Below are 72,089 nucleotides of genomic sequence, written 5' to 3' on the forward strand. Positions count from 1 at the left end.
CCAAACTCACAGTTACACTTCCCCTGGGAGGAGGAAGAGACCTGCGGGGCAAGGGAAGATCTGGCAGAGATTCATCAATGCAGAAGCAAATGTGAATAAGCATGATGTTATCAGATGCTTGAAAGATGGGTACCTAGAGGAGGGAAGAGCTCTGGGGGAGGAGGGCAGGTCAGGTGGAGAAGCAGACAGAGGCAGAGGCCAGCAAGTACATACAGGAGGCACAGATAGTGCTGTGAAAAGCCTCTGACCTGAACTGGTACTGGAGATTTTGCAACTTAATGACCCCGAGGAAGGGGTTACCAGGAATTGCACTCCTGGCCATGGATCTCTTAGCAAACCTGACCTACATGAAACAAAAGAGCAAGGAAACGCCGGCGGCTCGTGGTGCTGATGCAGCCATTCCACCGCTGCCAGCCAGTCTGGCTCGCAAGTGTTTACTTACCTGGTCAGAGGGAAGCTAGATGCAGTCCCACTTCCATCAACAAGACTTGCTTCCCTGCATGCTCGGGAACATAGTGGGGCAGGTCCTGACCAGAACCTGGTCAGGACGAGACATGCCCCTGGGGGAAAACATACCTTTCTCATCCTAATACACGATGTGATGGGAAGAGAGAAGAGGACCACCCTACCCAACCTGGGGGTCAGGGAAGGCTTCCTGAAGGAAATGGTACTTGAGTTATTTGGGAAGGACATACGGGAGTCTGAGAGGAGAAGAGGGTTCCAGGCAGAGGGAGCAGCACAGGAGAGAGATTGTGGCATCTGTCCATGCAAGCAGCTCAGCCTGGCTGGAGACTGGAGTGTGTGCATGAATGTGGTGAGAGGCGATGCTGGAGTGGAAGCCACCTTCTCTGGAGGGCAACGGGAAGCTTTGAGGGTTTTCAACAGTGGAGTTAGATGATCATTGACATGGAAGTTTGCTAAAGTCACCAATGACTTTTGTGTTGCCAAATCCATTGGGTACTTTCAATCTGCATCTAATGTAAATTCTTGTGGTAGCATTTGGTCCTGCTGCTCTCTCCCTCCATCCTGGAGCATTCTCATGCCTTGACTTCTCAGGCACCACATTCTCCTGGTTTTCTTTTTTTTTTTTCCTCCCGGTTTTCTATTTACCTCTCTGGTCACTTTTTCTCAGCTTCCACTTTGACTGCTCCTTGCCTCTCTGGGCTCTGAATGTTGGTGTTCCGTAGGGCCTTGTCTTGGTCCCTTCTCACTATTCACTCTTGCTCTCAACCACCTCGTTTATTCCCATGGCTTCACATGCATCTATTATACATAATAGTATCAGGGGAGAGAGGAGGGGCCAGAATCAAGTCAAATCAAGTATACAGTCCAATTTCCTGGGTGTCATGGCTGAGTCTGCATGTTCATACTGAACCATGAGCAACTGTGGGATGAGTCAGGGTGGAAAGGGTCAGAATGTAATGGGGGCTGGGGGGGTGGGGAGAGGAGAGATGCTGATTAGTATAGTCAATGTCCTGGATCAGGAAGAAAGCAGAGAACACAGCTCATCGTTCCCAAGTGTGGAGGGAGTGGTGGACAATGAGGTGCATTAAAAGACCAAGTCCAAGGTCTGAGAAGAATGTGATTGCAGGGAGGTGCAGGAAAGATGGGTAGGCCCAACTGACTCCAAAGTCCAGGAAATCACCAAAGGCAGGAATCCAGACCACAAGAGCAAGGCCAGCAGACTGGTGGCCCCTGGCCTGGCTTGGACCTCTGCTGTGGTGTGGGCAGGCAGGCATCCACAGGTGTGCTCCCAGCCTGGGGACAAAGGCTTGCAGGTGTTGGTGGGCTCTGTGTGCAGTCCAGACCACACTGACACATTCACGGTGAGGCAGGGAAATCATGAGCCATTCCTGGTCCCTTCTGTTTTCCAACCTCACATGCTGACAGGACAAAGAATTTCTCAAGGCTCCAACATTACAGCCACTGATAAAGCAAATTCGTTTTGTGCCTCATCAGAAGTAAGGTTGCAATCAAGATCCAAAATGGTCTAAAGAAGTTTCTGTGGCATTTACAATTAGTAGGAATAGGTAGATCATTCAGCAAATGATGTTAGAACAATTGACTATCTATTTAGAAAAAAATTAAGTTAGAGCCCCATCTTAAAATCACGCACAAAAAAAAAAAAAAAAAAAAAATCACGCACAAAAATAAATCTAATAATTAGTAATTAATTTTAAAACTTCCCACAAAGAAAAGCCTAGGCCCCGATGACTTTACTGATGAATTCTACCAAACATTCAAAGAAGAACTAATACTAATCTTTCACAAACTCTCCCCAAAAATAGAAGAAGGAATATTTTCTCATTCTATGAAAAGACAACCCACAGAATGGGAGAAAATATTTGCAAATCATATATCTGATAAGGGATTTGTACCTAGAATACATAAAGAACTCTCACAACTCAATAACAAAAAGACAATCCAATTTAAAGATGGGCAAAAGATCTGGGTAGACATTTCTTCAGTGAAGATATACAATATACACATGAAAATATCTCAACATCATTAGTCATTAGGGAAATGGAAATCAAAATCACAATGAGACACCAGTTCATACTTAGGATGCCTATAATGGGAAAAAAAAAAACACGCAATAACAAGTATTGGCAAAGATGTGGAAAAATTGGAACCCTCATACATTGTTGGTGGTAATATAAAATGGTACAGCCACTGTGGAAAAGAATTTGGCAGTTTCTCAAAAAATTAAACATAGAGTTACTGTATCACCCAGCAATTCCACTCCTAGGTATATACCCAAGAGAACCAAAAACATACTTCCACACAAAGATCACATGTTAATGTATGTTGCAGCATCATTCATAATAGCAAAAGTGAAAACAAACTAAATGTCTACCAAATGATGAATTAGATAAACAAATTGTGGTGTATCTATACAATGGAACATTATTTGGCAAAAAAAAGAAATGAAGTACTGATACATGCTACAATATGGATGAACCTTGAAAACATTATGCATTGAAACATTATCAGTGGTTGCAGGGGAATGGAGAGGGGGTGGAGATTGGGGAGTGACTGCTAATGGGACACCGTTTCTTTCGGAGAGATAAAATGTTCTGAAATTAGAGTGTGGTGATGGCTGCACAACCCTGTGAATATAGTAAAAAGCATTTCATTGTGCACTTTAAAAAAAGGTGAATTGTATGTTATGCAAATTATATCAAAATTAAGCTGATAAATAATCTGAGGTGGATTAAATATATAAATGTAAAATAACCCTTAAAAATAAAAGAAAATATAGAAGACTGGATCAATAATTTTGGTGTGGGGAAGGCCATTCTAAGTATGATACAGAACTAGGAATACATAAAGGACTACATTGACAGATTGAGTACATTGGAATAAACAATCTTCAATGTAGAAAGACACTATAAAATTTAAATATATATATATATGAATGACTTTTGCAACATGAGTAACAAATATATTTAGAGAATAGCCTTTAAAATCATTAGGAAAAAGATGAACTCCCCAGTAACATGCAGTGCCAGCCAGAGTGTGGGGAAAGGGGCACTCGTGTGGAGAAACAGTGAGTGTAAATTAGTGCAGCCAATTGGAGGGCAATTTGGTGTCCCGGAGTGACCTGCAAAACCTTTTCAATGGGTACGGCACAGTCTAAGTGAGAAGCACCAGCTGAGAATAACCAGCCTCCCACACTGAGGCAGACAGGCTGAAAGTCAGCCCTGGGGAATTTTTGAAATGTTCAGAGTAAGCAGAACTTTGTCCCAGCATTTCTACTTCTAGGATTGTATCCTCAGAAATGTTTCAAAGGCACACAAAGAATGTTTACTACAGCTACATCTGTAGTAGTAAACAATTAATGTCCATTCATAGGAAATTGGTTATATAAATGATGTATCCTCACCATCAGGTACTATGCAGCCATTAAAAAAATAACATAACTCAATCACTGCTGACATAGAAAGACGCTTGAAATGCATTGCTAGAGAAGAAAAGTAAGTTACAGAACAGTATGTATAACGTGATCCCAATTTTGAAAAAATAATGGTATAGATGTTTGTATATGCATAGAAAAAATTCTGGATAAATGCACAATGAACTGTTAACGGTAGTTACCTGTGAGGATTGAATATTTGGAGGGGGGGGAAGGAAATTATTTTATATACCTTTGAATTATTTTTATACTTTGGTAAATATGGAAAAATAAAGCAATTACCTTAGGAGAAAATAAGGAAGGAAGCAGAGAAGGTGAGAGGGAAGGTACAATATATGAATAGTAATTAACAGTGGTTATGCCTAGGTGATGGAGTTTTGGGGAATTCTCCCCATTTGCTTATCTGCATTTTCTAATTTTTCAATGAGTTTTTATTAGTTGTTTAAAAAAACAGAAATAAAAGAACGTCCTCATGCCTTTCTGCTCACCAGTTGAACAGACTGGTGATGTGGGTGCAAAAGGAGATAGTTTCTAAACAATGAAGCCATTTAGAAGATAATGTTAAGAGAGTTGGTGATGGAAACATATATAAGAATGAACTCCTAAAAGTCACATACTTAGTAATCACGAATGTGTCTCTTTGAGACATCAGGACTTCAAAATATTAACGTATTCTTTGTGAAACATGCACTTGAACCTTGAAAGTTCTATTATGCTAATTGATCGTTATGGACAACAGAACTCAAATGACATCTGTGAGTCCAGATGGTATATAAGGTAACATTTTAATTTGTTAGAAGTCTTAGACTTCCTTTGTCTTTTCTCCCATTGTGCATGAAGGTAGCTAAATAATTGAGTCAGGTAGGTTCCCTGTCTTAAAGCAATATGGACAAGGAAGTTTATTCCAACAATATGACATTTTTGAAAAACAATCATTTTTTAAACTCTAAAAGTATATTTGCATTTGTGTGTATATCTATATCTATCTGTCTGTCTGTATATACTATAGGTATACTCTGTAAGGATACATATGATTACCAGGCATGTATGGTGGGGCTTTCTGAGAGGGAGAGGGAGTAGACAACTGGGGAAAACCAAGCAAAGAAAATAAAATGTACTCAAAATGTGTGAAATTACATTTATGTATTTGCGTTAAAACAAAAATAGATTCAACAAATATTTGAGGATTTACTATATGCAGGCCCTGTTTTGGGTGTTGAGGTACATCAGTGAACAACTCTGACAAAGATCCCTACCCTCATGAAGCTTATATTCCAGAAGATAATAAGCCATAGACATAATGTGTTGGTAAATCATAACTTACACAACTGTGGTGATATATAAGGAAATAAGATAAATTAAAATATTAAATGAATGAGTAGAAAACCTACACTTCTCGTGTATGTCTTTCCTTACCCTCACACTACTACCACACTCACGACAGTCTGACACCACATGTTGGGGGGATTTCCAATTCTGCAACGCCAGCTGGGTATCGCATAATTTAACTCAATTCTAACACTGTCTTCCCAGAGATAGCATCAGATCCCATAGGTTAAGGGGATCTGAGACTGCCCTCCACTTCAGATGCCAATCACAAGCGGTCAGCCCCAGGTTACCTGCAACTTCTGTCTGACGTGGCTACAAATTGGGGGTTCCCATGACCTTCTCCCCTTTGGATTTAATTATTTGCTGGAACAGCTCATGGAACTCATGGAAACACCTACTTATGCTTACAAGTTTATTATATAATAAAGGATGTGATGAAGGATGCAGATAAACAGCCAAATGAAGAGATACATAAGGTGAAGTCTGAGAGGATCTTGAGCACAGGAGTTTCTTCCCCATGTAGTTGGGTGAGTCACCTTGCCAGTATGTACAGATGTTCATCAACCTGGGAGCTCTCTGAATCCCATACTTTTAGGATTTTTATGGAGGCTTCATCACATAAATACGATCCATCATTAACTCCATTTCCAGCCCTTTCCCCATCTCTGGAGAATGGAGAGTGGGGCTGAAAACTTTAAGCTTCTAATCATGGCTTGGTCTTTCTGGTGACCAGCCCCCATCTAGGAGCCCACCAAGGGTCACTTCATTAGAACAAAAGACACTGCTATCACCCAGGAAATTCCAAGGGATTTAGGAACTCTGTGGCAGAACTGGGGTCAAAGACCAAATATTAGAACAAAAGATGCTCCTAGTGGTCTATCACTTAGGAAATTATCAGGATTTTAAAAACTCTGTGCCAGGAACCAGGAGCAGAGACCAACATATATATTTCTATTATCTCACAATGAATAAATATAATTTTAAGAATTATAATTAATGATAATTAAGTGATAGATATATAAAAATTAAAAGAACATATACACATATTTTAAAACTAAAAATAAGAAATTGCTTTATCAGTAATTTAGTAATTAATACCACCAACAAAAAAGAAATATATTGAATGGTGTGACAGTTAGCAGAGGATTTAAGGAAATTTTTATTCTAATAAAAAAAAACTGAAAAAACACCTAAGAATTAGGTGGCCTGAATCTAGTCCTGATTCCACCACTGTCCAAAGCTCAGCTAGTTACTTAATTTCTCTTTCTGTATCTTTAACTTGCAACTGGGGATTATAATACCTGGTCTGCTTGACTTCATTGGGTTATTGTGAAACTCACATGAAGTATAGAAGTACACTCTAAAAATCATCAAACACTATACACAAGTCAAAGAATTGAGACTGATAAAGCTATAGATTGTTCTGATGAACCCAACAAGAGACAAGCCAGTGGAATCAATGCCTGGAGGACCCCAGTGGGTCCAGTTGGAAAAGTATTGTCCTTCAGAATGATAGAAAGGTGACTAAAATATAAGAGGAAAGAGGTAGTTTATTACCATGTGTTGCAGGCACACTGGGGACAGCCAGCTAAAAGCAATCCCCCACCTGCCTGCCACTCTCCATTAACTAGGATTGACTTCCGGCAGCACTGTTTCCTCAATACAACCCTGCCAGCTGGTCATAGTTAAGTAGAGGTGGGGCAATATGATTTTTTTCCAGAGAAACTCTGACTTAGGAGAGGGAAATAGATAGAGGGATGGACAGCCAGACAGAAGAATTCTGTACAGCCGGAACAGTTACATATGAAGTTGGAGCTATGAGCAGCCATCTTTGGGCCAGGAAGCCCGGTTGGTCTAGAATGAGGCACAGTTGAGAAACAGCCTAACCCTCCTCGGGCTGCTGGTGCCCCGGCCTGGTCCCGGTTCTTCCTGAGGCCCAGTTCTTGGGCTCCATGAGTCACCCTTGAATCCTGAAAAATTTTCAAAGGTTAGCATGTTTTCTGTTGCCAAAGATCCTTAACTAAACATATAATCTACATCTGGCTCATTTGGCAGGGTTACAATTAACAGGAATAGCACAGAGGCAGTTAAAAAATAAACCACCTTGCACTGGCTTAACTGGGTCATGAACATATTGTGCAACCCTGACAGGTATAGTCATTCCAACAAAGAGAACAGGATAATAGGAAAGCAGCTGACTCAGGAGTAATACAGTCATTAACCTAAACTGCACCCACATTTGAAAATGCAGTTCAGGAAAATGAACATGCTGGACCTGACAACATTTTTTGAGAATTTCTAACTGCTCTTGGGACTGTGGCTTAGAGCTTGCTGGTTCTGGAGAGTCACACCGAAGGAACCCCAAAGTTACACACTCCCCGCTGCAAATCACAGAAAAGTTGGAGAACCATGAACACTATAACTTAACGTCAAAACTATTAAGCGAACCCCAGAAATATCAATAGAGCCTCACTGCCCCTGAGTCCCATCAATACAGAAGAATTTAGAAAACAGCAGTCATCATTCATTTCCTTCATGCCTTCATTCATTCAACAAATATTGAGAGCTTATAACGTGCCAAGTACTGTGTTAGGGGCTGGGGATACAGCTGTGAAAAAAAACGATAAAGTCCTTGCCTCAAGGAGCTTATGGTCTAAGTGGAGGGAGAGAGACAATACAAAATCGGGATTAACATGTTGTTGTATGCGCTGGAAAGAAAAATTAAGCATGGCAGGCGTATAGGAGTAATGGATGTGTGTTATTTTGCGTACATTGGTCAGGCACAGCCTCTGTGATAAGGTGACATTCGAACAGAAATTTCTGAGAAGGGAAGGAGAAAGGGATGCAGCTCTCTGGGCCAAGAGCTTTCCAGGCAGAAGGAAGAGCTAGTAAACAGCCTAAGGTGGGAGCCAGTGGGAGCCCATGTGGCTGGAGCCACGTGAACTTGAGAAGGAGTGGTGGAGGGGTGCCTCGTAGGCCTTGGTAAAAACTCACATTTACTCTGAGGAGGGGAGTCATTGAGATTTTGAGTAACTAGAGGAGTGACATGGTCTGAATTATGGTTTAAAAGGATCACTCTGGCTGCTGTATGGAGAATAAACTGTAGGGGATCCAGGGAGACCAGTAAAGAGACTATGGCTGTAGTCCAGCAGACAGATGGTGGATTAGATCATGTAGCAACAATGACGATGGTGAAAAGTGGTCAGATTTTGGATATCGCCATAAGGCTCACTGAGGGATTGGATGTGGGTTTTCAGAGAAAGGAGTACAAAATGACTCCTAGGCTTTTGGCTTCCAAATGAAGATGCTTGTCCTCCGGGGGGGATGCAGAGCGGGGAGGCAATGCAGACTATTTACATCAAACAGAAAGTGGACATGAACTCAGTCTAGTCATTTTGGATCTGAGAGCTGCCTGTGCTGAAGTACTTCAGGCCAAGGTCTGGGCTGATGAGGAAGGATCAAAAAATGGAGCCAAGAGTTGGGCAGAGCTGACGAGCAGTATGACTAGAACAGAATGCCATCTGTAGGTCAAGGCCGGATGTTAAGATACTTAGATAAGGGGATGCAATACTGAAAGCAAAGTCAAAGTCAGAGTTCAGAGTTTCAGTCCAGTTTGGGAGGCAAAGGCAATAATTCACACGGGACAAGAGCAAGGATAATTTATGAAATATGAGAAGGCTTTGAGTACAACACCTCATTTAATCTTTACAACAACCCCAAGAATTAGGTTTCATTAGCCCTATTTTACAAATCAGGAAAATCAAAAGGGTGAATAAACTACACGTGGCTGGTAAGCAGTAGAACACGGTTTTAAGCTTAGTTTGGATCTGACTCTGCAGCATGAGTTTAAGCTTAAAGACTGAGCAATACTGCAAGTTTCAGTGTCTCAGTAGGCAGCTGAAGTCATCTCAGAGGTTCAAGTTAGGTGGGTGTGGGAGTAGTAAGCACAAGTGGAAGCAGAGTCCAAGTATACAGACAAATTTGGATCCAAGTTGGAGTTTGAAATCAGGAACCCAGGATCTGGCACAGCAACACACCCTACTGCAGCAGCACCAAGAGCTAAGCAAGGCATTGCAGATGCAGACGGTTGTAATGCAAGGTAAGTATTCTGCTTAGCTAGATTTGTTAGATTTGTAACACTGCCACCTTATTATACCAAGGCATCAAGGGTAACATGCAAATCCAATGGAATATGATTGTTAGACCTCTGCACTGGAACTGAGAGTGTTCCAACATGGGTAATCAAACGTGTTTTGTGTAAGATACTTGTTACATACTAAGCATTGGAAGAGCTCATAAATATCCTTTTCTTTACCTGGTTTATTTAAGAAGCCTGGCCGAGGCACTACAAGGAAAGAGCTTGGTGAGTTCACAATGCTCTTTCAAAGGTAAACAACTTTGGGCTTCCAATACTTTTGTTTCTTTTCCTCCACCAAATGCAGGAACTGAACACACTGAACACAAATTCCATTCTTAATCTGCTTAAAGGGCACATTAATGCACTCAGTCCAATGCAGCTATTATAGAAATAAGAGCTATAAGCAGTATATACTGGTAAAGGCTAATCATCGTGGCTATTATAGTGGGTTAGAATTCAACAAGGTGCTGTCCTGTTCAGAGTTGTCCCGGGTAGGCTGTATTGTTAGGCTCAAGTAATTTGCATCTTCTAAGTTAACAAGGACCTTAGGCCCATAGAGATAAGTGCCACCCAGTGACAGAGAGTGAGTTAGTGGTGAAAGTGGATCCAGAACTCTGATCTCCCAATTCCCAATTTGTCCTCTTTCTTCTCTATCTAGATTTTAATGAGATATTAGATTTGAATAGTAAGCAATCCTAATATGAACTGGCATATGGTAAAACTACAATTACTAATACTAGATACATGATAAACCCATTTAGGGTAGAGCGTCTACTTGTTTTGAATTCAACAGTAAATGGGAACTGAAAAGGCCAAGATTAGGTGAGCAATTCAGTCAGAGAACATGACAACCAGCCCACTAACTAAATGTGCTACACACCATAGCATATGATGGAAAACAGTACTTTAAAATAATTTTGTAAGGAATACTATGCAGAACCTACACTATTTTAACCTAGAAGCAAAGGTGATACCATATTGAATTTTATTTTAAAAATAGTTTGATTCATAATGCTCTTTTTACTCCTTAGATGTAGGCCCCAGTATAAATTTATATAACTGGCTCAGTCTTTATGATACAAACCACCTGTTCCCAAGCTGCAGCAACTGCAGCAGGAAATAAGAAACAAGACTATCTCATCATCATCATCATTGAAGTGGCTGCATAAGGATCCCTAAGGTGTAGTCATGACTTTGTCATGAAGTTGTTTGGCATTAGAAATTCCAGTTCCTACTGTAGTTAAAGTAAACTAAACACAGCAAGCCTGGTAAGGTTAATTGAATAGAAAATACCTGGTTTCTTATTTGGGAAGATGTGGATGAATAGGAACTCTCATATGCTCGCAGGAATGTAAATCAATATGCTCACTTTTGGATAGCAATATAGCATCTCATAGACGTGAAGATATGCATTCTGTGACCCAGCAATTTTACTTCTAGATATATACCCTAAAGACACCCTTATACATGTTTACAAGAATTCTCACTGCAAATGTGTTTGTAGCAGCAAAATTTTAAAAACAAGTGTCATTTAAAAAGTGGATAGGACTTCCCTGATGGTCCAGTGGTTAAGAATCCACCTTCCAATGCGGGGGACATGGGTTTGATTCCTGGTTGGGGAACTAAGATTCCCACATGCTGCGGGGCAACTAAACCCACTTGCTCTAGAGCCCGCATGCTACAACTACTGAGCCCCCAACCCCAAAAGAAGAAAAAAAATGGATACACTGCAACACAGCAATTAAAATGGAATTAGAGCTACATATGTCAACATAAATTTCAGAGACATGTTGAGTGAAAAACGTAAGTTGAAAAATAGGAATATGCCATGAGATTTTAAAACATGCAATATTACATGCTTACAAAATCATTAGTAAAAGTGAAACCGTGCACCTCAGATTGGAACTTGAACCCACGTGCTGGGACTGGAGCCCAGACAAAACTCTGACTGGGACTTGAACCCACGCAGCTGGGACTTGAACCCGGCCAAAACCCACAGTCTTCCAACTGACATCACACACCTGGTTTTAGGACTTAAGGAAACTCAGGTTCTTGATGTCTCATTGCAGAAAGAATTCAGTGAGAGACAAAGTGATAGGTAAGAAGTAGATTTATTTAGAGAGAAACACTCCACAGACAGAGTGTGAGCCATCTCAGAAGGTGAGAAAGGCACCAGGGTATGGGGTTGTCAGTTTTTATAGGAGTGGGTAATTTCATAGGCTAATGAATGGGAGGAGTATTCCAGCTATTTCAGGAAGGGGTGGGGATTTCCAGGAATTGGGCAACTGCCCACTTTTTGATCCTTATGGTCAGTCTTGGAACTGTCATGGCACCTGTGGGTGTATCATTTAGCTTGCTGATGTGTTACAGTTAGTGTATACCCTACACTAACCCGGCTCAAGGTCTAGTGGAAGTTGACTTGCCATCTTGGACCCATTTGGTTCTAATCAGTTTATGTCATGTCCTTGGGCTGTGTCATTCTTTCAAAGGTTGTGCCTTGCCTCCTTCCCTCCTGTTTCAATACCACTTGCTTTATCAGTTCATCTAATGTCCATTTGCATCAGATAAACACCTACAGATACAATTGAATCCCTCTCTTTAACCCTCCCACATCTCATTTCCCTACCTCCCTCCTCAGAGGTAGACAACTTTTCTGAATTTTGTTTATCATTCTCATGCACAGTTTTATACTTTTGACACAGGAGGGAAGGGGGCAAGGCACAACCTTTGAAAGAATGACACAGCCCAAGGACATGACATAAACTGATTAGAACCAAATGGGTCCAAGATGGCAAGTCAACTTCCACTAGACCTTGAGCCGGGTTAGTGTAGGGTATACACTAACTGTAACACATCAGCAAGCTAAATGATACACCCACAGGTGCCATGACAGTTCCAAGACTGACCATAAGGATCAAAAAGTGGGCAGTTGCCCAATTCCTGGAAATCCCCACCCCTTCCTGAAATAGCTGGAATACTCCTCCCATTCATTAGCCTATGAAATTACCCACTCCTATAAAAACTGACAACCCCATACCCTGGTGCCTTTCTCACCTTCTGAGATGGCTCACACTCTGTCTGTGGAGTGTTTCTCTCTAAATAAATCTACTTCTTACCTATCACTTTGTCTCTCACTGAATTCTTTCTGCAATGAGACATCAAGAACCTGAGTTTCCTTAAGTCCTAAAACCAGGTGTGTGATGTCAGTTGGAAGACTGTGGGTTTTGGCCGGGTTCAAGTCCCAATCAGGGTTTTGGCTGGGTTCGAGTCCCGGCAGCATGGGTTCAAGTCCCAATCTGAGGTGCACAGCTTCAGTATCTATACGATTTTTTTTTTTTAATTTTTATTTATTTATTTATTTAATTTTTGGCTGTGTTGGGTCTTCGTTTCTGTGCGAGGGCTTTCTCTAGCTGTGGCGAGTGGGGGCCACTCTTCATCGCGGTGCACGAGCCTTTCCCTATCACGGCCTCTCTTGTTGCGGAGCACAGGCTCCGTAATTGTGGCTCACGGGCCTAGTTGCTCCGCGGCATGTGGGATCTTCCAAGACCAGGGCTTGAACCCGTGTCCCCTGCATTGGCAGGCAGATTCTCAACCACTGTGCCACTAGGGAAGCCCTCTATACGTTTTTTAAAAAAATTCTACACAGTTTTCCCACATGCTTGAAATCTTATTTAAATAATAACCAAAAAAGTGTGTGTGTGGGGGGGGGGTGTTGCTGTTTCCAAATTAAACCTAATATCTAAGATTCAGAAATAGCTCTAAAAATTGTGATGCCAAACCAACAGCTGGAACATTCCTCTAAGTTAGAATTAGTCATTTAAAAAGTAAATTATTTTTGGACATAAGCAAAATGGCAGAATAGAAACCTCTAGACCTCACTGCCCCACAGAAAAACCGACTTTAACAATACATGGTCCAAAAAGCCTTTATGAGTACTCCATATCCCAGTTAAGAAGTCACAGAACCCCCAGACAATCTCAAAGCCAAGAACAGACGCACTGAAGTAATTTGAAAAGCAGTTTTGTTTCAACCATGTCAGCCCCTTCCTCAAGCCAGCATGGCTCATGCTTGGGAGGGAAAGCCCACCTTGAAGCTTCTCCTTTGGGAGGGACAGGGAGGAATAGAACAATCAACCAATGTTCCAGGTTTTTGGGGGCTGCCCCAGAGATTGATTGCAGTCTGGCCTGACTCAAAGCACCACTTTGGCTGCCTGGGGGCCGCTGAGAACAAAAGAGAGCTTAGGGAATTGTTGCAGCACCAGAGAACCTGCAGTACCTGGGACAGACATCGGACAAAGCAAGAGACGACAACCTCCTGGAAAAGAAACTTGGTTGGGGGATGGGGGGGGGAGGTGGTGGCAACACACACAAGTACCGAGATTACACAATCCCACAAAAGGTTTGAGAATCTCTAGCTGGGACGATTGGTGAGATTACTCCTCAGTACAAGCCAGTCTGTAAAGATAGGTAGAAGCACCTGTTTTTTCAGATGCAAAAATCAGAACAAAAAATAACAAGACACATGAAGAAACACGGAAACATGGCCCAGTCAGAGAAATAAATCTCCATATACTGAAAGAAAATGAAACGGAGATCTATGAATTACCTGACAAATAGTTCAAAATAATCATCTTAAAGAAGCTCAATGTGCTACAAGAGAACATAAACAACACACAAAATCAGGAAAACAATGCATGAACAAAGTAAGGATACAACAAAGATTTAGAAACTATAAATTCAGAAGAGGGGCTCAACAACAGACTTGATCAAGCAGAAGAATCAGTGAACTTGAAGACAGTTCATTTGACATTATCAAGTCAGAGAAACAAACAAAAAGAACAAAAGAAGAAAGCCTAAAGGACTTATGAGACAAAATCAAGTGGACTTATTACTTAGTAAAAGAAGCCAGTCTGAAAAGGCTACATACTATATGATTTCAATATATAACATCCTGGAAAAGGCAAGACTATGTATGGAGAGTAAAAAGATCAGTGGTTGCATCGGTTTTGGGGTGCGGTGGGAGCAGAGGGAAGAATGAGTAGGCAAAACACAGGATTTTTAGGACAGTGAAACTACTCTGTATGATACAATGGTGGACACGTCATTATACATTTGTCCAAACCTACAGTATGTACAGTATCAAGAGTAAACCCTAATTAATGTGAACTATGGACTTAGGCTGATACTGCTGTGTCAATGTTATGTTCATCAATTATAACAAATGTACCGCTCTGGTGGGGGATATTGACAATGCGGGAGCTGTGCATGTGTGGGGACGGTAGGTATACCAGAAATCTCTGTACCTTATGCGTAATTTTGCTGTGAACCTAAAATTTCCCTAAAAAATAAAGTCCATTAAAAACAAACAAAAAAAGGCTTCAAATCAACAGTCTAACTTTACACCTCAAGGAGCTAGGGAAAAAAAACAAGACTAAACCCAAAGTTATCAGGAGGAAAATTAGAACAGAAATAAATGAAATAGAGAATAGAAAAGATAAACAAATTTAACAAATGCTTAGCTAGAGTAAGAGAAAGAGAAAGGAGTCAACATAAATCAGAAATGAAACAGACAGAAATTAAAAAGGGATCATATGAGACAATAATGAACTGTATGCCAACAAATTGGATAACCTAGAAGAAATGGATAAATCTCTAGAAACATGCAACCTGTAAGAGTGAACTGTGAAGAAATGGAGATTGAATCAATCATCAAAAACCTCCCAACACAGAAAAGCCCAGGACCACATGGCTTGACTAGAGAAGTCTACCTAACATTTAAAGAATATCAATCCTTCTCAAACTCTTCCAAAAAACTGAAGAGGGAATACTTCCAAACTAATTCTATGAGGCCAGCATTATCCTGATGCCAAAATCAGACAAAGATCTAAGAAAATAAAACTACAGACCAATATACCTGATGAATACTGATATAAAAATGCTCAAAAAAAAAAATACTAGCAAACTGAATTCAACAGCACAAAGAATTAACATTATAAACAGGTGGGATTCCTGGAATATAATAATCAACCAGCATATGGAAATCAATGTAATATAGCACATTTTCAGGATGAATGACAAAACCCACATGACTATCTCAATTAATACAGAAAAAGCATTCGACAAAAATTCAACACCTTTTCATGATTAAAAAAAACACTCAACAAAATAGGAACAGAGGGAAATTACTTCAACATAAAGGCTACATATGAAAATCCACAGCTAACATCATATCTAAGGGTGAAAAACTGAAAGCTTTTCCTCTAAGAGCTTGCCTTTTTAAGGTAACTTGAATATACATTTAAATTCACAATGATATTCATTGAAATCACTGAATTCATTGAAAATATATGCATTTTTAAAACCTTTGTGAATCCAGATGAAATTAATAAATAGGTCAGTGGAAAGGTAGAAGTCCAGATATTAAGAGAACTGGCTTTGTACAAAACAGGAATGGAAGACAAAACAGCAAAGTGAGGTTAAAGGAAGAATGGTTATATTTGGATAGGTAAATGGGTAAGTTCTTGAGCAAAGGAAAGATGGTGTATTGTAGAGCAAATACATTTAAAGGTTCCTCCAACTGCATAGTTCAAAGCTTCCACACACATCTTACATAATAAGTTTTGAAATCTATGAAGGCCTTATTCCATTTTAATGTGTGAGGTTAAGTCAACAAGAGATTTTTGTGTGGAGACGAAGAATTGTTTTAAGTCTTTTAGCCTAACATAGTTTAAACTGTAGCCACGATTCAAAGATGCTGAAAAGTGGAACTAGATAAGATTCTGCTAGTGGTTTTCATTCTAGCAGGTAATTATTTTCATTACCTAAAGAGTTAAACAAGAGCCATATTTGCCGGCCATGATTTATTTGTCCTTTTTCTTCAAACAGGATAACCAAAGATACAGACAGTATTCAATAAAATAAAATAGATGAAACAAATTCTAAGAGACTGCGATGCCACATGCTACATTTAACCTAATTTTATTCATGCTTGCCTTGGGATGGGGAATAGATCATTCAGTAAAAACATACAGTAAAAACAAAATATGTCTTATCATGTACAACTTTTAAACTACAATAATGATGTACCTTAATTACTTCCATGCACACAAGTCTAACATTACAGTTCTTTTTTTTTTAAAATAAACACAATTAAGACTTCTAGGAGCATTTTATAATAAAGTAATTCCTAATTTTTCTTTGTAGATAGATCAAGCACCTCCAAAATACAAATTCCTATACACAGTGAGCGCTTTACTTAAAATGAATACTTAAGTAAATTAAGTACATGGACAGCCTTAGGATAAGCTGACATTATATATTCAGCTAAGTAGGCAACAAACCATAGTGCCAAATGGAAAAAGTGTATTTGCAAATAAATTTCAAAAACTAAGTTAACTTTTTATAATTAAATACAGAAAATATACTGATTTGCTAAAATAAATAAGATGTGATGTAGCAACACTTCACTATAAAGAATGCATACCAGAACATTTATAAACAGTGAGTGAATCTTATTAAGAATAGTTTACTACAATAAACGCTGGCTAAATAGAAGTGCATATTGTGAAGCACTATGGGTGGTATATGTTTTGCCACATACTTTTGTTACCTTGAGGTAGATAACACATGTGTACCAAATTCGGCATTCATTTTCAGTTGCTGCTGGTATCATGTGTTTTTAAGAAATGTGTACAGTATGAAAAACTTGAAAATACTCATGAATGAAAAATGTTTTAGGAAAAAAATAGATATTTTCATGCAATTATGTACAGTCTCACTGTGTAAATTTCAAGGCAAGATTTTTGTTTCCTGTAAAACAGATCATTGTTCTATGAGAGAATGTTTTTTACTTGTCTTAGTGCATTTCTTTTGTCTCCTCCTGCATTGCATTATTTTGCTCTATTCTTTATTTTTGTGTGCAAACGACATGCCAGTTAAAACGAAAACCATCTCACATGTAGAAAAAAAGTCTGGATTTTAAAAACCAAGAAAATATCCTTTCTAAATGACACCATCTGATTCAAGTAAAAAAATGACTTAAACACTAGTAATAAAGAAGACAAAACACATTTCATGAAGAATACAAAAAGAAATGTCTGCTGAGTGTTTTAGTTCAGATGTTTCAGAATGCTGCTGTATGTTTTATGAGGAATCTGAGGGGAAGATTTCATAGCAGAAGGTGTTAATGTGGCCTGTATTGACTTAAGTGGTGACCCAACTGGACTGTGAAACTGTGGGATGCCTATGGATTCAAGCTGCTTGTTAAAGAGGAACTCTCCACTGTTGTTCAGAAATCCTTCCTCATTTCCTCTCTCCCCAAGCTTCCCATCCTCTACCGGCTCAGTTTCTAGCATTTCAGTATCCTCTTTCCTGCTAAAGAACTTGTCCAGGTAACTGGTGTAAGTGTTTTCCTTTTCAATTTGCTCATCCTTCCTTACCTCACAACAAAACTGATTTATGAGAAAACAGTCCTCCCCACCTCCCACAAACTGGCTATCCCAAGAAGACTGGTATAAGGCTTCTAATTGAGCCAAATTGGCCATTCCTTTCTCCTGTTTTTCTCGGCTTACTGACTTGGATATCAAACTTTTCAATTCTAGTTGGGACACTGAGCTATTCAAGTCATTTAATTTGTCAACAACATCAGTAGGCTCATGTTGTGAACTAAGCTGAATAGTTCCTGCAATAAAGGAATCAAAGTCAAATCCCTGATTCTTTTCCCTTTCTTTTTCAGCCAGTTGCTGTGATGCTTCCTCTAGAGCTATCTGGGCTTTAACCAATCCATTCCTTTCACATTTTGACTTGCCTTTCTTATCAGATTTTTCTTTGCTTTGTTCTTTCCAATTGGAAAGATCTATAATAAGCTTGGGTTCATAGTAATGATTAACTTCACTCTCTCTCCAAACTAAGTTATCTAAGTATGATGATGACCTCGTTTTGTAGTTACAAGTATGGCTACACTCCAGATCACAATATTTGTTTTCATGATGATCTGAGTATTGCCAACAAGGCTCAGTAGAGTAACTGGTGTCAAAAGCAGGATCCTCCAAATACTTTTCACGATCTCCATCCAAATATTTTCGAGGATCGACTTGTACTTCTTCTTCATCAGTGACGTCGGACAGAGCTCTTGGGTCAAGCTGAACTTCATCAATATCAAAGTTGTTATGTATAGGCCAATCATGCTCTGAAAACTGACAATCATGGTACCTGAAAAAAATTAATACATTAGTCTTAGTCCAGGTGTATGATTTCATTTTCAAATTCACTGCATGCCTTTTAGATCAAAACACTGTGCTTGCTAGGTCTATGAGGGGATAATAGGAGTGTTAAGTCATGAGCCTTCCTCCAGGAATTTATAATTTATAATCTTAATGGATAGGTAAGCTCTGTTACTATATAAAGCAATATGAGGCAATATTTGGTAATTACCAATAAAGTATATAATTATATAAAATGCATATAAACATCTGAGTGGCTGATCTACAGTTCAATTCTAACACTGTTTCACACACAGAAAAAAATACTTTATGGCCACAAAATGTAGATCTCTAATCTCAATCAGGTGTCATACAGATTTTCACTCTACTGGTAATAAGGCAGATAAGAAGAGGACTTGATGGAAATCATCACCATGAACAGAAAAAACAAAAAACAAAAAAACCCAACAAGTATCCATGTATATGTTTTACTGAATGTGGTATCCTCTTACTGACACATTACAGTAAGGTGACCACACCATGCTCAAGTAGAGGCAGACTGAGACACACATGAAAACATGGGGGGTTGAGGAGGAGGGAATAGAAAAGAGATTAGATAACTAATAAGTATGATAGAAAATGTGGAGACTGGAAAACATCTGGGTATGTGAGGAAAGAACTATACACAGATGGTAGAAATGTTCATGTGGAGAAAGAAAATGGTTGGCAGATGTGTGTAAACATACTCTCAAACACCTCAACATTTTAGGAGTAAAAAAAATGCAACAAGTGAACTAATTTCAACATTAACTACTTCTTGTTCCAAAGTAGCATTTAATTTTTCTCATTATGTATATCCTAAGCAGTAATTATTAAATATTTAAATCACATAAAGGCTATTCAAAGACAGCAGTAAGTTCAGCAGAAACCCAAGACCATTTCTAAATTTTTAAGACTTTTACATTGTCTTATCATATATAATTTAAAATTAAAACTCACTATATTATGGTTCACTGAAAATAAAATCTTTTTAAAAAAAAAAAAATCTTTTTCTAATTTAGAGTCAATTTACCTTTCCCAGTTATAAATGTGACTATGAGTTTCATCCATAAGCAAAATATCATCAACTTCATCTTCAATATGAAAAGGATGACTTGAAATTGGCTCATCCATTGGAAAAGAATAAATGCTCATGTAAGGATGGGAAAGCGCTTCTTCTGCTGTCAACCGATCCATGGGGCTAAATGTCAAAATTTGTTCCAGGAAATCCAGTGCTGCAAAAGAGAGGAATAAAACACCTTAACTATACTGGAGGTCCACCAACCCATAAAGGACAAAAAGGGATTATAAAATTAAAAGGTAAGTTAATTTAAGTTTTGTCAGAGAAATAAAACTAACTTTCCTGATTCACTGATTGAAAAGACACGTGTCCAAGAAACAAAGTAAATATTTGAAATATACCCCAATCTCATATTATGGCCAGTTATAAAGAAAAAGGAATATATTAAGTTGAACCATGTGAAACTTTCATTTTTGTCAGTCAAAAACGGTCAAATAACAGCAATTTCATATGGCTCAACCTAATACATAGGTCCTAATTTCAGCTCTGCAACTCACTAGCTTAGCTGAATTACTAGCTAAGCTGAATTACTAGCTATGTGGGACTGGACAGGTTATTTAAACTTGCTGCACTTCAGTTTCTTCATGTGTAGAATGGATATATAGACAGATGTCTTACAAGGTGTAAAAATTAAATGTATAGTGTCTAGTGCTTAATATAAAGCCCTTTCCTCCCCTTATCTCACTGACTAGCTGTTGTACTAATTTGTTGATTTCTGTTTCACATCAATCACACTACAGCATATCACACAATGCACTTGATCATTTTAGGGCTATGGTGGAGCTACCACAAACCCAATTCTTCCCACTCAGTCTTTTAGGCCTTCCTAACTAAGCTCCTTACCCAGCCTGAACCACTCTGTCACCAGCCCTCCACCACCACACACTTGTACGCCTTAGGACTGACACCAATCTTCGATTCTGAATCATTCCTACCTTCCACTTTCTCCATTTCCTAGCCATACAGTGCTGATAAAAACTAGATGCAAAATCACATGTATATCTAGCTTTCTACAAATTCATACATACTGTGGAATTTCAATTTGGCCTTTGCTATTGCTTAGCAATGTTCCTCACCATCTCTTTATGCTATCTATCTTCCCATTATTCTCAACAGATAAACCTACTTCACATTTATCTCAATCCCTACTTCTTCACTATGGTCTATCACACATCTACTTAACCTTACCTTCTGTCTCAAAGGAAAAGCTAGCTAGCCCTTCTCTCTAAAACTAAGCTGCACTCTAGAAAGGATGCTATTCTCAATTCCCAATCTCTCATTAACATGAAAAATAGCTGACATTTATATAGCCATTTATATTTTCACCTTTTCTCCACTCCTCTCTATTATATTACCTTAATCTAGGAAGTCATTTCATGATACAACAAGCTGTTGTTCTTGGTTCTCCTGCAAGAGTCAGTCTTAGGCCAGGGCCCATGTGTCTCAAGGCAAGAGACAATCTGAGGCATCGAGTTATGGATGGTTGACTCAGCATAATTACTATCCTCAGAAGGAAACATATCCAGCTACACAAGAGGAATATACTCTAAAATCCCTAGCATTTGGGAACAGTAGACAGCAGGTAGAAAGAGGCAGAGGTAACAAAGAAAGTAGTCAGGCTGATGGACTTCCCTGGTGGTGCAGTGGTTAATAATCCGCCTACCAATACAGGGGATGGGTTTGATCCCTGGTCCGGGAAGATCCCACATGCCACGGAGCAACTAAGCCCGTGCGCCACAACTACTGAGCCTGTGCTCTAGAGCCCACAAGCCACAACTACTGAGACCGCATGCCATGACTACTGAAGCCCGCGTGCCTAGAGCCCACGTGCAACAAGAGAAGCCACCGCAATGAGAAGCCCACACACCGCAAGGAAGAGTAGCCCCTGCTCACCGCAACTAGAGAAAGCCTGTGTGCAGCAACAAAGACTCAACTCAGGAAAAAAAAAAAAGAAAGTAGTCAGGCTGAGCTCCCAAATGTATGCAAATAAAAAACATTTCCATCATTGTTGGAAATGCTATTGGATAGCACTGCTCTAGAGGAAATCGGTCTATTTACTACAATGGTGTTGAAGTATGCTAAGATATAGAAATAAGTGGTAAATCTTTCCCACTCTTATTCAACATAGTTTTGGAAGTCCTAGCCATAGCAATCAGAGAAGAAAAAGAAATAAAAGGAATACAAATTGGAAAAGAAGTAAAACTCTCACTGTTTGCCAATGACATGATACTATATGTAGAAAATCCTAAAGATGCCACCAGAAAACTACTAGAACTAATCAATGAATTTGGTAAGGTTGCAGGATACAAAATTAATGCACAGAAATCTCTGGCATTCCTATACACCAACAATGAAAAATCAGAAAGAGAAACTAAGGAAACACTCCCATTTACCACTGTAACAAAAAGAATAAAATACCTAGGAATAAACCTGTCTAAGGAGGAGAAAGACTTGTACTCAGAAAACTATAAAACACTGATGAAAGAAATCAAAGATGACATAAACAGATGGAGAAATATACCATGTTCTTGGATTGGAAGAATCAATAATGTGAAAATGACTATACTACTCAAAGCAATCTACAGATTCAATGCAGTGGCATTCTTCACAGAATTAGAACAAAAAATTTTACAATTCGTATGGAAACACAAAAGACCCCAAACAGCCAAAGCAATCTTGAGAAAGAAAAATGGAGTTGGAGGAATCAGGCTCCCCAACTTCAAACTATACCACAAAGCTACAGTAATCAAGACAGTATGGTACTGGCACAAAAACAGAAATACAGATCAATGGTACAGGATAGAACACCCAGAGATAAACCCACGCACACATGGGCACCTAATTTACGACAAAGGAGGCAAGAACATACAATGGAGAAGAGACAGCCTCTTCAATAAGTGGTGCTGGGAAAACTGGACAGCTACATGTAAAAGAATGAAATTTGACCACTACCTAACACCATACACAAAAGTAAACTCCAAATGGATTAAAGACTTAAATGTAAGACCAGACACTATAAAACTCTTAGAGGAAAACATAGGAAAAACACTCTTTGACATAAACCACAGCAAGATCTTTTTAGACCCACCTCCTAGAGTAACGGAAATAAAAACATAAAAAAACAAATGGGACCTAATTAAACTTAAATGCTTTTGCACAGCAAAGGAAACCATAAAGAAGACAAAAAGACAACCCTCAGAATGGGAGAAAATATTTGCAAATGAAACAACAGACAAAGGATTAATCTCCAAAATATAAAAACAGCTCATGGAGCTCAATATCAAAAAAACAGACAATCCAGTTAAAAAATGGATGGAAGGCCTAAATAGACATGTCACCAAGGAAGACATACAAATGGCCAAGAGACACATGAAAAGATGCTCAACATCACTAATTATTAGAAAAATGCAAATCAAAACTACAATGAGGTATCACCTCACGCTGGTCAGAATGGCCATTATCAAAAAAGCAAGAAACAATATATGCTGGAAAGCATGTGGTGAAAAGGGAACCCTCCTGCACTGTTGGTGGGAATATAAATTGATACAACCACTATGGAAAACAGTATGGAGGTTCCTTAAAAAACTAAAAATAGAACTACCATATGACCCAACAATCCGACTACTGGGCATATACCAAGAAAGCCATAATTCAAAAAGAGACATGTACCACAATGTTCATTGCAGCACTATTTACAATAGCCAGGACATGGAACCAACCTAAATGTCCATAGACAGATGAATGGATAAAGAAGATGTGGCACATATATCCAGTGGAATATTACTCAGCCATCAAAAGAAATGAAATGAGTTATTTGTAGTGAGGTGGATGGACCCAGAGTCTGTCATACAGAGTGAAGTAAGTCAGAAAGAGAAAAACAAATACCGTATGCTAACGCATATATGTGGAATCTAAAAAAGAAAAAAAAATGGTACTGATAAACCTAGTTGCAGGGCAGGAATAAAGAGGTAGATATAGAGAATGGACTTGAGGACATGGGGTGGGAGGGCAAAGCTGGGGCAAAATGAGAGTAGCACTGACATATATACACTACCAAATATAAAATGGTTGGCTGGTGGGAAGCAGCAGCATAGCACGGGAGATCAGCTCGGTGCTTTGCGATGAACTAGAGGGGTGGGATAGGGAGGATGGGAGGGAGGTTCAAGAGGGAGGGGATATGGGGACATGTGTTATGCATATGGTTGATTCGCTTTGTTGTGCAACAGAAACTAACACAGTATTATGAAGCAATTATACTCCAATAAAGATCTATTAAAAAAAAAAGAAATAAGTGGTAAACTATAGAGAAAGGGAGGATGAAAGGTAAGAATGGAGGGAAATTTAAAAGATTGGGTATTCATCTAAAGACACTAATGGGAACAGGGTTCCTAGTAGTCTTAATGTGTTAATTCACATGTACTTAATCTTATTTGCTTTTTCCCTCTGATGATCACGAACAGAACGCGAGAAAAGCTTAAGATGTTTAGGAAACTATATATCCCTATCTTTATGATTCATGAAAGAACTATTACAATCCTGGCATTGATGTAGCTAAATACAGTATGATAATTCTTAAAGATATAAGACACAATCAACTTTTAAGAAAGATGTTTTTCATGTCTAATGCTCTTCTTTTAAAGAATGTTACCTTATTACAGATAACTATTACAGGAGTTAGACTTTTATATCTTATTTATATCAACAAACCCTAAAGCTATGTCTTATTTTGAGATATGAAATTAATTACTTTAGTGGCCAACAGCTTTGATTCTCCCCCACTTCCTACTACTTTCAAGTTTGCACAAACTCTCACATTTAGCACCTAATATTACTAACAGTGATCCGCCAACTTTTATGTAGGAAGTTTGCTCATATGGAGTTTTGATCTTTCCTCCCTCTCTTCCTTGCTCTGAAACCTTTGCTTTCCCTGACTCAATTCCCTCTTTCATATCTAAATCACATTTATATTCATACCCACACTTATGTATCATATAATCCTCACAGAACCCCATTCCAGCTTAGTGAGAGTCAGTAATTAATATGTTCACCTAGCGTAGACAATCAGAGGTGTAAGCTGGAAAAGTAGATGGAGTTAGAACCGGAGAGAGGGGTTACTTTCTGGAATCTAGAAAATTATTCAGAGCAAAGAAACAGATCCCAGCCTAAGTGCCAGGCCAAAAAAGGGAAAACCAGAGCTGAAGTTTTAGGTATACCTTAAAGTGTCTAAAGACTATTTGAGAGAATGCTACATATCTAAGGATAAAAAGCTAAAGCTTCCCTACACAAATCCTGCTTACACACAAACACACCATTACATGATGCCTACTCTTCAGTCACAATACCTTCTCGACTAATTCCCGGAAGCAGCTGAGTTAAAGGTCTGTGTGGCTCAGTCATGTCATTTCTAATGTAAACTGGAATTACGTTGAGAAGCTCCTGACGATCTTCCTCATGTACGACAGGAATAGATTCTAAAATCAGCTGCATCTGTTCAAGTTCATGTGCACCTGAGATCAAAAAAACACCAAATACAACAGGAATAAACACACTGTTTACTTATTGGCAATAAACATTCTAAAGCTATAGGAAAGTAACTTAAATATTGTAATGAACACTGGGGGGAAAATGGTTTTAACTGAATCATTAATCAGCAGATTTCACTGCACTGAATATCATCATCAACCTGCTCAAAAAGCATATCTATTTCAATTACTGCTCACTGATATGTTTAGTTTTAGCTGCTTTGTTTCCATAAGAAACTGACTTGAAGTCTGGCCTCATATTAAGGTATCATAAAGTAGTGAAAAAAGCAATGAATTGAGATTTAAAGACCTAGATTCTAGTCCTAACTGTACCATTAATTAACTCACTGTAACTCTGAGAATACTTAAAACGGTGATGACTTAATTTCACTATCAATAAAACAGAGGCCTGCACTAGATTTGTGAAACAAAAAGTTTTATAGTTATATATTAGGCTCAGTTAACATTTCAGGACCACTATTAAAGAAATAAAAGGGGAAACACTTCAGGCTAAATGGGCAACTAAAATTTTAAAAAAACCATTCATTTGCTTTTCTACTTATTTCTAGAAATTCATTCAACATTCAAAATTTTTCTTGAGTGCCTACAATGAGCAAGGCACTTTAGAATACATCTGTCAAACAAAACTGAGCAAGTTCCTGCTTTCATGGAGCTCACAATCTAATGGAGGAAGACAGATAATAACTCTGTAAACATTCACATCAAACGGTGACAAATGCTATGAAGAAAAATAGAGTAAGCTAAGGGGGACAGGAGCACTGTTGGGGGTAGGGTTAATTTATATTAACAACCAAGGATGACCAAGGAAGGTCTCACTGAGAAGCTGAAAATTAAGGAAGTTAGGGAACACACCATACATTCATATGGAGGAAAGGAGTTCCAGGAAGATGAGAAAAGGCCCAAAGGCCTACAGGAGACAGTGGGCTTGGGATGTCCAAGAAACAACAATTAGGCAAGTGTAGCTGAAGTAGAGTGACTCGGGGGGAAGTGATAGGAGATGAGGTCAGTGGTACCAGAACACAAAGAGTTTACTTTATCCTGAATTTGATAAGAAGCCATTATAGAGTTTTGAACAGAGAAATGACATGAGCTATGTTTTCAGAGAACTACTACACTGCTATGTGGTAACTAGACCACAGACAGCAAAGGTTAAAGCAGGAAAGCCAGTTAGGAGGTCATGCATTAGACCAGGAGAGGCATAATGGTTTACTGAACTGGCAGGAGGTGGGTAGTGATAGAGATACTAACAAGCAGTTAGATTCAAGACATATTTTGAAGGAAGAGCCTGCAAGATCTGTGCTGAGAGAAGTGAAAGATGATGCCCAGATTTTGGCCTGAGCAACTAAGAAGTGGGTCTGGTTTACTAAGATGAGGAAGAGAGCAGAAAGAGAAAGTATGAGGGAGAAATATCAGGAGGTCAGTTTTGGGTAGGTTAAATTTGAGATGCCATTAGACATCCAAGTGGAGATATTGAGTAAGACCGAAAAATAAGGCTAGGACACTTACCATAGGTTAAAAATACACAGATTTCCAATGAATGCTTAGTCCTTGCCTTTATTGCTCTGTTAATATATTGAGGTCTATACTAATCAACACTTAGATCTCCCTCATGTCGCTTTTACTGGATGGTTCACAAACCTACCGAAGAGGCTTTAGAAGGGAACTATCACTGAATCTTTCAAATCATTTCACAAACAATTCTCTTTAATTAAATGTTTAAAGTTTAAAAGAGTTTAAGATTGAAAATTATGTTATTTAGAGATTTTTTTTTTTAATCCACCTTAACTAAAAACTCTCTCACGCACTTTTTTAGACTCCTTCATGGCACCAAACTCTGCAAAAATTGGTTGTTTCTGAAATATCACAGCAGTCAGGCAACATGATATGGCAAATCAAGCAACAGGGTTGATAGGGGACACAGAAAGAATTACTGAATTTTCAACAACTGCTAAAAAATTTTACCAGGAAGTGACAAACACTGACAGAATCAGGCAACTCAGGTATCATTTAACAGATAACCAACAAATACTATGGCTCTACAAAACATGAAATTATGTTTAAGAAGATATATGCTAAAGAACACTAGAATTCTGACTAAATTTACTGAGTGAACAATTCAGTGAATATGTAAGTTTTCTCAATTTTTTAGATATTAAACCATTTATCTTTTCATTTTAATATTCTAAACTACAATAAATTGTTTTAAATCTTACATAAATCTTGCTTCATAGATATATGCAAAATTATTTCTCTTTGGGATAATTTTTTCCACTGTATTTTAAAATTTCTAACCTGCAAAGAGGGTTTTACCAGTCAGCATTTCAGCAAAGATGCAGCCTGCAGCCCACATGTCAATGGCTTTAGTATAATTATTTGGAGAAAGTAAAAGACGTGGAGATCTGTACCATTTAGTAACCAATCCTTCAGAAAGATGACCCTGAAAAAGAAACAAAAATATACTTTTTACTTTAGCTGAATAACAGTACATAAAAAACACGATTCACTAAAGAATCTTTAATCTAAAAACAAACTGTAATTGTAAAATCCTAAAACAATACTGTTGATCTCTATGCCTATTTTCAAGTCTCTTGCACTTGTGAGCCTGAATGGAGGTTAAACTCCCCCTGTAATATACCATCTATAAAATTATGTTCACGTGAAGTCTGCTAACCGAAGTATGCTAGAAGAATTTAGTGTTAACTCTAGGCCACATATTCAAAACAGGTTTCAGAGGAGGAGCTATTTTTCACTTCAAGTCTCAAGATAATGAAGGAGCAGGTATGCTTTAAATCAATGAGAGAAAGGCAGGAAAGAGCACCAGAGGTGCTATTTAAAAATGCATTGCTGGGGCTTCCCTGGAGGCGCGGAATCCACCTGCCAATGCAGGGGACACAGGTTCGAGCCCTGGTCCGGGAAGATCCCACATGCTGCAGAGCAACTAAGCCCATGCACCACAACTACTGAGCCCTCGTGCCGCAACTACTGAAGCCTGTGCACCTAGAACCCATGCTCCGCAACAAAAGAAGCCACCACAATGAGAAGCCCACGCACCACAACGAGTAGCTTCCGCTTGCTGCAACTAGAGAAAGCCCGTGCACAACAATGAAGACCCAACGCAGCCAAAAATAAATAAATTAATTAATTTTAAAAATAAATAAAATAAAAATGCATTGTCAACCTCCTTACTGACAATCCAGCAGGCCTGGCTTTACTGCATACCCCATTCCTAATCAATTTTACTACTTTTACATTTATGAATTGTTTGACAAAAACAGTTACACATATATTGCCTTATTTCATCTTCAAAACAACCCTGAGAAAATGTGAAGGTAGATATTAACACTCAGATTAAAGAATCTGCTTAAGGTCATATAGCTTAGTTGGATGTAGAAATTAACTCGATTTTAGATAGTGTAACTTCTAGTTCAGTGTTCTATCTACAATACTACACTGTTATCCATAAAGAGGATGTGGTCATCCATTTCATTTTGGTACTCAATTTCTATGTTAAAGTTTTTTTTTTTTTTAATTAAGTTATACTCAGTGTGAGATGATACATGAAAATGAAAAGATCTGTCTTAGACATGTGCTATGGGAAGCCAAGCAAGCAGGCATCCCAGGGATGCTTTATAACCAAAGCAGCTCCGTTTTTATATTTTGAACATCAGGATCCCACATATGATTTCATTTGAAAACTAAAAGACCAGAGTTCGGCTCAGAAAATTAAAGCAAGCTTTTATTTAAGGCAAAGTTACTATGAATCCTTTTGGCTATTCTTATTGCCTACTTTATCTTTATGCGAATTTAGATTTCAAACTAAACTAAGTTTACTAAACAAGGCAAAACAGAATAGTATGCTCGAATGGACCAAAAAAGGCATAAAAGTTGAAATAGCAACCCCTATTACCTTCAGATAGGACCACCTTCTGCCTCAAACACATAAGGATATATCCTACTTTTAAATAAGGGAGAATTTCAGTTATATAATAAATAACCATACACTTTTAAGAATTTGTATTTAATCAGGATTCTACACCACCTTCATTTCAAACACAGGGAGACTGTGAATGGAAAAAAGGTACTATGTAAAGTTTAATACAATTAACTAAAAATTCTGCCACAACACACAAAGGAAACATAAGCACTTATATCTGATGATGTATATCAGTTTAAAGGTCTGTCTCAGCTGACTTTCCACATACCTTATGGGAATAATGAGGATCCATGATCCGTGCAAGACCAAAGTCGCCTATCTTCAGCACCAAGTCTTCAGTATTAATGAAAAGATTAGCTGGTTTGAGATCTCTGTGCAGTACGTTTGCTGAGTGAATATATTTGAGCCCACGTAGCAGCTGATACATGAAAAGCCTGGCATGCTCTTCCAGTAACGGGCCCTGCTCCAGGACATTAGCCAAGTCTGTCTCCATGTACTCCTGAACAATGTAAACACTGTTCAGTTCAGTAAGAGAGCCCACATCATCTGTTAACTGGCTTCCACTAGGACCAAGAATTTCAAACACCTTCACAATGTTATCATGGTCAAGTCTTCTAATAATTTTGATTTCACGTAGAGCATGTTTGACACTCTGGGGATCAGTAAGGACAATTTTCTTGATGGCTACTCTTTTGTCACAGTCATTGTCTACAGCAGAAAAAACCAAGCCATTGCCTCCACAACCCAATGGTTTTAAGTCCATATACCTAGAGCCCAGATCAAAACCATGAATGTTCATGAGACTTTCAAATTTCTCTGCCATTCTGAAACCCTTACTATTGCCTTTTCCTTTCGAATTGTTGAACTTGTGTAAATAAGGAAGAAAGCTGGCATCAAAAGGAAAGATCTTTCAAAAAGGTAGAAAAAAAATAATTTTGCTTCCACAGCAAGATGGTTTCATTGCATATGCCAACCAGGCCCGTTGAGTTCCCCTTAGATTTAAAGCTCAAAAAGCTCTACTCATACTGAGAATTAAAAAGATTGCAGTACTCATAGTTCAAGAAAGGGGCAGCAACTCTGCAGACATTTAAAGAAAACACTCAAGAAACTCAAACGGAATGAAATGACATACTATGCACTCAGATTTACTGTGCTGAAGGGTTTAACATTTAACAAAAATGTGAATAAATATGCACACAACAGGCTTCTATGAACATTCTCCTCACAGTGCAGATACATTCAGTGTTGGACTGGTCCTGAGCAGCATCATTCTAAGGTGCTGGTAAGCACTATTTCCGTTTTGCTTCTTTTCTTCCTTTGTTGCTGTATATTTCAACAGGAAGCCCTGGTGGCTGTTGGTTAACAGAAGATGTCTTTTGTTAGTGATCAGGTGGCTCCAGCTCACCACAATCACAATCAAAGCTACCGTCCATCTTACTCTGATACAACCTGGAGGATGAGAAAAAAGAAGGAAAAGAGTCACCACTGTAGGAAATGCTCTTTTTTTTTTGGCTGCACCTTGTGACAGGCGGAACTTCCCCGACCAGGGATCAAACCCATACCCCCTGCAGTGTAAGCGAGGAGTCTTAACCACTGGACCACCAGGGAAGCCCAGGAAATGCTCTTTTATTCAACTCTGTAAAATGACACAAATTGGGCATTTAGCTATAGGCTACTACTGGTACATTAAACATACGTATTTAGTCACTAAATGGAAAGATCACCCTCAATCAAAAACAGCTATCCATGTTGTAAGCAATTCACATGTGTTGGCTCAGACTCCAGATCCCACCAGACTAGATTCTTTATATTATTTAGGTCATTAGCTTGTATAATTTCTTAAATGTCAATGAGCAAAAGAAGGCTCATAATATTTTTAAAGAATTCTTTAGAATTTCTGAGGGGTAAAGCATTAGTAACATTTTTCTAAAAATATATATATAATAGCCTACAATGTGTTAGTTCATTAAAGAACATGTTTACTTATTAACTCTGCATAACAATATCTAATGAACAAAAGTGTAGCAGTACAAATAAGAAATTTGCCGAGCATGTTCTGAAATTTACATAGGACTGAACTTAAACAGTGAATAAACCTATGAATAAAACCCATGAAATGATGTTTAACTTCACTGGTAATCAGAAAAATCAAATTACTTCATGAAGATAACATTTCAGATTGAAAAACATTTTTAAGAGTCAGCTGTTAATATCAAGTCTGGAGAGGAATGTGGAAAAACAGGAACTTTCATACAATATTGGTGAGAGTTTAAATCAGTAAAAACATCAAAGAGCAATTTGGCATAAGCAAATAAATAAGGATCATACCTATGACTTGGCAATTTTTCTTCACGGACAGGTCCCTAGAGAAATGCTTGCAAATGAACATGCAAATGTTCATTTCTTTTGTAATGGCAAAATATCAAAAAAAGCCTAAACTTTCAACAGTGAGAGAATAAATGAGTTATACTCATATAGTTAACTACTATATAAAAGTAAAAAATGAATAGAGATGGTTGAAATCACCAAATACACACTAAATTTAAAAAGCAAACTGCAGAGAGAAATGTGCATGCTGAAACCAGTTATATCAAGTGCAAAATGATGCTTTTAGGGTGCATACAGATGTAGCAAAAGTATAAAAGACGTAAGATTGATAAATAACACATTCATGATAATGATTACCTTGAGGAATGAAGGAAGGGACAAGAATCAGGGTAGGATTACACAGCACGCTTCAACTGTATCTTTAATGTGTTAGTTCTTTAAAAAGAAAACTGAAGTGTGACAAATTATTAGAATGTTACAGAGTTAGGTGGTATGTAAATGAAGAGCTCACATTATAGTGGGGGAATACAGGCAGACAAAAAAGTAAAACACAGATATTAGATGGCAATAAGTGTTGTGGAAAAATAAAACAGAGAAAGAGGACAGGGAGGGTAGTTAGGAAATGCCTCTGATAAAGTGTTATTGGAGCAAAGCTCTACAGGAGGAAGTAAGGGAAGTGGGTATGCCTTAGGGATGCTATGTGGGAGAAACTGTTGTAGACAGAGGGGCTAGGGCCTGAAAGCCACTAAGGTGAGTGTCTCGTGTCCCAGAAGCAACTAGGAGGCCAATGTCGTAGCTCATTTACATGTACATGCCTATGAGCATGTAATACAGCCTAACTAACCCTTAAATGGAAAGGCTTCCTGTTGGTTTTATAAAATTTTTTTTATTTTTGGCTGTGTTGGGTCTTCGTTGCTGCGTGCGGGCTTTCTCTAGTTGCGGCGGTGCGCGGGCTTCTCATTGCGGTGGCTTCTCTTGTTGCGGAGCACGGGCTCTAGGTGCACGGGCTCAGTAGTTGTGGCTCGCGGGCTCTAGAGAGCAGGCTTAGTAGTTGCGGCACACTGGCTTAGGTGCTCCACGGCATGTGGGATCTTCCCAGACCAGGGCTCGAACCCGTGTCCCCCTGCATTGGCAGGCAGATTCTTAACCACTGCGCCACCAGGGAAGCCCAGGTTTCCTGTTGCTGACCTTTGATCTTAAAGCTGGTATAGGGGCATATACAGTGCTATTTTCTGAATGGGTCTGAAGAGATTGGAAATAGGACAGCTGTAATAGTCCTTTGTTCAAAGAGCTAATCGTTTAAAGGCAAGGAGAAAATTTATCATTGTATGAAATAAAGCAGTCCATTCTGAACCTGAACATGTAACAACTTACAATCACCTTCAGGTGTGGCCTAAGAACTGCTAGGACCCAAACACATCAGCTATTTCACAGTGGTGAAGCTTTCATACAACAGAGGAATCTGCCTTTATTTTCTGCCTGCTTCGTTCACATTCCTATATACTTCACATGTGGAAACACAAGATTCTGAAAAATAAAATAAGGTAACAGCATTTGCCTCAATCTGAGCAAATCTTCAATTTTGAGAAATCCACAAACATTAAAAATAATGTGAAAGAGAAACTGATGATACTAATAACTCAGGGACTAAGTAGATAAATGATCCTAATGGCAATAGCTTATTTAATAAAAACTGATTATTTACTATCCCTGAGTTATTTTAATAAATATAAGTGTTTCTTACATCTACTTAATATTGTGAAAGACGTTAATAGCATAATAGCTTTCTTTGTTTCACTATGACAGAGATGGTTTCTTCCGTATGCAAGTATTTTGTCTGCTTCTCAGAAATCAAAAAAAAAATAAACACAAACAGACTCTGCAGACTCCTAAAAATTCTGTAACTTATCAGTCTATTTGTAGTAAAACATTTAAAAGTTAAATTAAGGTTTACAAATAAACTTTTAAATAAAAAAAATACTTCAGATTTTTAAAGGGCTTTAATTAATACTGTGTGCCTCCTCCCACTCCAATTTTTTCTATTTGTATACATCTTGATTCTTCCCGTTCCCTACCAAATATCTTAGAAAAAAATCAGTATTTGTCGGGACTTCCCCGGTGGTCCAGTGGGTAAGACTCCACGATCCCAATGCAGGGGGCCAGGATTCAATCCCTGGTCAGGGAACTAGATCCTGCATGCATGCCGCAACTAAGAGTCTGCATGCGGCAACTGAAAGATCCTGCGTGCCACAACTAAGACCCAGTGCAGCCTAAATAAATAAATAAATAAGTAAATAAACAAAATAACAATGATTCTTAAAAAAAAATAAAAGAAATAATTGTTCATTTAAAAAAAAAATCAGTATTTTTCAAAGGCTGTCCAGTGTTTCCGAAATTTACATTTCTAGTCTCCACGTGAAATAGAATGTTTGTTCACACCTACCTTCTTGCCCAACGCAGACAATTCCTTAAAGCTCAGTCAAGTTTTAAGTTTTTGATAAATGTACATTTTTATGTCAGTTTAACAGACTTGACATAAGAACAGTAAAACCTCTAGGTACTCTCTTAAGCTTCTAGTTTACTAATACCGCAATCATGGGCAAGCAGAAATAAGGCTTTGCTAAAAACAACACCACTGGGACTTCCCTGGTAGTCCAATGGTAAAGAATCCACCTTCCAATGCAGGGGGCGCGGGTTCGATCCCTGGTTGGGGAACTAAGATCCTGCGTGCCGTGGGGCAACTAAGCCCGTGTGCCACAACTACTGAGCGTGCGAGCCTCAACAAGACAGCCCACGCGCTGCAACCTACAGAGCCCCCGCACTCTGGAGCCCGCGCACCACAACTAGAGAGAGAAAACCCGCACACCACAACTAGAGAGAAGTCCGAGCACCACAACTAGAGAGAAACCCAAGCGCCGGAACGAAGAGATCCCGCATGCCTCAACAAAGATCCCATGTGCCGCAACGAAGACCCGACGCGGGCTCCCCCCCCAAAAAAAACACCACTATCATCCAAGAGCACGACAGTAGGAATTGCAGCCAGATTATGAGAGAGACATCTTTACTCAGATTATGAGAGAGATCTCTGCTCAAGACCTCCAACCACAACTGCCCCCTTTCAATTTCAGTGAGGCCAAGAACCATTACAGAGCAGAAACAGTGGAAGGATGAGAATGCCTCTTCAGAAATCTCAATGACTGGTCAGCATTAACAGGGGTAAAGAGTGGGTAAAAATTCATCTTGGGGAAGGTAGGAGTTTTACCTACGCTGAGAACTGCAGAGTTCTCACTATAGATTCAGATGATGACTATATTGAAAGCCTTAAGCAGACTTTACAGAAATGAGACCAATGTAAAGAAAGAAGGTAATATTTATCAACAAAACTGTAATTCCACTAGACAGTGAGGACTGTACCAATAAAAAATTGGGGGGGGGGGGTGAAGGAGAATATCCCATTATTTACATAGTGCTTGCCCAGTGAGTTGCCTCACTGTCTGTGAGTAGTACTCTTTGAAGTCCTTCAGTATCTATTAGACCAAAAGCTATTTATTTAGCACTTTTTCATCCAGGAGCTTGAAAAATAAGCTCACCTTAAACAGTAAGTTGGAGGTAATGTTATACCTCTGCATGATAAAGTGGATCCAGTAAATGTTTCCAATTCAGTCCCACTCCATTCAGCAAGTATTTGCTAATTATATGTTATGTACTTGTCAATATACTAAGCACTGGGGATAAAATGGTAAGTAAACACAGGCTTGGGCCCTGCCCTCATGGAGTTTATGGTATGGTTGGAGACAAACAATAAACTAACAATATGAAAAAGAAGAATGCAGAAGGGAAAAATGGTACCGGATGGTACAGGATGGTATGAGAGCCTAGACACTGGGGGATCTGACCTAATTAGAGAGGTCAGGATATATGCCTCTGGAAGCCCTAAAAAGCCAGAGGTCTCCCATGCTCCTCCTTAGTGACCATGAAGACAGCTTCTTCCTTATCGCCTTGACCCTTATGGCAGTTATATTCCAAATCCTGATCTCTCCAATCACCTCCATCTTTCATATGCATCAGGGAGCTCCATGGGCATGCACAGGCAACTCAACTGGATCAGCAGATTACTCGTCAGTGCATTCTCCATCCACATCACCAACCTCTAGAAATGTCTCATTTATACCATTTTCTCCACCATCTATCACGTTTAACCTCATAAAAGCAAAGTTCAAGGCATAGACTCTGGAAAGATCTGCGGTTCTATATTTCTTTTGCACTTTCCACACACTTCAAGGGAGGAAAGGGAAAACTATGACAGGACAGTAACTTAAAAATGACCCTTCCCACCACCTTTGCAATTTCTGCCTCCAAATGTTACCCATTCCTACCAACATCAGGGCTGACACTGTGTTGCTTGGAGAGAGGTCACTGGTTAAGTCTTAATTAGCTGAATCAATGTTGTTTTGTTTTTAACAATTTGGTAAATAAAATGAAGTACAGAGAATGATTTATAAGGATGAAGTTGGCTCTTTGGTTTTCTTTCAGTGATTCACCATAACATGGAAGTAAAAGCTCTCTATGTAGCCCAGGCTGGGTACCAGCTTCCAACACTTACATGTAATTTCCTGAAGCTGCATTAGCCACAAATGTTGCCTCAAGCTCTCCTTTCTTCCCTAAATTGTCTCCAGCTTTCTGTCAGTTAGCCTAACCCCACACCAAGAGAAATGCAGGTACTCTGAGTCAAGCCTAAGTGTATGAAGTAAAATTATAAAATGCAAAAGAAAGAAAAGACAGTAGAATAACTTCACTCTGCCCCATCTCCACATTCTACAGAAATTGGATTTTCTTTCCTTTCTTATCCAGGAACAACTTGGTCAGTGTCAGAAAGTACAAAGTTGGAGGTGAGGGCCTTAAACATAAAGGTTATTTGTCTGGTTTTCTCTTCCATCTTCTATTCTGCTGCTTCTCAGGTTAAATGCTGACTTGGGTCATCTGGCCTGATCATACTCACTCACTTAAACACCACCACCACCACCACCACCACCCACCCCCCTACCCCCCCCCCAACTCTTGCCTATTTAGCTCTTTTCCAGGGTCAAGTGAGTAATTTGAGTTAACTGGCATTCAGCCAGCCTCACATCTCCTCAGCCAAAACCCAGCTGCTTTTGGAGAGAAGGGAAAGGTTGAGCTCTACTTACATTCACCTAGGACTGTCTCCTAACCCTGGCACAGAGAGGTGTTGTTATAGCAAATTCACCCTTCCCTAAGATCATGTTCTCAAGCTCTCATCAAAGATACTGTTTCTAGGGCAGAGAAGGCCAAAGGCTACAGCTTAACTGCTTGCTTATATGCTTTCTTGACAAAGCCCTCACTCCTAATGTAGGGTAGCCCTCAGAGTTACCAGGGACCCCTCTCAGGATTTAGACCTAAAGGAGGTCCAAAGTGCAAACCAGTGTCAGTGAATCATCTTAGGAACCTGGCTGGTGTGGGAGGGAGGACCTTAACACTTGAGCCCTGAAGACTAACAGGCTTTGCCTGCTATCAGTAACTACTGTAAGCTACACAGAAAAACTCTCAAAGATAGATGATTACATAGCTTCTAATAAAATATCCACTTTTTTAAAAACTCCTCTTCTACTCCTAACTTCTGTTCTTAAATTGTCTGAAACTTTGCCTAAATAACACTTTAACATTAGGGACACTTCAACCATTTAAAAGGCCATTATAAAATAAATATCATTATGTTTACTTTGATGCTCAATTCTAGTTGCTATTTAATTTACTCTAAGTACCTATATTGGAATATTTGAACTTCACAGACCAGATAAACAAGTCAAAGAATCTCTAAAGACCCTTCCAATTCTAAAAGTCTACGATTTATGAAAGCACCATATAAGTCTTTTACTTCAGTAGTTTTTGCTCTCACTTATTATGGTGGGATGCCCAGAACAGTGGAAATGTGATTGAAATTACTATAAACCTAACATTAAACAAACATGATCCCTTCTACAAATTTATGGCTGGAAAATTTAAAATTACTGTAATAACCCTTCATCCCTCTCCTATCCTCTTCCTGCCTAAGCCCTCATTTCTAAGACTCCTCTCCTAACTAATGGTAAGGAAACACTTGAGGCAAATATATAAGCAGGAGACAAGTAGGCAGCCTCCTTCTTCAAGTACCTTTGGAAATCTGAGGATTCCAACCAAACAAAAATGAATATAAATTTCTGTAGTAGTCAAGATAGGTTATGCAGTGTTACAGTAACCTATAACCCTAAAATCTCAGTGACTTAAACTTTTAAGTCCAGCTCATGCAACAAGACCAACATAGCTGTTATCTAAACTCTTGAAGTAGCTACCATCTCTATCATTGCCACTCAATGTGCCAGAGGGAAAGAAGAAGGAATATCTCACTGGTGCCTAAAACCTTCGTCCAAAAATGATACACTTCACTTCTACTCACATTTTATTGACCAAAGCAGGTCACATTGTCCCACCTACTTCAAGGCAGTAGGGAAATGCAATCCCAACATGGCCCAGAAGCAGAGAGAACCTAGATTGTTTTGAACAGCTTTCACTAAAACAGCTTCAATTCTTCCATCCATCCACTACATTTTTATTCAACAAAACCTTGAGTGCTTACCAAATGCCAGGCATTCTTTTAGGCATTAAGGTACAGAAGGGGTCAAAATAGTAAAAAAAAAAAAAAACCTCATGGAGCACATATTCACTCCTAGAGCATCACAGTACCAACAGAGTCCATTGTAGTACATTCCTCCCTGTCCCACTAGGCCTGCTTTCTCTTCTCTTTTCTAATAGCATTTTCCTTCCTTTGTCTTTGGCCATCCACCCCCAATCTCATCTAATCTCTAATCTTCAAATCCTATAATCTTCATTTTCTAGGGCACCACTCCCTTCCCCTTTCTTGTAGCTCTATTTTAAAATAAAAGGTTTGGGACTAAGTAGCTTTACTGACATTTTCTGATCATAGTTCCTGGTACTTAGTAAGCACCTTAAAAACTACTGAATGAATTAATGTAAATAACATATTCTACTTGGTAGTAGAAAGTTTTGGAGAAGACAAGCTCTACCCTCGATTTTTCAAAATCTGATTACATTCTGACCTACCAAATGGGAACATCAGTGATGACTCCTAAATATGGTACTTTCCTTTCCATGCATTCCCCCAAGAGCCTCACCCTATGGTGAACACATAGGTCTGCCAACATCTGAAGAAAGCAACTGATTTCAACCCACTCAGACTGAAGAAACAAAAACACTTCAGCTTTGTTACAGCTCCTGGTTTGTTTTGCTGAGGTAGTGGAGAGGGACTGTGCCACTGAAATAGTATCCTATATAACCAGATGAGTAGGATTCTATAAAAAGTCCTACTAGCCTATATGATAGCGAGTAGGTATCATGAAGATATGCAAGACCCTGACATTACTCTGATTTTACTGTTCTTTACTCCATCCTAGCAGGGTCTATGGCATCTAGCACCACAGCTTTCCAAACTATACATCAAATATAACAGCTGTCACTTTTGAGCTAACCCTGGTGAGGGTCTGAAGAAGGCCACACTGTGCAAGGCCACACAAAACATTTCTGGACCCTCATCAAATGGAGACAACCACGTGCTTGGTTAGAGAGTCCCCAACATTTTTTTTTTTAAGAGATATCCTTTTTCTAAAATTTTATTTATTTTATTTATTTATTTTTGGCTGTGTTGGGTCTTTGTTGCTGTGCGTGGACTTTCTCTAGTTGCGGCAAGCAGGGGCTACTCTTGGTTGCGGTGCGTGGGCTTATTGCGGTGGCTTCTCTTGTTGCAGAGCATGGACTCTAGGCACGCCGGCTTCAGTAGTTATAGCACGTGGGCTCAGTAGTTGTGGCACACAGGCTTAGCTGCTCCGTGGCATGTGGGATCTTCCCAGACCAGGGCTTGAACCCATGTCCCCTGCATTGGCAGGAGGATTCTTAACCACTGTGCCACCAGGAAAGCCCTCTCCAATTTTTAAAAAATGATTCAGAATGGCATACAACTTTTCTGGAATATCTTTCCTCCTTTGTTTCTCATTTTCTCCGGACCTGAACAAAGCTTGCAAAATAAAAAATAGTGTAAGTTTCCTTTCAGATTCACACTATGGTTTGGCACTGCTGAAAAATTCCTGTCTGATTTCACTAACCCCATACTAAAAAAAAAAAAAACACCAAAGAAACATGAAGAGATCTGAAGTCTAGTCCAGGATCTGTGGCTAAATTAGCTTTGTAATCAAAGCATCTCAGATTTCTACATCTTAGTTCCTCATCAGGAAAATGATGGCGCTAAACTACGTGATTTCTGTGGTCTCTTCCAGCTCCAAAATGTTTTAAGTTTAGTGAAAGGCTCAGGATTTCCACTCCTGATTAGAATGCAGAAAGTTGCAAGACACCATTACTCTCACCCTATAAACAATGATAAGCTGAATAAGCTACAAAATTGTAGTTTTTTTGTTTTGTTTTGTTTTTAAACATAAGGGGACTTCCCTGGTGGCGCAGTGGTTAAGAATCCACCTGCCAATGCAGGGGACACAGGTTCGAGCCCTGGTCCGGGAAGATCCCACATGCTGCGGAGCAACTAAGCCTGTGCGCCACAACTACTGAGCCTGCGCTCTCAAGTCCTTGAGCCACAACTACTGAGCCCGCGAGCCACAACTACTGAGCCCGCGAGCCACAACTACTGGAGCCCGTGCACCTAGAGCCCATGCTCCTCAACAAGAGGAGCCACCACAATGAGAAGCCCCCGCTCACCACAATTAGAGAAAGCCCGGGCACAGCAACAAAGACCCAATGCAGCCAAAAATAAACAAATAAATTTTTAAAAAACACCAGAAAGTTAAGGATGCAAAGAACTCTAAATAAATTAAGTTCCAGAAAATGTCAAGCTCTTCGTAAGACAAGAGACCATGGCTATTCTCATTCCTGGCAAAGTGGCAAGAAAACAAGAAATTTTCCACTAACAGGACTAAGAAGAAACCAGCCAAATTTATAAACAAATTTTACTGGCTTAATGTGGATTCAGGTAACAGATTAGAATTCAGAGGAAGCCCAGTTACAAGCCCCACCTGCCAATTCTTCCCCATGGGTCCTCACTAAGTGCACAAGTCTGAAGCCAAGGCCGGAAAGCTGAGAGAAAATCTCATGAAGCATATAGGTCTCCACTGTGTACAAGACAGATGCCCTCTTAAGGTGGAGGCCAAGACAGGAATATGAGATAAACCCCTCCAAGTCACTCTGAATGTAAGGCAGATATTCTTCATAAGAAAATGGGCAAAAACATGAGTTAAAGAAAACCTGAGGTGGTACTGAAAAGCGAAGAAAATGTCCAAGCAATCCAAAGAGCTGGCAGCTAGGCTGAAAAGTAGAGAGCCCCAAGGTTCAGAAAGCTGACAGGGCAGAAGTATGTGATGAGAAAATGGACAAAAACTTTCCAAAACTTATAAAAGACATCAACTCACAAACCTGGAAGCTCAATGAACAGCTAGCAGGATAAATACAAAGAAACCCATACTTAAGCACATCATAAACTGTTGAAAACTGGGGGGTGGGAAGGGTGGAAGAGCAACTCTTAAGAGCAACTATGGAAAAGAGAAAAAGTATATACTAGGGAAAAACAATAGAAACAATGGCTGATTTATCATTAGAAACAATGAAAGCCAGAAGACAACAGAACACCACCTTTCAAGTTCCAAAAGAAACTATCAACCCAGAATTCTACATCTAGGAAAACATACTTCAAAAATGATGAAATAAAAACATTTCAAAGAGACAAAAGGGAAAAGAACTTGTCTCCAACAGACTTTCACTACAAGAAATGCTAAAAGAAGTTGGTTACGGTGAAGGAAAATGACACCAAATGGAACCCCAGATCTGCAGAAAGGAACAAAATCCCCAGAAAGGGTAAATAATTGGAAAACACAAAAAGCCTTAAAAACAAAACAAAACACATGTTTAAATATCTTTAAGAGACTATTGATTGTTTACAGCAAAAATAATAATGTACTGTGGCGGTTACAGCACATGTAGAAGTAAAACATAAGAGCACAATGTGCTAGAAGGGGGTAAACTGAATCATGCAATCGTAAGGTTTGCAGTGTTAGTGAAGTAGTTTATATTATTCAAAACAGACTGCGATAAATAATAAAAGGCTCATGGGTCATCTTTAAACAAACACCTTCTCCCTTTTTGGTCATTATGTATACTTACTAACATGCCCATCAATGGGGAGTAAAGGGAAGGAAAAAGAAAACTAAGTAAATCAACAATTATAAGTAATGATTTATTTTGCCAAGCAGTTGTGTACTTTTACATCAATAATAATACAAACTAATACATTAACATTTAAATACCACAGATTCGGGACTTCCCTGGCGGTTGGGTGGTTAACACTCAGAGCTTCCACTGCAGGGGGCATGGGTTCAATCCCTGGCCTGGGAACTAAGATCCCAGGTGCCACACGGCATGGCCATAAATACATACACACATACGTACATACATACATATATACATACCACAGATTCACTGACACTTCCGAAGAAGACAGAAATTAACCACATTACTCAAGATAAATACACATATTTTATTATTTTTTCCCAAATATTTTAATTGAAATAATTTTGAGGGGCTTTACTTTCTACTTAAAAAATATATAGTTTTTAAGAATTTAAGGACTTCCCTGGCAGTCCAGTGGTTAAGACTCCGCACTCCCAATGCAGGGGGAACCGGTTTGATCCCTGGTCAGGGACTAAGATTCCACATGCCATGTGGTGTGGCCAAAAATTAAAAAAAAAAAAAAAGAGAGGGAGAGAATTTTTAAAACTACATTATGGAGTACAGCTCAAAAGTTCTAAGTTGACGATATAAATAACATTATCTGGTACATATTTATCCTACATTATCAGCTTTTATAAAAGCAATTAATGAAAAACATTTGTATTATAAAGGAAGTCATAGCACTGAACATGAGAATAGAATTTTTTAATAGTTGAATTTTAAAAGAATAGAATAAACAATAGCAAGCTTAAGAACGTAGTATGTGTGAAGCATACTACTCTTACACTAAATCCTCCTAACAACACTGCAAAATGGGTCCTAAGATCTTTAGAGAATTTAAATAATGCATTAAAAATCACATATCAGTGAGAGCCAGAATTTGAACCTCAGGTTTCAAAATCAAAGCCCATGACCATCTCTCAAATAATAATGTAATTTACTGACAAGTACACTACACATTCCCTCCCAACCCTTTCATAGTAGAGTATATTTCTTATAGACGGAACAGTCTTCTGCATAACCAAAATATAGTCATCAAAGTCAGGAAATTAACACTGGCATAGTACTACTATCTAGTACTCAGATCCCATTTAAGTTTTTACAATTGTACCAATAATGTACTTGAGAGCTAAATAAACCCAGTTCAGAATCACATGTTACAATGACTACAATGCAATCTTTAATGTACTTTTTCCCTTTAGAAGTTTAAGGGAGTCAAACAAACATTTTATACAGTGCACAAAAATTTACTGAGCACTTGGCACGTGTCAAGCACTGTTTCCTGGTAGAGTGGAGAATAAGACAGTTAAGGTTCTTCTGCTTCCAAAGACTTTACATTCTAATGAGGAAAGACTAACAAGTAAACATAACTTCAGATTTGGCCAAGTGCTATGACTGGGTGGCTTGGAAATGGCCATCTAAGGAACTGAAGCCTGAATAGTAAGACAGAACCAGTGTTGCTAAGAGATGGGAAAAGAGTGTTCCAAACAGAGGAAAAAGCAAATACAACCTAGAGCAGGACATAACTTGGTATTCTGGAGGAAAAGGAAAGATGTGACAGCGTCCTGAGCAAAGGGAGCAGGGACTGATGGCAAACACATGAGGCAGGATTCTAAATTTTATAACTAAGAAAGCTACTGAAGGATTTTAAGCAGACAACTGGCATGGTTTCATCTCCATTTTTAAAAGATGATTCTGGTTACCGGGAGGAGAATGCACTGAAGAAGATGGTCAAGTGAAAGCAGAGACCAGTTAAAAGCTATTTCAGTAGGCCACATAAGATGATGGCAACTGAGATAGGCTGGTAGAAATGAAGACGTAAAACAGGAGACAAATCCAAATGATATTTTGGAGACCAAGAAAACTTGATGATGGATTAGATATGGTGGATAAAGGGAAAAATAGGTTTTAAGGATAACTCCTAGGTGACAATTACTGAGATGGGGAAGACTTGGAGAACAATATGGGAGAAAGAGGTCTATTTTGGACATATTAAGTCTATTTAGGTGAGAAGTCTAAACCAGAAACATACACTTGAGAATTATTCACATATAGATAGTATTTAAAAAACTAAATTGAATGAGACCTCCTATGGAAAGAATCAAGAGAAGGGGGGAAAAAAGTCCAGGACTAACCTCTGGGATATACCAATACTTAGAGGCAGGAGAGGAGAGAGAAACCTGTAAAAAAAAAAAAAGTATTACAAAGTGTGAGGTAGGAGGAAAACAGGAATATGCGTCCCATAAACTAAGAGAAGCGGGCGAATAGGCAGAAAACTGTGGTCAATAATACTGAATGCTGCTGCAAGATCCTTTAAGATAAAATTGGTAAACGGATATCACTGGTAACCTTGACTAGAGTACTTTCAGTGGTGAGATGGTGATAGAAACCAGTCTGGAGCTGAAGAGCAAATGAAAGTGGAGAGAGCACACAAAGACAGTTCTTGAAAATCTGCTTGAAAGAGGATCAGAGAAATGAGGCAGTAGAAATGAGGAGAAGAATGTGGAATTAGGAGAGGGTTTATAACAGATTTCTATTCTATATCTGCACTGTCCAATACAGAAGTCAATAGCTACACATGGCTACCAAGCAACTGAAATGTAGCTAGCATGACTTAGGAACTGAATTTTTTAAAATTAATTTTTGTTTAAATAGCCACATGTGGCTAGTGGCTATATCGGACAGCATAGCTCTAGAGCACATTTGTATACCAATAAAGATGGCCCAATAGAAAGGGCAAAATTCATGATGCAGGCAAGAAATGAGTCCTTAAGAAGTCAAGAGAAGGAATCTAGAGCACAAGTGGAGGAATGTACAAGGGCTATAACATGAATGAAGCAAGGCATGAAGCCATGTAATCGGTGGGAACCAACACGACTTAAAATCAGAATATCCCTTAAGTTTGGTTGGAATCTTAAACATAAGACTAAATACAGAAGGCTATAAAAAGCTAAGCACAAGGGGAAGGGAAGGTAATTCAAATTTACTATCTATTAAGTGACAGGCACTTTCTAAAACGAACTACTTCTGTTACTCAGAACCAACACCTTGTTAAGTCTCATTTTACAAATAAGAACACTTTTGCTCCAAGAGGTAAATCAAGTTCACTGAAATCACACATATAGTAAATGTCAAGATCTGGACACAGGCCACTCTGACTCACTCTAGGGTTAGAATCTTACCACTGCATAAGGTGGGAGGTTAAGAACCACTCAATGTTTCTATGCCTGGAAATAACATAACAAATGGCAGATCAATCTGGCAGCTTATCAACAAGTGGAAAAAAGCCTGGAGGTACTAGGCCAGAGGCAAAACTGTCCCCCTCAATGTTATCTGTAAGATAATTAAGGAACATTTACTTAACAGGTTATTTTTAATATTTTTAAATCCAAGTGAAAATATCTTTATTGAGACAAATGGGAAAATGCATATACTTGCAACTTTGAGTGTCTACATTACTGAACACAGGAGTATCAATCAGAAAATTGGCATTGTTTTATAATAACTACTAAAATAATATCTGGGCATATTAGAGAAGCAGGTAGTTAGAAACCTACCATCTCTCCAATTTGAAAATGAAGAGGGAAATTATTAAATTAAGCCTAATCAGTTATTTTTTTTTTAGGGGTGATAAAAATATTTTACATTTTAATGTTATATGAACTCTCAACTCGACATATTTGTCAAAACTTATCAAACTGTACATCTTAGGATCACACTCACCATGCCATAAATTCATACATATCATAGTTTTAAAATAAATTGCATATTTTTCATAAGTTATCAATTGCTTTTATAACATATCTATTTAATAAGTACCTAATACTTTTCTCAAGAATCAAGGAGAAAGATTAAATTTTTTTCCTTCAAAAAAATCTTGTTAGAAGAAAATTATACGTTAAAAGCCTAATCAGTTATTAAGTTACAGCTTAGACTATTTTCAATTTAGTGTGGGCAAAGATCATCTAAATCTGTGCTGTCCAATATGGTAGCCACTAACTTCATGCAGCTATTTAAGTATAAATTAATTAAAATTACATATAATTAAATATTCAGTTCCTCAGGTGCACTAGCCACCTGTCAAATGCTCAACAGTCACATGTGGCTAGTGGTTATCTCATTGGACAGCACAGAATAAAACATTTCTATCATCACAGAAAGTTCTATTGGACAGTCATTAGATCCTCAATCTTCCTTTTGACTTTTTTTTTAGGAGGGCCAATGGAAAGAACAACTCAGAAGACCTGAGTTTTCCAAATCAGTCACTAACCAGCTGAGCAACTTATGTATGGTCACTTAGCAGTGCTTCCAGAAATGAATGTGCATTTGAATCACCTGAGAATCTAGTTAAACTGCAGGTTCTAACACAGTAAGTCTTGACATGGGGTTGAGATTCTGCACTTCCAACAAATTCCCAGGTGCTGCTAATACTGCTTGTCCAGAAATCACCCTGTGAGTAACAAGGTCTTAGATTTCCCTGGGCCTCAGTTTCTTTAGCTGTCAAATGATGTACCTGGGGGAAGATAATACCCATGACCCCTCCATAAAAACTAACATTTTATAGTTTTATCGTGGTATAGAATTAAATGCACACAGATTTCTCATACTCTTGAAGAGGCAGTCTCTTCCCTGAAGTAAACGCTAGGTTTCTAACAAACAATTTTTGTGACACCATCTTTCCCCCATAAAAAAATATCAAATTTAAATGAATATCAATGGGAAAATGTGATTTGCTACAGACAATCTCGGTACCACTTTTCAGAAATGGATTTAAAAGGCTGACATGTATGTAAGACAAACCTTTCTAAATGCATCACCTCCACATGACAAGCAACTCCCAGGAAAAAAAAGTAACTACAATTACATTATTGTTTTTATAAAGTCTCAGTCAGGGTTCTGAGCAATAAAACCGACCAAAATCCCCATACCCCTAGAAGGCAGTGGAGTAATGTAACAGCCCACAAAACAGGCTGAAGGAGCTGACAGTGGGAAGCCAACAATGCTACAAAGAACTTACTTTCGAGGCATCTTCTATTTTAACACGGGCCGTAGAGTAGGCAACGCAAACAAGGAACTGGATAGCAGTGGTGAGGCTCATAGTTTCATAAGGCAATACCTCATAGAAAGGAGACAGGCTAACACACCCAGTTTGTTTATAAATTCTGAATGAAGCATGACAGGTAATTACCTGTATTCTCAAAACACACACACACACTGGAAATACATGTTCAACCTCTAAATGACAGGGTGCTTTGAAAATCTATAATACTTTTAAATTTGTATTTTTAGATTTCCTTTAGTAGGAAATACAGTTTAAAGTTTGAATTAAACTTTACTAAAGTTCCCCTATATAAATCATACAACGTTCTTCCAAAATCTCTCCAAAGATTTGATTCTCATTAATACACTTTACTGCCCACAAAACCCTTCAAATAAATCACTGAGAAGATAAATCATATATACAAAGAAAAACTTGGGAGTGGGGAGTTTTTTCTCACTTTTAAAACAAACTGCTATCTCAATCTTCTTTTTTCCCTCAATCTTACTTTAAGCCAACCTGCTAAACAATGGCTTTCTACAATAGTCAAAATATTTTATCACCAAATTTCAATGTAAGTCCTAAATTTGGAGCTGTACATTCAGCTTATCTTAGAAAAAGACTGATGAAAAAATAGTGCCTATAACAATACCTATTCTAAGTTGTCTTTATTAAAACAGCAAATTCACGTAGATCAGGAGAAAGCACTAAATATAATTCCATCCGAGTGAAATGTTCATATTAAGAGCTTTATCTGATTAAACACTGCTGTGCTTTTACAACACTTAAACTATAATAATTTCTAGATATTATAAAGATAACTTTTACATTACCAATGAAAACAAAAGGTTAATTTCTATCCACACCATAAAAGTACTATCTGTCCTTTGTAAATAATCCATAAGAAATCTCTCTCAATAATAACCAAGGAACTGCTAGTATCAAATATTTAATTGCAGCAACTGACCAGCAATTAATTTTACCTTTCCTCTCAACAAATATTACAAAATTCCACCTGCAGGATATATGATAATCCTTTTAAAACGCAATTTAAGAAGCCATTACATTTTTACAGAAACTGTGGCTCCTCTATGAGAGAGACAATTATAATGTGTACAGGAGCATTTTAGCCTATCATTTAAAAAAATACAGTGTGTAAAAAAAAGGCCACGTAGCAGTCCGTGGGCAGGATGAGTCATCACCCAACTCAAAACTTGCAGCACTTCTAAGCTTCCTCCTACTCGACCCCATCCCCTTCAGCAATGTACCCTGAGTCAGCAAACCTTACTATTTTGTCAGTTATGAATTCTCACGATGCTTAAATGAACTTATGCAAAATGCTGCAACACTTTTAGTACTAACATTTGTCATTAGAACATGTGCTTTTCCTATTGCAAAATTAACTGATCTTCAATCTTCTCTGGATTCTTTCTTAATCACAGAAAGTAGCAAACACTTTTAATCCTCTTTTGCAAATAACTGAACTGCAAAATATGGTGCTATATAATGGTTTTTCTAAATCTCCATTTCCCAGAGTTTTTTTCCTGAACAGTAATACTTAGGTGATTAAAACGTATCCTCCTCAAATCTGGCATATTTCCTAGATGACTGCAATTACTGAAATTAGGACACCAATTAGCAATTTTACCAAGTTTCACAAGGCAATTCTTATTAAGTGATGTAACACATATATATAAAAGGACTCCACGTTCCTTGGCGCATAGCAAGCCCTTTGTAAACATGTTTGAACAACTACCCGTTAAACAAGTGTAAAGTCTCTGCCACCCAATTAGAAATTATATTTCAAACATAAATATCTGACATTGCTAAGAAGAAACTCTAGAGGCAGTTCCTTTTCAGGGCCCAGTCCTGTTTGGTCCCTTCATTCTTCTAGCTCAGACTACTCATTCTTCTAGTCAGACCATCTCAGTTTCCCAACGTTAGAGAGAATGTGTCCAATCAGAACTTTAAAAAATGACACGGCTAGACAAATCAAACAATCAGAAAACTACTCTGAAGCTGTTTTCGCTCCATTTTGTCTCCTGTTAATTTTTGTTTCCCTTGACAAACCATCTTGTACCTGTAAAAAAGTTAACACTCAGAGTGACTTTGGGGAGCATTTTTAGCATTGAAGGAAAGAAAGAACATGAATTTTGCTGCACATGCAGTAGGCTTCTAATTCCACCTCACCAGTTTCCCTTTACTGGACCTTTTCCAATGAGCGAGCAAAGGAAAAAATAAAACAGGAAAGGAATCAAAAATATCCTGCTTCGGGGCGCTCCCACATAACACCTGAACCCGTCTTACTAAGCCAAGGAACAAAACGTGGCCAAAACGCCCTTACTTTTCAACGCACCTCACCAAGTCAGGGAAAAATGCACAGCGGAGCGAGGAGGCCCCTTTTCAGTGAACTGACAAAACAAGTTTTCATTTGGGGACCTTCATGGACCACCACCGCTCCACGTCCCGAACGCAGCTCAGGCAAGGCTGTAGTAGAGGAGGAGGAAATTAGGCATTCCGATTCAGACGACTTTTTCTGTACCTCCTTTACGGCCACACTCAACTCGGGCAGAGAACTACAGGGCTCTGAGCCGAGCCGGGTGAGCGGCGCGCTACGCAATTTGCCGAGTGTACTGGAGACTTTGCCCGGCCGGAGTCAGCTGAGGCCGAGTCACCCGAGTGGGATGGGGGAGGAGACGCGGGAGCGTTCCGAAAGGCAGCGTGCCAGGAAGGCGAGACTCCGCGCCACCTCACGCTCCCGGGGCGGGCCGCCCCTCCCGGCCGCCGCCCCGGGCCCGCCGGCGGGGCCGGGCCGGGCTTCGAACCCGCGGACCCGGGCGCGGGCGGCGGTGCGTCAGCCGGAAAGCGGGGCCCCAAGGCGGGCAGTCGCTGCCGGGCCCGGAACCGCGGCCGGCGAGGGGCGTGCCGGGTGGGAGGGGCGCGCCGGTCGCTCTGCCGGCCCCACGCGGGGACCCCGGCCCGCCGCCCGCCGGCCCGCGAGGGGCCGCGCCGGCCAGGCCCGAGCTAGGGAGCCGGCGGGCGGGCCGGGGGCGGGCGGGAGACGGAACAAAAGCGCCTTTGTTGAGCGGCTGCAGCCGGAGGGTCACACACAATGGAGGGAGCCGGCTCCGCCGCCGCCGCCGGGCCCGCCGCGGCGCCCTCCCGAGCAGCCCCGCCGGCGCGCCCTGCACACGTACACACACATACTCACGGGACTTCTCCGACTCATCGAGGGAGTGCGGGGCCCACGGACAGCCCCCAGTGTCGGCTCAGGTCTCCGGCTGTGCTGGCGGCAGCGGCGTCTCCGAGGCTCTCGCTTTGCCGCAGTCGCCGCCATGTAACCCCGACCCGCGAGAGAGGGCGAGGAAGAGGGGGCGGGGTTTCCAGGAGCCACGCCCCCTCACGTCACAGGCTCACTCCACGGGTTCCCCCGCCCCTGCCCCAGTCCAGCCCCGCGCGCCGGCAGGCGCCGGAATTTCCAACGCCAGTGCCTGGGCTCTGCGCGGCGCAGGGGCTGCAGGAGAGGCACGCGGGCTCATCAGGCATCTCGCGTGGGGTGGGGTGGGCTGGACTGGGCCGGGCCGGGCCGCTGGCGCGGAGGTAAACAGACGGGCCGTTTTCGCTCTACGTGCCCCAGCAGTAGAGGGCGAAGTGACCAAACTCTTTGTGAGCGTTTACTGCGCACCTACTACATGCAAGGTACTGGACAGCCTAGAGGAATAGGCCTTTGTCCCCGCCTCCGAGGAACTAGGAGGCTGGACCTGAAGATATATGGGCTAGAAAGCAGCAGCCATCGAACAAGGCAAACGCGTTAAAGGTCAAGTGCTAAGGAAGGCTTCTAAATGAGGTTGCCACTGGTGACCTTTCAGCTAAATGAGAAGGAGCCCCTGAAACCAGAGGAGGTGAGGGGATGGCTGTGCCTGCGGAGGGAACAGAATGAGCAAAGACAGGGAAGAGGAGAGCACCTGGCTTGTTGCAGGAACTGGGACTAGGCCGTTTTGAGGGAAGTGTAGAATTTGAGCAGGAATGTAATGTGAGATAAGTGGGAAACCTAGATTGGTGCCTTCTTGGGCCCACTTGGACGAAAAGCAAGCTTATTTTATCCATCATGGCTTACTGAATCCAAGAAGCCTTCTAGTGTTTATGAATACCTTAATTTAAATACCTTCTAGTAGGTATTTATGAAATTAGAGACGCAGGTCAACATATTTTTTCAATGACTTATTCACCATTCCTGATGAGAACCAAACGTTTGGCAGCCCTTTATCCATTATTATGTGCATCCTCAAGCTTCAAGCACGAGGCAAAGACCACTTAAAAGGTAACAGAGTGGCTTGAAATTAAGTGGTTGGGGTGGAGTTTGAATGTTTTATATTTTTTATATTTAAAACAATACCATCTGAATACCAGGTGTGGAGGGCACAGTGAGTAGATAAAACCAAGAGAAAGGGGAAGGTTGTCCTAACCACAGGATTTCTTATTTCTGGCTGCAGCCTTTCTGCAACAAGAGCTCCTTCCCTGTGACCATTGTACATCCCTGCTGCCCCTGCTCTAGGCTCCCCTGAGATTCCTAAGACACCTTTCCTCCCCCATCCATCAATGTTTGATCACTAGGAGGAGGGGTAGAGGATAAGAACTGTGCCTTCCCTCAAGGAGGTTATAATGTGTCAGCTCCTAACTTGCGTCAGAGACCACCAAAATAACCTGTTGATCAAGCAAAGCCAAATGTATTCCTTACAGGAGGTAAGCGAAACCACTGTGTTGACAGAGTCTTAGTAGCATCTCAAAGAGGGAGGTCAAGAGTGGGATGGTTTCAGAGGGTCAGGATTAATTTAAGACAGGTCTTTCAATGAAAGCATGATTGAGATGGGACTAAATTTGTTATATAATCTTTTAGGATTAGTAGACACAGGGAGGGGGAGAGTTTTGAAGCAAACCTAGAAAAGTCAACAATGGTTTGATAAACCCAAGAGTAATTTTGTTGAGGAGGGACTGTTTACCCTGATGAAGGCTAGGTCGGTTGTAGTCTGTTGTTGAGTTAAATGGACTTTGAGGAAGTTCTTGAAACTGCAATAAAGTTACTTGCAACTTCATTTTTTTGGGCAAGAATTTCTTGGAATTGAAGTCATGTTTATGCAGGTGTTAGGGTTGTAAAGTCATGTTGAGGTAGTCGGTTTTAGTTCTTAATCCTATTGTGCGGCTGTAAATAGTCTTAAGTTCTCAGTAGTTTTTCAAACTGCCATACACAGTGAAATCATTTTGGTGGATTATGATCTGCATTCTTTTCTTAATGAAATAGAGAAAAAAAAAACCATACTAGAGACCATAGCCTATAACAAAGGGTAAACACTGTTTTGTGAAACTTTTGTTTTGGTTATGTATCATATTCCAACAAATCTAAAATGTCATCAATTATGACAGACCATTATTTTATGTACTATGAAGAAAGCAAAAACTATCAAAATAATGATACCCTATTGCTACATCCTGATCTCAGAGATATTAAAATGGAGGAAGTACTTCTTAAAATTGTTGAACTATAAGGTATCTATAAATGTGCCAGTTGGATTACAATGGCACTATTTATTGCTCATTATTGCTATGAGCTATGTTATTGTTAAAAAGAGTTTGAAAGCCACCGTTGTAGTGGAAGAATGCAGGAAAGGAACAGGTAAAGTACACCATAAGGCAGCTTGAGATTAGTGCGTCCTGAGCAGAGATGCAAATTACCTGCTCTTGTTGGAAGGAACAATTGATGAAGGACTGGGAACATCAGGAAAGTTCCAACAAGAAGACAGAGTATTTGAGCTGGGCTTGATTCCATCAGGAAGTATGAGGAAAAAAGAAATTTCAGGATGAGAGGGCAGAGTGTACAAAGGCATGAATGTGCTGGGCACGCTTTGGTAAAAAGTCTGACAGGCCTGGGGGAATGAAGGCAAGTTAGCACCAGTTGAGAAGGCCTTATTTGGATGCCAGAACTTTTGGATTTATGCTAAAGGCAGAAGGAGAGGAATTTAGATGATTCAACTAGTATTTTAGAATGATAATTCTGCTATGAATGGGAAGGGTAGATTAGATGAGCAAGAGGTTGGCAACAGGAAGAGGGCAGGAGGATCCATTGTTGTTTTCTGCTCTGTATCCAGTCTGCTTTACACTGGTAACAATACTCTAATGTCCTTTAAGGAGCCCTTTCCTGTATAAATCAGAATTCTTTTTGTTACAGTGACAGAAAACCCAATCCAATCTCTGGTTTAAGCACGAGAGAAAGAGAGAGAATGTGTCTCTATTGGGCACAGAAAGGGGATGACAATGCAAGTGATATTCTTGGAGCCAGATCAACTGGACTCCATGAGGGGAAAGTCTTGGGTTACCCAGTTGCTCCCATTTTGCCTATTTGAGTTTAAATTCCCTCATTAGACTATTGTTTTATCTTTTTCCATTCTGATGACCATCTTCCCATGAAAATAAACTGTCAATATCTTGATTTTCAAGATGAAGGGAAAAGCGGACTTTAGAAATAAGACCACTAAGCTTGATGCCAATTCCTGGAAATTTTCTCATGTAAATCATTGAACACGATGTGTTAGGGAAAATGTAACAGTTAATAGGAGTCATCATGGATTCTTGTCAAGTAAATCATGACAAAGAAATACCACTTCCTTTCTTGATAGGATTATTACATTACTAAACAAAGATGTTGGTCATTTCATAAAGTCAAGACACTTTTGTGGATAAGATTGAGAAATATGGGTTTAGATAATTGCAGAGAATTGATTCTAAGAGTGCTAATTATTGGAGTGACATTAATCTTGAGGCCTCAAGTTCTCAAGAAGAGCAATGCAGATTTGTCCTCCTTTGTCCAGACCTGAACAATATTTTTATCAATGTTTTGAGTTAAGATATCAAATTTGAGGAAGATATAGAACTCAGATCAGAATATGATGACAGAATAGTTATTCAAAATCATGATTTTTCTTTTAAAGAAGATGACATTTGGCTGCAATAAATATAAAGTATAGTATCTTTGTTCAGAAAAATCATTTGAAAGGGGCCAGGATTTGGGGAACAGCTTGACCTGATAATGTAACTATAAGTTACAGATATTCATGCAGTGTGAGCTGTCACCAAACAACTAACAAAATGTAGACTGTGTTAATGCAAAACAGTGTTCAAGTCACAGGGACACCAGACCTATTCTATTCAGCTCAGGATTTCTGAACTCATGTGTTCAAATATAGATACCACATAAAAAGAGCTACCTTGCATAACCCTTTGCTAAAGGGTTGTTATGCAGAGAAGAGAGTAGATTTATTCCATGTTGTACTGGAGTTCAAATCTAAGACCACCAGGAGGGCTATTACAGAGAGAAAGATTTTGACTCAGTTTAAGAAAGGACAGTTTTGGATATTGGAACTGAGCTACAGTGGACAGGACCTCCTGGTGAAGTGAGCACTACATCACTGGAAGCATTCAGTCAGAAAACAATGGCCACCTGTCAGGGATGCTATAAAAGAAATTGCTGGGGGGAGGAGGAACCTGCAAAGAGGTGATAACATCCAAGGTCTTCTCTAACTATTGATAGAAGCTTCTATGTGTCGATGTTTATACTCTTAATTTAAAATGATTGCTTTCCTAGACATGGTTTCTAAAAGAACACATTGTAATTTGATTTGTAAACAAAAGAACTTTCCACTGAAGAAATTGGTTGCCAAGTACAGTTGATTCTTGTTGTTTGTGGTAGTTATGTTCTGTAAGGTCACTTTGAACACTGAATTAGTAACTGCTGAACCATTGCTTCTAAGGGAAATACAGGATTAGTTTCCTGCAAACCTCTGGTCATGTTTTCACCAACCAGTCAATACATAACCTTGTTTTATGTGTGTTTCTATTTAAAGACATTTAATATATGTTGTTGATTCATTAACATTGAACTCTGACCAATAGCACTGTAACTCATGCTGAATGAAGCTTATCTAACACATATTTTCTCCGAAAGGCATATCACAGCTTTCTTACATTTATAGCCAGCACATCAGTACTATGCTTGGGGACCATTTTAAACAGCTAAATCACCAACAAAAAAGCAAAAAATGCAAAAAACATGGTGCTAACTAGACCATAGAAAGGACTTTTGTTTATAATGTGAGAGTTGAAACAAGAAGGCAGAGTGTTGCCTCGTTCAACCTCAATGGGAACATACACACAGGGCAACAATTTTTTCACCACTCTGCATGTCAAAAATGCTGTGAGTATTGATTTAGGGGTTACAAATAAATTTTAGCAAGTAGGCAAATTCGCAAGCAATCTGCGAATAATGAGGATTGACTGTAGTTAAAGATTATGAAGAGAATGTTTTCAGCCAAGATCCATTGAAGCTGTATGTAAAGTTCAATGAGAGGCAGATCACATGAAGCTTTTTTGAAGCGAGAGACACCTGTAAATGAAGATCAAGGGTCCTACATTTAACGTGATGGGGCAGCAAAGAGCTTACTCCTTGGGAGAATGGTAATAGCATTTGTCAAGTAACCTGTTTCAGGTAAACACTTTGTAAACATTATTTCATTCTCTTAGGCTATGGTAAATAGGATTTTGTAGGAAAGCTGCAATCAACTACTTAAATTTTTTAGACAAAACCTGGCTTTACTTGTAACAAAATCTCTGAAACAATCTGTACACGTACTTTTTATTTATTTATTTAATTTATTTTTGGCTGCGTGGGTCTTCGTTGCTGCGCACGAGCTTTCTCTAGTTGCGGCGAGCAGGGGCAACTGTTCATTGCGGCACGCGTGCTTCTCATTGCTGTGGCTTCTCTTGTTGCGGAGCACGGGCTCTAGGCGCGTGGGCTCTAGAGCGCAGGCTCAGTAGTTGTGGCGCACAGGCTTAGTTGCTCCGAGGCATGTGGGATCTTCCCGGACAGGATCTTCCCGTGTCTCCTGCATTGGCAGGCGGATTCTTAACCACCTCACCACCAGGGAAGTCCCTACACTTACTTTTTGAATAATGGTTACATAACTAAATACATAAATGTACTGGGAAATACCTATTGGGGTAATTTTACAAAAATAGCAAGTAATCAAAGGATCCTCCCTGTAATTTATCTGCCTTGAAAGTCAGTATTTTGTGGAAGTCGGATAAATTTGTAGAAATGGTAGAATTAAACGACTAATACAATAGTTGTAGCTCCCGCCTGCCACACACACACCCCCACACGCACACTTTTTAAGAGGAGCAGAGAGATGGTGACACTCTTGGCTTTAGGGAAATATGGTCCAAAGGCTTTCTTATTTACACTTTGTCCATCCTCCTCCTATCTTGAGAGCCCCATTAGCGTGAGAACAGATGCTCCTGAGTTCTGGAGATAGTCCATATTTTGGAAACTTGAACTCTTGAGACCACAGTCTTCTATAAACATCCTAGGTTTTTGAGAACAACCTGGGCCTCCAGCACATGACCAATGCAAATAAAAGATCAGACAAAGTGTTCCTCAGCCCATCCACAGAGTGATAAATATTTTGAGTTGTGGGGGCAAAGCAGCTTTCAGTACACAAGGTCATTTCCCTCCTTTTTGTACTCCAAAATAGTCAAGCTATCTGTCATTTGGGGAAGAAGGTAATCACTATCTGTAACTCTAAGTAAACATGCTGAAGGTGTGTTTACATTGGTCATTCTGAGTGCTCAAGTTATCAACCAGTATATAATATGGTGCAGTAGGTCTACCTTCCACAATATGATCTCCTTCTGTTTGACAGATTTTGCCAGCTGGCAGTTACCACCACTGGAAGAACCTTCCCTGAAGATGTCATCCCTAGAGACCAGTACCCACCTCGAGTCTTTTGTTTGTTTGTTTGTTTATTTATTTATGGCTGCATTGGGTCTTTGTTGCTGCGCTAGGGCTTCCTCTAGTTGCAGCGAGCAGGGGCTATTCTTCATTGTGGTGCACGGGCTTCTCATTGCGGTGGCTTCTCTTGTTTTAGGGCACAGGCTCTAGGCACATGGGCTTCAGTAGTTTCAGCACATGGGCTCAGTAGCTGTGGCTCGTGGGCTCTAGAGAGCAGGCTCAGTAGTTGTGGCTCACGGGCCTAGTTGCTCCGTGGCATGTGGGATCTTCCCAGACCAGGGATCGAACCCGTGTCCCCTGCATTGGCAGGCGGATTCTTAACCACTGCGCCACCAGGGAAGTCCCACCTCTGGAGTCTTGACTGAAGCCTTCACTGTTTCTAGCAATACCCTAGGAGTGGTGTTCTCAAAGGAAAATGGCCAGGCCCTCAGGAGGCTTAAGATCCATCTGCCCATCCTGGGTAGCTCTATCCCTGTGAATTCCTACCCCAGGCTACCACAGACCTCCCCCACCTTTGGCCTCCACCCCACCCCATATCCAGGGCATTATGCAGGGTCACACGCTCAGAAAGACCCCATGCTTGGTTTAATACTCTCCTATTGCCATCTTGAAATTCCTAATAAGTTTATCTTTGAACTCATGTTTTGTAGTGCATTTGGATGGGACAATAGAGTATGCATGTGAACAGAAGAGAGGCGCAATGGGTGACCACTGTTCCTTGCCACCCCATTCACATATAGCTTTCTTAGGGTCCGATAAGCACAGAATTCTGGTGGACCCACAAGGCATTGGAGTTCAGTGAAACAAAGCAAGTGAGTATAAGGTGTGTTACATCTACAACTGAGTAACTGGGGGTGCTGATAGCTCTGAGAGGCCATGCTTTCCATTGGAACCAGAACTTGCTTCAAACGCAGAAAGAAGGCAATGGCGTTCTAGGAAGCAGAAAAGATCAAGGAACCCTATCGTATCCTTTCTTGCGTTACTTCCCCATATTAGCCAACAGCCTAGGCCAAAACATTTCTTTTGTCCTTTCAGCCCTTACTTACTCCTCAATAAGTCAAAGGTAGAGAGTGTTGCTCCAATGTGTGTATCAAGAAATGAAATAATAATGGTTAAGTTTGTTTTCTGCAGTGTTTTCCACTGCTCTGGTGAGAACAAAATATATATGCATGTAGGAGCTGCAACACAGAAATTGTGTCATTTTGGTGATTTCACATAGGAGTTAAATACTCATATTTGTATTTCAAACTATATTTGCATCTTACAATATAAAAATTAATTATAAAAGTCATGCTGACAACTTAAATTTTTAATTTTTCCTTACTTAGAATATTAGTTATGATTATTGACTATCTAAATTAAACACCGTAAGTCAAGAGAGAGAGACCAGAAGAAAGGGAAAAGGCTTTATATTTTGGTACCTTTAGCTCCATCCATTTTTTTTCTACTTTTTGAATACGAGGCCCCAGAAATTATGTAGCCAGCTTTGAACCCCCCACCCCCCCCACCAAAAGAATCCCAACAGCCCTGCTCCGGAGACGGTGGATCAGGGAAAGACTCCACACCTGCCCCCACTCTCTTCACTGACAGGGTTAGGGCAGGAGAGGTGAGAGAGTATCTCTGCCCCGTGGATCAGGCATCCAAGGCTGCTGCAGTGCCCAGCTGCCCGCAGGCAGGAGCTGCATTTCCTGTAGTAAACACACTGGCTTCTGCTCATGGAGGTAGGAAGTGGGGGAGGAAGGAAGTCCTTATTCTGCTGCTGGGGCACATTTTCCCATGGAAACAATGCTGTAGGTCACAGTTCTCATCCTCTCATAGTCAAGCTGCTTGTGGGCTAAATGGGCTTCTAACAGTTGGCCTGAGGACCTAACCAGTATTTGTCACATTGTTTCTCTGGGGAAAATGCATTTTCAGTTTCAAACAACTAAGTTAGAAGTCAACTTTTGGGGACATAACTCAGTCATACAGGGACTATCTATTTTCCTAGCTCAGAAGAAATGCTGAGAACACAGAGAAGGATGGTGTCTGTAAGACCCAGATAAACAACTCAACATTAATGAGAAGGTTATTAATAGTAATAACTTCACTTTATCCTCTGGGTGGTATGAAGAGTCCAGTCCTAAAGATTTGCAGCTTGAAGAACTTGATTGCAGGTTCACCATGGTTGATTGGTCTCTAGCAACCAACACATACCAACCAAACCCAAGAGACTGCACTATAAACCAGATGCCAATTCATAAAGAACACAAGAAAAGCTGTGCTGAGTTGGACAAAAGATTCATCTGGTCTGGTATTCTCTGACAATGACTGTGAATGCTATGTGTTACTCACTGTAAACTCTAGTGTGGGGCATAGTATCTGAATATAGTGTCCTCCCAATAAAATGTTTGTTGAAAATGAAGTGTTTTTGAATATTATAATTGCCCTCTATGACATAAACTTCAGAAAGGTAAATAAGAATTTCCTCCAAATATCCACTTATTTACTCCTATTTTTAAAGCAACTTTCTTCATATGGAATCTGTTTGATTATTTTAGTTGCTCTTTTCTCTGACCTGGTATACTGACTAGGCTCTTTTTTAAGGTTTTGGGGCAGAATTAGATGCTTGACCAGAGGTATAGCTTCATTACCATTTTGTCGAATATAGGACAAAACAGTGCTTTCAGTTTTGTTTTCCATGTTTTTAGCAAGGAGGCTAAGAACTTGGAAATTATTGCTACATGACTTTAGGAAACAGTCAACAATAACTCACGGTTCTCTTTCTTGAAATAAAACATAGCTCCAAGCTCATCTTCTTTCAAGTGTCCTTCAGACTAACAACCTAAATGCATTATTCAAAATCAGTACAGAATGAAACTCATTTGCCATACTTCTGTCCACTCACATAGCCTTGTTTATTTATCTTTACTTCAATTTAGATTGATCTGCTTGGTGTTTACTACTCTGGAGAGCTTAAGGACACCTCAGCCTAGTGACTGTTCTTATATGAGCCCACTTTCAAACAGTCTATGAAAGTTTTAAGTAAGTCCCCTAGCAGTAATCCTTGAGGACTCCACTCTGAAATCAGAAAAATCCATCTGGTATTCGGGCACCAACAGTAGTCAGCAGACCTGCGTACTGGCACCACTTCTGCCACAGGCAAGTCATTTAATCTTATCATAAAAATGCCTCTCCTCCCTTGCAGGTTTGTTCCAAGGATTTCATGAGATAATGTGTGTGAAAGCACTCTGAAAATGTTAAACGACTGTATAAATAAGTGGTGCTATTAATATCTCCACCCAGAAGCTTGCCTGTTTAAACCACGGTTTCCTGAAGTTAAGGCAGCTCTCTCTTTCATTCAATTCATTCCACAGATATTCTTTAAGTGCCTATTTTACCCAACATAGAACTTTGTCCCCATTTTCTGAGTAACTTAGGTAGGTAGGGCTTTTCTTCAACGTTTAGTATGTAAATTGGTAAACACTTTTTAAAAAATGTAGCTTTCACTGTTTCTATGCTTATTTATCCCTCAAAGAATTGAGGTCAAATAGTGAAACATGAGACATGCCATAGCATGCTGCAAAGGTAGAAGGCCAGAAGAGTCTCTGCCTGCATCTCCCACAGAAAACAGGAGTGTCTTCTGTGCAGCCCAGGAGAGACGAAGGGAAAGTTCAGACAGGGTACAGCTGATGGCACAGTGAGAAGGGGAGGAGGAGGAACTGTATATAACTTCTCAGATCCCAACAATCAGTATTATAAGAAATAGATTTACTTACATGAAAGCAGCTTACGGAAATCTCCTTTAGCTGGTGGCCCATTCAGCAAAGAAAAATTTCTTCCAGTTTTAGAAGCTTCTGAAGGTTTATAAATACTGTTTCCAAAGGAAAAATAAAAGGCAAGTGATTCTTGGGGAAGAGGAAAAAAGACAGATTTTAAAAAATGGTTTAGCTGTACAGCAGGTTATGAAGGAGGGAAAAGGAAGAGATTAAAATGATTCTTTCCCTCCTCCCTCTGTGACTCAGAGATTAATTTTAAAAATTATCTTCATCCCAGTATGGGAAGCTGAGCAAAGACTCACATCTTCACATTCCAAGTTCCATGATGGCCTTGGAGAGGAAGGGAACAAAAGGAAGAGGGAGATAGGAAACAGTAACTATTAAAGATAATCTGGAAAAAACTTTACCTACTCAGAAGAGGTGAGATGAAATTAAAGACAGGTCTAGCTGTGATGAAATAGGCATTTTCTGTTATCGCCCTATTCTGAAGTATGTTGTATCAGCAAGGATGAAGCCTCAACTTGCCTTTTCATTCTTACCTCCCACTAACTCTTCTGGTGATCCATATTTTACTCATTCAAATGAATTTTCATCTTTCAACACCATTCCTCTTTCTTTGTATCAGCAACAGAAGGCTTTCTTCTAGGTGTTTCCTAAGTCACATTTAATTTATGTAAGCATGTTCATTTTTTTAAAGTTTTTTTTTTAATTTTGAAAGTATTAAAACTTACAGAAAAGTTGCACACATAGCATAATGAACTTTTTTTTAACTGACTAATTTGAGAGTAAGTTGCTGGCATGACACCTGTGGTGGACATTGAGATGCATTGACCAGATACCCTTCAAGGAAGGACTTGTTGCTCAGCTGTGGGGTCAACAAGCATCTGTCCACTGTCATACCCTTCAGGGTTGGCCTCATCTGCAGAGAGCTACCTTGCCCAGAAAGATGCCCCTTTCCCAGGTGGCCCAAATCCAAGGACTGATCAAGGGAAGGATAGAGCGGCCTGGCTATTTTGGCCCTGTGCAGGGCAACTTCAATGGGCCATTTCTGCTCAAGAGCTCCCAATGGGGTTAGTTGAGTTTATCAGCCTGTATCTCAGATCAACATCTCCCTCTGCCCAATCCTGTTTTCTTTCCTCCAACCCACAGACATGGATCTCAAGAGCTCGCCTTCATAATTATCCTGAACACTAAAGTCTGTCTCAGAGTCTGCTTCCTGGAAAACCCAAACTGCCACAGTTGGAGCCAGGAGAGATCGAGAAAGCAGATGATAAGATGGGGTTTTGAAGCTGGATCACTACCCAGCTGGTATGAGGACCTCATCACTGGTGATGGATGGAGCACAGATAGCCCCTGGCATAAGGTAACAGTACAGTTACTAACACTTTCACCAGTGGTGAATTGGGATAGTATACTAGTGAAAGAGAATGTATTAGTTGGTACAATATATGGAGGAAATAGTAACTATAAGGACAGTGGGATTGGATGGTTATTGCTTAGCTCTATTAAAGCTCTAGGAGAAGAAAACAAAAAGCTAAGAGAGTGGCTAGCAGACAACTGAAAGCCAAGTATGAAAGCCAGAGGGTCTCTTTGGTAAAGAGGCTTTCATAACCTGCAGAGGGAGCGCAGAGAAGGCTGAGGACCAGACCACACTAAATCATCAATGTGGCCAAGCTCCAAAGAAGGTTAAACTACTAATAAACTAGGTCTCCTAATCCAAGGACAGGGCTGTTGTTGGGAAAGAATGAGACCCTGACACATGGGATGGGGACATTTGAATTGATGCCCCCAATATCTTATATTCCCAGGTTCCTTTTGATCCTCTGAGCCTGCAGAAGTGAGCCACCCTTTTCTACTAAGAGCCATACACTCCCCTAGCTTGAGACAATACCAGGGCCTCTTCCTGCAGTACAACATGTGTCTCCTCAGGATCTTCCCCCACCAACCCTCCTGTCCACTAAATCTATAACTAGGGTTAAGTGGCAGCATAATCCAGCTGGGGACATGCTAGGCCTGAGAAGGGAGGAAAGAAACCATATCCCAAAGGAGTAAAAAGATTTAACCAGCATGGATTGCAGGAGGTGGGGGAATACACATGGGACTAGATTCTGAGGGTACTTGATCAAGGGGGATAGAACATAAGATTCAAAAACAATTTGGGTACATTCTCCCAAAATATGATTTATACTCTGTCAAAAGACCCCAGGAATTGGTGCAAACTTACTAGTAAGATGGCTCCTATGAAGCATGGAAAAAGTGATGGCCCATGCTAAGAGATATCAAAATGCCATAAATGTCTTGGCAGATGGTAGAGGAAAGGATTAAAACACTAAGGGAAATCAAAAATAATAAAATACCTAGGAGTAAATTTAATAAGATGTATACACTGAAGACTACAAAACTTTGTTGAAGGAAATGAAAGAAGACCTAAATTAATGGAAAGATATTCCATGTTCATTTATTGGAAGATTAATGTTGTTAAGATGGCATTAATCTCCAAATTGATCTGCAGATTCAAGGTAATCCCTATCAAAATCCCAGCTGGCTCTTTTGCAGAAATTAACAAACTGATCCTAAAATTCATATGGAAATGTAAGGGACCTCGAATAGCCAAAACAATTTTGAAAAAGAACAAAGGTGGAGGGTTCAATTCCCATTTTCAAAACTGACTACAAAGCTACAAAAACAGTGTGGTACTGGTATAAGGATAGACATGTAGATCAAGGGAATAGAATTGAGGGTCCAGAAATAAACCTACACATTTATGGGCAGTGGATTTTCAACAAGAATGCCAAAAAAATACTATGAAGAAAGAATAGTTTTTTCCAGCAAATGGTGCTATCCACATGCAAAAGAAAGAGTTTGGACCCTTATCTCCCAAAATACACAAAAATTAACTTAAAATGAATCATAGTCTTAAATGTAAGAGCTAACACTATAAAACTCTTAGAAAAAAGTAAGTGTGAATTTTTGTGACCTTGTATCAGGCAATGGTTTCTTAGACATGACACAAAATGCAGTCAACCAAAGTTGCACTTCATCAAAATTAAAAGCTTTTGTGCTTCAAAGGACACCACCAAGAAAGTCAAAGACAACCTACAGAATAGGAGAAAATATTTGCAAATCATATTCCGATAACAATCTAGTATCCAGAATTTATATATATATATATATATATATATATATATATATATATATATATATATATATATGTGAACTTTACTCAACAGTAATGACAAATAACCCAATTTTAAAATAGACAAAAGATTTGAATAGTCATTTCTTTAAAAAAGATATACAAATGGATAACAAGCATATGAAAATATGTTCAATATCAGTAGTCATTACAGAAATGTAAATCAAAACCACAATAAGATACCACTTCACACCAATAGAATGACTATAATAAAAAAATTTTTTTTTTTTTTTAAACATCTTTATTGAAGTATAATTGCTTTACAATGGTGTGCTAGCTTCTGCTTTACAACAAAGTGAATCAGTTACACATATACATATGTTGCCATATCTCTTCCCTCTTGCATCTCCCTCCCTCCCACCCTCCCTATCCCACCCCTCTAGCTGGTCACAAAGCACCGAGCTGATCTCCCTGTGCTATGCGGCTGCTTCCCACTAGTTATCTATTTTACATTTGATAGTGTATATATGTCCATGACACTCTCTCACCCTGTCACATCTCACCCCTCCCCCTCCCCATATCCTCAAGTCCATTCTCTAGTAGGTCTGTGTCTTTATTCCCATCTTACCACTAGGTTCTTCATGACCTCTTTTTTTTTTTTTTTTCCCTTAGATTCCATATATATGTGTTAGCATACTGTATTTGTTTTTCTCTTTCTGACTTACTTCACTCTGTATGACAGACTCTAACTCCATCCACCTCATTACAAACACCTCCATTTCATTTCTTTTTATGGCTGAGTAATATTCCATTGTATATATGTGCCACATCTTCTTTATCCATTCATCCGATGATGGACACCTAGGTTGCTTCCATGTCCTGGCTATTGTAAACAGAGCTGCAATGAATATTTTGGTACATGACTCTTTCTGAATTATGGTTTTCTCAGGGTATATGCCCAGTAGTGGGATTGCTGGGTCATATGGTAGTTCTATTTTTAGTTTTTTAAGGAACCTCCATACTGTTCTCCATAGTGGCTGTATCAATTTACATTCCCACCAACAGTGCAAGAGTGTTCCCTTTTCTCCACACCCTCTCCAGCATTTATTGTTTCTAGATTTTTTGATGATGGCCATTCTGACCGGTGTGAGATGATACCTCATTGTAGTTTTGATTTGCATTTCTCTAATGATTAATGATGTTGAGCATTCTTTCATGTGTCTGTTGGCAATCTGTATCTCTTCTTTGGAGAAATGTCTATTTAGGTCTTCTGCCCATTTTTGGATTGGGTTGTTTGTTTTTTTGTTATTGAGCTGCATGAGCTGCTTGTAAATCTTGGAGATTAATCCTTTGTCCGTTGCTTCATTTGCAAATATTTTCTCCCATTCTGAGGGTTGTCTTTTGGTCTTGTTTATGGTTTCCTTTGCTGTGCAAAAGCTTTTAAGTTTCATTAGGTCCCATTTGTTTATTTGTGTTTTTATTTCCATTTCTCTAGGACCTGGGTCAAAAAGGATCTTGCTGTGACTTATGTCATACAGTGTTCTGCCTATGTTTTCCTCTAAGAGTTTGATAGTGTCTGGCCTTACACTTAGGTCTTTAATCCATTTTGAGTTTATTTTTGTGTATGGTGTTAGGGAGTGTTCTAATTTCATACTTTTACATGTACCTGTCCACTTTTCCCAGCACCACTTATTGAAGAGGCTGTCTTTTCTCCACTGTATATGCTTGCCTCCTTTATCAAAGATAAGGTGACCATATGTGCGTGGGCTTATCTCTGGGCTTTCTATCCTGTTCCATTGATCTATATTTCTGTTTTTGTGCCAGTACCAAACTGTCTTGATTACTGTAGCTTTGTAATATAGTCTGAAGTCAGGGAGCCTGATTCCTCCAGCTCCATTTTTCGTTCTCAAGATTGCTTTGGCTATTCGGGGTCTTTTGTGTTTCCATACAAATTGTGAAATTTTTTGTTCTAGTTCTGTGAAAAATGCCAGTGGTAGTTTGATAGGGATTGCATTGAATCTGTAGATTGCTTTGGGTAGCAGAGTCATTTTCACAATGTTTATTCTTCCAATCCAAGAACATGGTATATCTCTCCATCTATTTGTATCATCTTTAATTTCTTTCATCAGTGTCCTATAATTTTCTGCATACAGGTCTTTTGTCTCCTTAGGTAGGTTTATTCCTAGGTATTTTATTCTTTTTGTTGCAATGGTAAACGGGAGTGTTTTCTTAATTTCACTTTCAGATTTTTCATCATTAGTATACAGGAATGCAAGAGATTTCTGTGCATTAATTTTGTATCCTGCTACTTTACCAAATTCATTGATTAGCTCTAGTAGTTTTCTGGTAGCATCTTTTGGATTCTCTATGTATAGTATCATGTCATCTGCAAACAGTGACAGCTTTACTTCTTCTTTTCCGATTTGGATTCCTTTTATTTCTTTTTCGTCTCTGATTGCTGTGGCTAACACTTCCAAAACTATGTTGAATAATAGTGGTGAGAGTGGGCAAGCTTGTCTTGTTCCTGATCTTAGTGGAAATGGTTTCAGTTTTTCACCATTGAGGACAATGTTGGCTGTGGGTTTGTCATATACGGCCTTTATTATGTTGAGGAAAGTTCCCTCTATGCCTACTTTCTGCAGGACTTTTATCATAAATGGGTGTTGAATTTTGTCGAAAGCTTTCTCTGCATCTATTGAGATGATCATATGGTTTTTCTCCTTCAATTTGTTAATATGGTGTATCACGTTGATTGATTTGCGTATATTGAAGAATCCTTGCATTCCTGGGATAAACCCCACTTGATCATGGTGTATGATCCTTTTAATGTGCTGTTGGATTCTGTTTGCTAGTATTTTGTTGAGGATTTTTGCATCTATGTTCATCAGTGATATTGGCCTGTAGTTTTCTTTCTTTGTGACATCTTTGCCTGGTTTTGGTATCAGGGTGATGGTGGCCTCGTAGAATGAGTTGGGGAGTGTTCCTCCCTCTGCAATATTTTGGAAGAGTTTGAGAAGGATAGGTGTTAGCTCTTCTCTAAATGTTTGATAGAATTCGCCTGTGAAGCCATCTGGTCCTGGGCTTTTGTGTGTTGGAAGATTTTTAATCACAGTTTCAATTTCAGTGCTTGTGATTGGTCTGTTCATATTTTCTATTTCTTCCTGGTTCAGTCTCGGCAGGTTGTGCATTTCTAAGAATCTGTCCATTTCTTCCAGGCTGTCCATTTTATTAGCATAGAGTTGCTTGTAGTAATCTCTTATGATCGTTTGTATTTCTGCAGTGTCAGTGGTTACTTCTCCTTTTTCATTTCTAATTCTATTAATTTGAGTCTTCTCCTTTTTTCTCTTGATGAGTCTGGCTAATGGTTTATCAATTTTGTTTATCTTCTCAAAGAACCAGCTTTTAGTTTCATTGATTTTTGCTATTGTTTCCTTCATTTCTTTTTCATTTATTTCTGATCTGATCTTTATGATTTCTTTCCTTCTGCTAGCTTTGGGGTTTTTTTGTTCTTCTTTCTCTAATTGCTTTAGGTGCAAGGTTAGGTTGTTTATTCGAGATGTTTCCTGTTTCTTGATGTAGGCTTGTATTGCTATAAACTTCCCTCTTAGAACTGCTTTTGCTGCATCCCATAGGTTTTGGATCGTCGTGTCTCCATTGTCATTTGTTTCTAGGTATTTTTTGATTTCCCCTTTGATTTCTTCAGTGATCACTTCGTTATTAAGTAGTGTATTGTGTAGCCTCCATGTGTTTGTATTTTTTACAGATCTTTTCCTGTAATTGATATCTAGTCTCATAGCGTTGTGGTCGGAAAAGATACTTGATACGATTTCAATTTTTTTAAATTTACCAAGGCTTGATTTGTGACCCAAGATATGATCTATCCTGGAGAATGTTCCATGAGCACTTGAGAAAAATGTGTATTCTGTTGTTTTTGGGTGGAATGTCCTATAAATATCAATTAAGTCCATCTTGTTTAATGTATCATTTAAAGCTTGTGTTTCCTTATTTATTTTCATTTTGGATGATCTGTCCATTGGTGAAAGTGGGGTGTTAAAGTCCCCTACTATGATTGTGTTACTGTCGATTTCCCCTTTTATGGCTGTTAGTATTTGCCTTATGTATTGAGGTGCTCCTATGTTGGGTGCATAAATATTTACAATTGTTATACCTTCCTCTTGGATCGATCCCTTGATCATTATATAGTGTCCGTCTTTGTCTCTTGTAATTGTCTTTATTTTAAAGTCTATTTTGTCTGATATGAGAATTGCTACTCCAGCTTTCTTTTGATTTCCATTTGCATGGAATATCTTTTTCCATCCCCTCACTTTCAGTCTGTATGTGTCTCTAGGTCTGAAGTGGGTCTCTTGTAGACAGCATATATATGGGTCTTGTTTTTGTATCCATTCAGCCAGTCTGTGTCTTTTGGTGGGAGCATTTAATCCATTTACATTTAAGGTAATTATCGATATGTATGTTCCTATTCCCATTTTCTTAAATGTTTTGGGTTTGTTATTGTAGGTGTTTTCCTTCTCTTGTGTTTCTTGCCTAGAGAAGTTCCTTTAGCATTTGTTGTAAAGCTGGTTTGGTGGTGCTGAACTCTCTCAGCTTTTGCTTGTCTGTAAAGGTTTTAATTTCTCCATCAAATCTGAATGAGATCCTTGCTGGGTAGAGTAATCTTGGTTGTAGGTTTTTCTCCTTCATCACTTTAAGTATATCCTGCCACTCCCTTCTGGCTTGCAGCGTTTCTGCTGAAAGATCAGCTGTTAACCTTATGGGGATGCCCTTGTGTGTTATCTGTTGTTTTTCCCTTGCTGCTTTTAATATGTTTTCTTTATATTTAATTTTTGATAGTTTGATTAATATGTGTCTTGGTGTGTTTCTCCTTGGATTTATCCTGTATGGGACTCTCTGTGCTTCCAGGACTTGATTAACTATTTCCTTTCCCATATTAGGGAAGTTTTCAACTATAATCTCTTCAAATATTTTCTCAGTCCCTTTCTTTTTCTCTTCTTCTTCTGGGACCCCTATAATTCGAATGTTGGTGCGTTTAATGTTGTCCCAGAGGTCTCTGAGACTGTCCTCAGTTCTTTTCATTCTTTTTTCTTTATTCTGGTCTGCAGTAGTTATTTCCACCATTTTATCTTCCAGGTCACTTATCCGTTCTTCTGCCTCAGTTATTCTGCTATTGATCCCATCTAGAGTATTTTTAATTTCATTTATTGTGCTTGTCATCGTTTCTTGGTTCCTCTTTAGTTCTTCTACGTCCTTGTTAAATGTTTCTTGCATTTTGTCTATTCTATTTCCAAGACTTTGGATCATCCTTACTATCATTATTCTGAATTCTTTTTCAGGTAGATTACCTATTTCCTCTTCATTTGTTAGGTCTGGTGTGTTTTGACCCTGCTCCTTCATCTGCTGTGTGTTTTTCTGTCTTCTCATTTTGCTTATCTTACTGTGTTTGGGGTCTCCTTTTCACAGGCTGCAGGTTCGTAGTTCCCGTTGTTTTTGGTATCTGTCCCCAGTGGCTAAGGTTGGTTCAGTGGGTTGTGTAGGTTTCCTGGTGGAGGGAACTAGTGCCTGTGTTCTGGTGGATGAGGCTGGATGTTGTCTTTCTGGTGGGTTCGTCCACGTCTGGTGGTGTGTTTTGGGGTGTCTGTGGCCTTATTATGATTTTAGGCAGCCTCTCTGTTAATGGATGGGGCTGTGTTCCTCTCTTGCTAGTTGTTTGGCATAGGGTGTCCAGCACTGTAGCTTGCTGGTCGTTGAGTGAAGCTGGGTCTTGATGTTGAGATGGAGATCTGTGAGAGATTTTCGCCGTTTGGTATTACGTGGAGCTGGGAGGTCTCTTGTGGACCAGTGTCCTGAAGTTGGCTCTCCCACCTCAGAGGCACAGCCCTGATGCCTGGCTGGAGCACCAAGAGCCTTTCATCCACACGTCTCAGAATAAAAGGGAGAAAAAATGGAAAGAAAGAAAAAAAGAGGATAAAATAAAATAAAATAAAGCAATTATAATAAAAAATAAGAAAAAAAATTATTAAGAGTAAATTTATTAAGAAAAAAAAATTTTTTTTAATTTTTAAAAATAGATTTATTAATTTTTTATACTAAAAATAAGAAAAAAATTATTTAGAAAAAATTTATTAAGAAAAAAAATTTTTTAATTTTTTAAAATAAAAAATATGAAATAACTTATTAAAAATTTTTTTAAAAATAGAAAATAAGGAAAAAATTATTAAGAAAACATTTATTAGGGAAAAAAAATTTTTTAAGCCAAAAAAAAAAAAAAAAAAAAAAAAAAAAAAAGACGGACCTAACCCTAGGACTAAGGGTGAGAGCAAAGCTATACAGACAAAATCTCACCCAGAAGCATACACATCTACACTCACAAAAAAAAGGAAAAGGGGAAAAGTTAATATATCCTGCTCCCAAAGTCCATCTCCTAAATTTGGGATGATTCGTTGTCTATTCAGGTATTCAACAGATGCAGGCACATCAAGTTGTTTGTGGAGCTTTAATCCGCTGCTTCTGAGGCTGCTGGGAGAGATTTCCCTTTCTCTTCTTTGTTCGTACAGCTCCCGGGGTTCAGCTTTGGATTTGGACCCGCCTCTGCATGTAGGTCCCCTGAGGGCGTCTGTTCCCCGCCCAGACAGAACGGGGTTAAAGGAGCAGCTGATTCGGGGGCTCTGGCTCAGTCAGGCCGGGGGGAGGGAGCGGTACGGAGGAGGCGGGGCGAGCCTGCGGCGGCAGAAGCCGGCGTGACGTTGCAGCAGCCTGAGGCGCGCCGTGCGCTCTCCCGGGGAAGTTGTCCCCGGATCACGGGAGCCTGGCCGTGGCGGGCTGCACAGGCTCCCGGGAGGGGCGGTGTGGAGAATGACCTGTGCTTGCCCACAGGCTGTTTGGTGGCGGCAGCAGCAGCCTTAGCGTCTCATGCCCGTCTCTGGGGTCCGCGCTGATAGCCGCGGCTCGCGCCCGTCTCTGGAGTTCGTTTAAGTGGCGCTCTGAATCCCCTCTCCTTGCACGCCGCGAAACAAAGAGGCAAGAAAGAGTCTCCTGCCTCTTCGGCAGCTGCAGACTTTTTCTCGTGCACCCTCCCGGCTAGTTGTGGTGCGCTAGACCCTTCAGGCTGTGTTCACGCAGCCAACCCCAGTCCTCTCCCTGGGATCCGACCGAAGCCCGCGCCTCAGCTCCCAGCCCCCGCCCGCCCCGGCGGGTGAGCAGACAAGCCTCTCGGGCTGGTGAGTGCTGCTCGGCGCCGAGCCTCTGTGCGGGAATCTCTCCGTTTTTCCCTCTGCGTCCCTGTTGCTGTGGGATCCGCGCTGATAGCCGCGGCTCGCGCCCGTCTCTGGAGCTCGTTTAGGCGGCGCTCTGAATCCCCTCTCCTTGCGCGCCGCGAAACAAAGAGGCAAGAAAAATTCTCTTGCCTCTTTGGCAGCTGCAGTCTTTTTCCCGGACTCCCTCCCGGCTAGCACCGAAGCCCGAGCCCCAGCTCCCAGGCCCCGCCCGCCCCGGCGGCTGAGCAGACAAGCCTCTCGGGCTGGTGAGTGCTGGTCGGCACCGCTCCTCTGTGCGGGAATCTCTCCGCTTTGCCCTCCGCACCACTGTGGCTGCACTCTCCTCCGTGGCTCTGAAGCTTCCCCCCTCTGCCACCCGCAGTCTCCGCCCGCGAAGGGGCTTCCTAGTGTGTGGAAACCCCTCCTCCTTCACAGCTCCCTCCCACTGGTGCAGGTCCCGTCCCTATTCTTTTGTCTCTGTTATTTCTTTTTTCTTTTGCCCTACCCAAGTACGTGGGGATCTTCTTGCCTTTTGGGAGGTCTGACGTCTTCTGCCAGCGTTCAGTGGGTGTTCTGTAGGAGCAGTTCCACGTGTAGATGTATTTCTCATGTATCTGTGGGGAGGAAGGTGATCTCCGCGTCTTACTCTTCCGCCATCTTGCCCCTCCCCCCCATAAAAAATTTTTAAAAAGAAAAAGAAGTGTTGGTGAGGTTGTGGGGAAATTGGAACCCTCATACATTGCTGCTGGGAAGGTAAAATGGTGCAGCCAATTTGGAAAACGGTGTGACAACTGCTGAAAAAGTTAAGCATAAAGTTACCATTTGACCCGGCAATTCCACTCCTACGTATATTCCCCAAAGAAATGAAAACATAATGTCCACACAAAAATTTGTACACAAACGTTTAAGGCAGCATTATTCATAATAACCGAAAGGGGGAAACAACCCAAATGTTCATCAACTGATGAATGGGTAAATGAAATTTGCTATATCCATACAATGGAATACTGTTCAGTCATAAAAAGGAATGAGACTGATATATGCTACAACATGGGTGAACCTTGAAAACATTATGCTAAGTGAAAGAAGGCAGACATACAATGCCACACATATTGTGTGCTTCCATTTAATGACATGTCCAGAGTAGGCAAATTCATAGAGACATAAAGTAAATTGGTGGTTTCCAGGGGCTGTCAGTAGGGAGAATAAGGAATGACTGCTAACTGGCACAGGGTTACATTTTGGGGT

General features: G+C 39.8%; 1 protein-coding gene and 1 long non-coding RNA gene across 4 annotated transcripts in view; one reads left to right on the plus strand and one right to left on the minus strand.

Moving 5' to 3' along the window:
* Positions 1 to 16,241: 16,241 nt before the first annotated feature.
* MAPK6 (mitogen-activated protein kinase 6) lies at positions 16,242 to 50,208 on the minus strand. 3 transcript variants are annotated; one of them, XM_061182113.1, is made up of 7 exons: positions 50,053 to 50,208; positions 49,198 to 49,328; positions 29,448 to 30,628; positions 27,538 to 27,682; positions 25,045 to 25,209; positions 19,655 to 19,856; positions 16,242 to 18,592 (listed from the first exon to the last, which is right to left on the minus strand). In XM_061182113.1, the coding sequence occupies exons 3-7, from the start codon at positions 30,000 to 30,002 to the stop codon at positions 17,491 to 17,493; spliced, it is 2,169 nt and encodes a 722-aa protein (XP_061038096.1). In that variant the 5' UTR covers positions 30,003 to 30,628; positions 49,198 to 49,328; positions 50,053 to 50,208; the 3' UTR covers positions 16,242 to 17,490. The 3 variants fall into 3 exon arrangements, with proteins under 3 accessions (XP_061038096.1, XP_061038095.1, XP_061038097.1); XM_061182112.1 differs by lacking the exon at positions 49,198 to 49,328; XM_061182114.1 differs by lacking the exons at positions 16,242 to 18,592; positions 19,655 to 19,856; positions 25,045 to 25,209; positions 49,198 to 49,328 and having other exon boundaries at positions 27,533 to 27,682.
* Positions 50,209 to 61,508: 11,300 nt separating this feature from the next.
* Positions 61,509 to 72,089, plus strand: part of LOC133085184 (uncharacterized) — a 13,281-nt gene continuing 2,700 nt past the window's right edge. Inside the window, exon 1 of the long non-coding RNA XR_009699534.1 lies at positions 61,509 to 61,797. This is a non-coding gene — a long non-coding RNA (uncharacterized LOC133085184). The remainder of the gene's footprint in view (positions 61,798 to 72,089) is intronic.

The sequence above is a fragment of the Eubalaena glacialis genome, chromosome 2 (genome assembly GCF_028564815.1).
Source record: "Eubalaena glacialis isolate mEubGla1 chromosome 2, mEubGla1.1.hap2.+ XY, whole genome shotgun sequence".
Taxonomy (NCBI): domain Eukaryota; kingdom Metazoa; phylum Chordata; class Mammalia; order Artiodactyla; family Balaenidae; genus Eubalaena; species Eubalaena glacialis.

Bases quoted from the DNA above. Each gene is read 5' to 3' on its own strand.
- MAPK6 (XM_061182112.1), bottom strand. From the start codon at position 30,002: ATGGCAGAGAAATTTGAAAGTCTCATGAACATTCATGGTTTTGATCTG. The intron at 25,210-27,537 runs GTTAGAAATTTT...TTTTGATCTCAG, and splicing joins TGGTAAAACCCTCTTTGCAG to GTGCACATGAACTTGAACAG. The intron at 19,857-25,044 runs GTATTGTGACTG...TCTCTTTTGCAG, and splicing joins TCCGGGAATTAGTCGAGAAG to CACTGGATTTCCTGGAACAA.